The sequence below is a fragment of the Pangasianodon hypophthalmus genome, chromosome 3, assembly GCF_027358585.1.
Source record: "Pangasianodon hypophthalmus isolate fPanHyp1 chromosome 3, fPanHyp1.pri, whole genome shotgun sequence".
Lineage (NCBI taxonomy): Eukaryota > Metazoa > Chordata > Actinopteri > Siluriformes > Pangasiidae > Pangasianodon > Pangasianodon hypophthalmus.
This window is the reverse complement of record NC_069712.1, coordinates 5,424,541-5,496,629: the sequence shown is the minus strand read 5'-3', so window position 1 is coordinate 5,496,629 and position 72,089 is coordinate 5,424,541.

Sequence of the window (72,089 nt, the reverse complement as noted above, 5' to 3'; positions counted from 1 at the left end):
ACAACTGAAGTGAATTGCTAAAGCATGAACTAACCACAGCTCCTTTAGCTAAAACCCAGTCTACCAGTTCCTTTTTTTTTTTTACTTGCATATGTTTAGTATTCAATTACCCCAAAATCAATTTATTCAGCTCTTTTTTTTTGAGAGGTCAGGATGATGAGTCCACTATCCATGAGGGCTGGTGAAATATTTAGGCTGACGGCATTCATATTAATGGTAACATTACACATACGTCTCCTCGCCCCAAAATTCAATTAGAATTCAACTCAACATTGATGTCAGCACCACGTCAGGCATATAAATGTACCATGGCTTCGGGTGATAGTGTCTATTTTCATACATTATTTTTCAGATAGCTTAGCTTTTGGCTTTAGCTTTTTGACCTCCCTTGCGGCGTTATTCCAACAGAAAGAGAAGAAGAATTACATATTTGATGGGAACTAATTAGACTGGCCCTTTACCTGTGGGGGGCTTCAGGTGGCTCTGTGTTGAGTTATTGGAGATGTTCTACATAGTATTCAACTTTATGAGGATTTTTTTGGTTTTACACTGGAGAGAGCGCATCCTTTTCAGATAAATGTCTTCCGATATGGAATAACGTGCACAAAAAAATGACTTACACTATTAAAAGCAAGCCTCTTTATTCCCTTACACAGACCGAGTGATCAGTGTTTGCTTTTTCACCGTTCATTTGATACTAATGCGCAGTGCGTTAATTTTCAGTTATACATGTAAACTAGCTATTAGATTTGCTAACCATGTGAAATTCATTAGTTCACACTTAAAAAAATAAGCACACATTATGAGGAACTGATATCGTACATCAGTATTCAGACCTCAGACATAATTACAGAACTATATGCTACTCGGAGAGTCGCTTAAAACAGAGATGTGACCTAAGCCCATTTTTCGTGCACAATATTAGCTCAGAGGAGACAGCTTCTTAATTGGACACAATGCTTATCTTGAGAAGCAATATGAATACATTTATATGAATAAAATTATGAACTAAACTTAATTAAAGTGAGCTGTAAACAGCAAATGATTGCTTGTCCTTTAAACTGTCCATTATACACCTTGGCATTATTTTTACTAATTCAAAATTCGAGTTCGAGTTCAAGAGTTCGAAAAACTCAAAATAGCAAATTAAAAGTGGGATAAAATAGGCTACATTCAGCACACACATTACAATTTCAGGAGCCCAGTTTAGTGTCTCCTGGCAATAAATTGTGCACACAATTAACTGTCGGTGCAGGATATTAAAAAAATCTGGTGCCTGAAGTGTGCACTATTCCCAAGGTTGATGTATCCACTTTAAATGTATCAGATCCTCCTAACAGTTGTGGAACAGAAAGAGAGAAATATCAGCGCCACGGTGCGGAAGTGGCTGGGCGTGCCAAGGAACACGTCTCATATCGCCTTGTATGGACAAAACCGGCTTAGACTGCCACTAGTTTTCATTACAGAACAAGCTAGAGAAAGTCTATGTAGGTGTATGTAGGTGGTATGTAGGTGTATGTAGGTCTATGAAGGTAATTTAGGTGGTGAACTCAAATGATATCTCTGTCAGGCTAGGAAACCAACCACCCAAGACAGGGGAATGAAATACCCAGTGGGTAGTCAATGAGGATATCATAGTAAGGACAGTACAGACCGGAAGAACAGGCCTGAGTTGGGGAAAGAGAACCCAGAGGTGGGGGAAGGCATGCCTGAAAGGGGAGAAGATGGTAGTGGGCGAAGTGAAGTAGATGGCAGAAGTGGGTAGGAAGGCTGTTGCAACAGTATTTGCAGTGGTAGCTCAGTGGTTAAGACGTTGGACTTCTGATCGCAAGGTTGAGAGTTCAAATCCCAGCACCACCAAGCTGCCACTGCTGGGCCCTTGAGCAAGGCCCTTAACCCTCAACTGCTCAGTTGTATAAATGAGATAATTGTAAGTCACTCTGGATATGGGTGTCTGCCAAATGCCATAAATGTAAATGTAAATGTAAATTTCCCAGACACAACAGGGGACTTGGGTGAACTGTGATGGAGCAATAGAAAGGAAACTGACATGGAGCAGTCTGTGGAGTATTCCAGGAGATAGATTGAGCTTTCTGATGCATGCAGTCTAAGATGTTCTCCCTAGTCCTGGTAATATCAATAACTGGTAAGGTAATATAAATAAATGAGAAGGAAGAAAGTTGCCACCTCTGTGGACTTCCAGATGCCAACCTCAAGCAATCTGTCTGGATTCAATGTGGCTGTCCATCAGGGCATAGTGACACAACCAAGTTTGCAAAAGTTAGTAGCAGTACTGGAAGTTAGATGGAAGAAGGCTGTGGGTTACCAATGCCCCTGGGTCTACAAACTTCATTCACTTTGTTAAGAAGGGTCAGAAGTTGGAGGAAAGGGAGGAAGGTGGAAGAAGGTGCCAAAAAAATCTGCCAAACAAATCTGAAGCTTGACTCGGTGCTGTGGTGCTGTGCCAGCAGGACAGTTTTAGTTGCTGAGTTGCCATCACCATCACCATAGGAAGAAAACTTAAAAGAAGCATACAAGAGGAAGAGGCTTGCAGGGCAGCAGAATGTAAGGAGAGGGGGTGAAGGGCACTTGTGTACCCAGTGGAAATAGGGAGCAGGGATCCACCTGCTTAGGGACCTCTGGATAAGGGGGAAACAACAGAAGCAGGTCATTAAACAGCTAACGGAAGAAAGCTGAGAAGTGCAGCTGGTGGCTATGGCAGAGGAAAGAAGTTGTAGGGCAAAAGCATCAACCAGTGATGCTGCCAAGAGAGATGGAGCAAAGCAAAATGGTGGCTGGAGACCTCCAAGCTGCAGTCTCACCATTCTTGACCTAGGGAACGAAACGTCAGGGTACAATGGGCTCAACCGACAATTCTGTGGATCTGCACCTCTGTTGCTGGAGGAGGCACGACAAGTTGGACAGGTACCTACAGATACAGATACAGAACTCCAATCACTTTCTGTGACTCTCAACAATAAATACAGCATATTTCACCTCTGCCTAACAAAATAATATGCATTGGATCAAGTGCTATTTTATAAAATAATGACAGTAAGAGACATAGCATTAATCTTCTAATTTAATTTGTAATTTATTTTAGTTTATTTAAATGCTTGCCATATCATTCATATACCATCCTAATTGTCTTTGTTATTTGTTTATTTCTAAATTCTATTGAATTGATTGAATTTTCTATTCTATTCTATTTGACAATGGAAAAAACATGACCTGTTTCTTCAGTCCATATTTTCTATCCCTGATTTTTTTGGGCTTAAAGGTTATTGAAAAAACCCAGTCTCAAACGATTCTAGTCAAGAAACGTCTGGCAACCTCGAAGGCATGAAGTACACAGAGGTAATTTTAATAATCTGAATGGGGATCCCAGAAAATTGACTTAAGTAGTTACATAACCCGAGTCTGAATACGCAGAACTTTCCCCACATAACTGTTGACATATCTTTGCACTTAAGTCAGCAACTTTGAATACAACCCCTTACTCTATGCACTTTTTTCTTCTCACATTTGCTTTTGGTCTGCTGGTAGAGATTTATTTTTGTAGTACTCGTCTTGCTCCTTAAATAGCTCTGTGTTTGGACTGGATCAAATAAAGAAATGTCTTGTTATGATCTTTATTTCCATTTCTTGACTTCTTTACAAAACTTATATTTGATCATACAAGAAAGGCCACAAAGCCAGAAGAGTCACATACACACACTTGCGTGAGTGTCAGTACTCGCTAAAGTTTCTAATTGTTCTGATGCTGGTGAAAAAACAGAATACCTTTCAAGAAACTTCTGATTTGGGCATGCTGATTAAAGAGCACAAGTGATACTTCAGTGACAAGGCAGCCATTATTAATTCATCGCAAACAGTGGAATTTGGGGGTTACTTTGAAAAATGTTCAAAACTGGCGTCCCTTAATAAAAAAAAAAAAAGCAGCGGGGGGAGTCTAATTCATTAACATTTCATTGGCAAATCCACTTTCATATGAACTATCGGCAATATACGGCTGTCACAATCAAACAGGTGTCCAGAAAAGAGAGTTTGACAAGTGAATAAAGGGATGAGGAATATGTCAGCGGTGGCGCTCGCTGTGTCTTCTCTCTGTCATGTTGCCAAAGCCCAGTGTTAAGCAGAAACCGTCACCAAAGGAACAGCGATGCTTGAGGCAGTGACATGAAAAAGGAAAGGAAAAAAAGTTCATGTCCTCCTTCCTGTGACAGAAGTCTCTGAGTAATCTTGTAAGGCGTGAGAGGATTGTTCAAAGGAGAACATTTCTCCAGTTTTGGGATCTTTCGGGAGCAGAAGATGTGCCCAGCTCATAATTGTGTAATTGTGTGCTCGGCTCCGTCCCTCGGCTTTGTGCAAATTCTTTTACTTTCACCTTGAAAGTAAGCTTCAACTCTTGAAAGGGTGAGTGTGGATGCAAAGGGAACAGGAGGGAGACACTTGGAGCGAGAGCTTGTGATGCTGTAAGGCAGAATTTTTCTTTTCTTAGAATTTTTTTAAGGAAGAAATGCGGATTCAAAGTCTCCAGAGTTTCACAGGAAAGTTTTCCTAATTAACCTTGTTAATTTTCACAGTTGGAAAGTTGAAGTAAAAGTTGAAAAGGTGCATCTGTTTGTGAAATTAACTTCCAGAAAGCAACATGAGTCTTAACGTTCCTAATGGTAGGCTCCTAACTGTCAACTGTTTCAGACATTCACAGCACGTCTGAGGAAAAGCATGAAAGTGTTTCTTCCAATGTCTCATCTGTGCTATGTAAGGAATAACATCCCTTTGCTAATTATTTTCCTAATTATTTTCTTAGAGCAGTATTTTATTCATCTTATACCACAGCAACTTTCTCACTTTGCATAGGCTCTTTCCCACTTCCCTCAGATCCTTTCCCACTTCCCACAGGCTCTTCCCTTTCCCACTTCCCACAGGTTCTTTCCCTTGGAGTCTTTCCCACTTCCCATAGGCCCATCCCTTTCCCGCTTCCTAGAGGCCCTTTCCCACTTCCCATAGGCCCTTTCTTTTTCCACGTCTCACAAATTCTTTCCCACTTCCCACAGCCCCTTTCCCTCTTCCTTCTGATTCTTTCCCACTTCATACAAGCTCTTTCCCACTTCCCACTGGCCCTTTCCCACTTCCTCCTGACTCTTTCCCACTTCCCACAGGCCCTTTCCCACTTCTTAGAGGCCCTTTCCCACTTCCTACAAGCTCTTTCCTGCTTCCTTCTGACTCTTTCCCACTTCCCACAAGCTTTTTCCCCTTTCCCTCGTACCTCTCCATAAATATTACATAAAACTCCTCACAGAAAACTTCACCATATCAACAATTGCATGTTTTTTAATCAGTTTATTAAAATGATTAATATGTTTATTTAAAAAGCAAAATAAAATTGACCAATTAATTCATATTTGTTTTCCTCCACTAACTTTGTACATGATGTAATCCATCTTTTTAATCTTAATCTTTTTAAATCATGCACAACACTCTCAATTTGCACACGCAAACGAGAGCTTGTTATTTGGGATCATGCTTTAACAGTACGTTCACACGTGCAGGTAACGTGTCGTTTGTATTGCATGTAGTTTGTCTTCTGGGCGTGTAGTGACCGCTCCTCTTGTCACTTGTGGGCGTGACCGGTCCAGAATTTTTTGTTGCAACAAGATATAGTCTATAGCCCACTAGATGATTCATAAACATCACGTTTTTTTTTTTGTTTTTTTTAACCTTACGTGCTGGGCTTTGTACTAGCTTAGATGGAAGCTTAGCAAAGCAAGCTAACTGTACTAACTATGTACATTTTGCTTATGTTGTCCATGCACAGCGTAGGATTGGTCCGAGGAACCATTTGAACCAAATGATTGGATTTCTCGTATGAATATAAACAGGTCTGTAGGAGAACCATGATGATGATGATTTTCCAAGATGCTGGAACAACTTACTAGCTGAGTTCCTTACCAAATGCACCAAAGTGTATTGAAAAGAATTGATACAATCGTAAAGGCAAATGGTGATCACACCTAATATTGATTTGGTTTCGTTTTTCATCGTTTACTGCTTTTTTTTCATGTTTTTGACATTTCAAATCTTTTTATTTCATGATTTTTAAAGCATCATTGCTGTAGTTATATATGCAGTATGTATCCATTAATTCCCATTTCTTCCTCCGTTGTTCTCTCGGTTCTGGGCTGGTTCTCAGGTGGGCAACACGGGTGCATCAGCAGGAAGCCGATACGCTCTCATGCCTGTTGGGCAGGAATTATTCTGACTGTATATCATTAGCGTCTGGGTTTTTTTCCTAATTAGCACAAGGCCAGAATAATGAATCCAGCTCCATTAATCAAAAGGTAATATATGTAAAAGCATTGTATTTAGCCTTCGGTGAGACTGCAGAAGGTAGACGGGAGAAAAATCAAAGAAGAAGAAAGAGAGAGAGAGAGAGAGAGAGAAAGAGTACATTTAGCTCTGAGAGCATTGCTTTAATATTCATTTATACACATCACTTTCTTTTATTGAACATACAGAGCTTGCACTTTAGCACGCGTATAGGTGGAAGGCGAAATAGGAAAAGTAAATGGAGTTGAAATGGAGATGATTTGCCGCTAATGAGTTGAATTTAGAGCTCTGCTTTTTTGGCTTTGTGTAAAGCTGTTTTGCGCTCCTTGCTTTTGATGCATCTTTATATCCAGAGATAAAGCAGGACATCATATGCCACAGACTGCATATTTAACACACAAGAGGTTTCAGATTACTCCTGTGTTGCAAAAAAAATTACGTCACTATGGCACTAAACTAAACGACTGGCTTGCTACATGACATTAGCCACTACTACATTGCTCCCTAGCTCATGTTTCATCATCATTCCTATGTACTGTAATTAAGCTAGCTTATATAGGTTAACTTCATTTTAATAAGTGGGTCTTTTACACAGTGAATAGTAGACACCTAGCATAAGCATACCCAGTAGCTAAAATGAGCTAGCTAACCTAGTTAGGCTTGCTATTTAAAAGACCTAGCTAAACCCTGAGCCCCAGAAGCCAGTACAACAAACATACTATTAGCTATTTCACTTGAAACATTCACTTTTTCTTCAAAAAGAAAACGGACCCATTTCCACTACCCCTACTTCTCTCTCTTATATTTCTGCCGTTTTTTTTGGTCAGATATTTCCTTATAAACTGGTAATGACAACTCAACCAAGCTAATCACACTCAAATTACACAAACCATAGACAATGCAATAAACTTTTTTTTTTTTTGGAGGACAGGTTACTGATGGGAAACTTGTTTAATCAATATTGCATTATTTTGTAGCTTTGCTTAAATTACATTTCCCATAGAATGATAAAAATAATTGAAAAAATTCATAATTGTCATGGCCTTGTATGTATTTATATATTAAATACTATAAGTCTTATGTTTTTTTTTTAATGTAAATTTACTTAAAAATGGCATTCATATAGACATCACCTTCATGGTAACAAATGTTTTAGGGGATAATGGAGAAATTTCCCTTTAAAAAAATTTCAGTTTTCAGGAAAATGAAAATTTCCATATAAAATTAGCATAGAGTATGGTGAAAATAAACTGGAAATGTATGCATTTATCATTTATTATGGTGCTAACTAGGAGAGATGCTTGCTCTACCATGCAATGATAATATTTGTGGTGCGATGCTTCAGGGAAACTTGGCCCAGACATGGGAGAACATGCAAAACTTCACACAGAGAGGATCAAACTGAAGAGTGCAGATCTGCCCACTATTCTATCAGCATTAGCGCTCTCTGTCTGTTACAGTAATTAGGGCTTTCGAAGATAATTTTAGACATACTTAGTGAAACAGTTCGAATACGAGAAAAGACCGCTCCTCTGGTGCTGAGTTTTTCTGTCTCGGTTACTAAACAGTGCAGGCAACACTTGAGGTTTTTATGTAGGTCACAGGGTGCAGATGGAGCGAGATCACGGGCTGGTGTGCCACAGAAACGTTTGTGGAGGCATTTAGGTGACGTAGCTTTCCCGAGCTGCCACAACAATCATGACTTCTGACTGCTGATCTCTGGCTTTTTTCATACATTTGCACCTCTGAGTCTAAAGTGAACATAATTGCACTCTCCGTGTATTTCTCTCGATTCCTCACTCACACATTCATGCATGTCTCTGCTCTGACTTGTAAGATGGTGCCATATTGGCTTTGAAATGCTTTCACGGATGTAAAAATAAAGTTTTTGAAAGCTGCAAATGCATTTATCAGAAGACGGGATGAGAGTGTGGTCACTGCGGCCGAATTTCACTCAGCTTCATAGTGAAGTTTCCTGTGTTAATTTTTAGAAATCTTGAGTTCACAGAAAGAACTCATGGCAACACTTTCTATGAAGTCCATATCTATAAAGACTTACGAATACATTCATAACATGTTATAGTGCAGTCATTAGGTGTATAATTTATAAAAATGCATTAAAGTTTATGAAAAATGGTTAACAGAATGCATTATAAGTAGTGTTTATAACACATTATAATGCTGTTACCAAAGAAATTCAGCCCCAGTTTGCTTCGTACAATATGTTTATTCATAGACATGCTGACAAGTTCTTATAAAGTTTTGTAAAAGGTGATTTCTTCATAATTCCTTGGATATAATTCATTTGTTAAAGAAAAAAAAAACAAGGCAGGTCTTGTGATGCATTATACAAAGGTGTGCTCTGTGTTATACTGGTGATATAACGTATTATGAACAATACTTATTGAATCATTATAGCAATTTATAATACATAATAAAGATAGATATAAAGTGTATGGCATTTTCATAAATATGTATAACATATGAATGCATAATAACATGAAATGAATGTGTTAAGAGTTCATTATGCATACAGTATGACCTTCATAGAAAGTGTTAATGTCTATAAACTCATTATATTGTATTTTAGTATTTTGTATCATCGTTCTGTTAAGTACCATTTTACCTGCTTTAGACTGAATTGGAATTTTTTTGCTGCTTAAATTTTGCGACATCATGGCTGCATTAACACACAAATCATTTATTTAAATACATTAGAGACGGATTATAGACTGCTAATCAAAATTGTTCAAACATAGAGTTTTTTTTACAATTAGATAACAGATCTTCCCTTAAATACAAGAATCATTGTATTTAAAGGCTTTTCCATTGAAGCGCTTTGCAACAGTCTACAGTTTTCTGAAGTTTTCTGACACAGGAAAGTCTTCAGGACAGAGGAGTGTTTATTGGTAACATAACAAGTTACATTTTTTTTGTCTCGTTAACTTCATGAAAGAGGAAAAAGTGAGACTGGTGAGGTTATGACTGTTTATAGCTACTATAGCATAATTGAGAACAGGAAATCACTTGTCTTATGAATGTTCCACAACATTAAATGTAACTACAAAAGAGAAGAAAAAACTACATAAATGGTTCACATCAAGATACAGAAATTAAAGGTGTGTGAAAATCCATTTATCAGATAATTAGTAATTAATACAAAGTAACTGACCTTGTTTTTCTGAGGTCGCCATTACTTTTACAGTATGTGTGTGCATGCGTGTGTGTGTGTGTGTGTGTGTGTGTGTGTGTGTGTGTGTGTGAGTGAGAGAAAGAGAGAACCAGAGAAATTTATTAATCCATTGCACCATGTCTGGTTTACTCCTAACATATTTAAACTGCCAGCTTAATATTTAGTCGTTATCATAAAAGTATTCAGTAATTACGGTGAAACTAAAAGGAAATATCGTATACATTTAGGACAGGCAGGCAGGGAACAGCTCGTCAATTCAATTACTCTTCCGGCATAAAGAAAATGGATGCCTATAAAGATTGTCTTGGCCTTCATAACACTGTCATTAGCACTTTATTAATATTTTAGAAAACAGCATGGAGGTTTTATGTAAGGTTTACGTCAAAATCCGTGACATGAGAAAAAGGTTTTTTATGAAGTCCATTAAAAGAGAGAAGAGAGAAAGGAGCCATCAATTATCATTATGACTCGATTGTAATGATATAATAATCATTTTTAATAATAATGTTTAATAATCATGTCTATATTAATCATATCTTGGAAATTATTTAACTTTGAGATTTGAGATCTTTATATATATATATATATATATATATATATATATATATATATATATATATATATATATATATATATATATGTATATATATGCACACGTCTCAAATACACATATACACACACATACATACACACACTCTTATGTCATCATTTCTACAGTAATAGCTCATTCACGTGGGCTTGTCTGGTGCACACTCACAATTTTAATAATAACAGAAATAATAATATTGAACAAAGAAAACAATCATTTAGACATTTTTTGGAAGGAGATGTTTATTGAACATTGTTGGAAGGAGTATCCAGTGTCAGCGCTTTGTAACAATCAGAGGCAAAGCCTTATTTTTACGTTTTCCGACACAGGACAGTCTTCAGGACAGAGGAGTTTATGTGTTCTGTTTTCTCAGTAACATTATAAGCTGTGTGTTTCTTTTTGTCTTATTAACTTAATAAGAAAGAAATAAGAGAGGCTGGGAACGAGGGAACGACTGTGTATAGCGGCTATAATGTAGTGATAGCTGGAGCTAACTTATCTTGTGGATGTTCTACAACCTTAAACGTAACTATAAACAGTTAAAAAGCACAACATGTCATTCTTTAATTAATAATTGTAATTGTTAATAAATTGCTGTAGTATAAGAGGAATAAAACACTTCAGAATATGCTGTTATTGGGAAATAATCATGTTGGATCATATTACACCAGCCTTTTATTGATTATTTTCCCATAACAGCATGGTTTGTAGTGTTTTAATCCTTTCCTGTTACTTTAATATTAACAATTAGTAATGTTAACAAAAGCAGATTTTCTTAATGGTATAAAAGTATAAATTAATATAAATTTGGGATTAGATTGGTCTGGGATATAAATTAAAATATAAAATAAAGTAATAAATGTTATTTTTATGTTACGAGCAACATAATATAATTAAGTAGTTTTAATGCATAAGAATAACTTGTGTATGTGGTTTGTACTTGTGGCGTTTAATATTTAGTGAGGAAGCCCAGGATATAAAAAAGGTTAATTTAAAAAGTATTTTAAATGAAATAAAGTTTTCATTTAAAATTTTAAATGAAAATGTAAAAGTTAAATTCAAATTTATATCAACAGTCAAAGACAGATATCTCTCAAAACGACACCATTTTGTCCTCCTAAAAATGGCAAAAATCTCAGTGCTGGCTTTTATTTTGGTCTTTGGAGCAAGTTCATACTTTCTTTCTCTCCTTAAATGATATTATTTCAAAACAATATTTCTGTTGTTTTATGAAATTAAACCTGTGTGTGTGTATGCGTGTAAGAATGTGCAAAAGAAGCAATGGAGGAGACAGGAAGTGGTTCGTGTGACATACTGTATATCTTATTCCATTTTATCAGTTGCATTTAACACTTTAACGAGTGGCACAGCTGAACATATCAAAGCAGTACTCGTGTCACGTGCCGTTACATTCCCCTCCTTCCTGTCCCGTCCTGTCCTGTCCTGTTCTGCTCCTGATCACAGGCTGCTTTCTCTTACGCACAGTGAAAGACGGTGATTAGAGAATGAGAGGTGTGTGTTGAGGAAGGCTGCCGATGGTTCATTTATAAGTACCACCTCCTGTCTCTTTTCCACATGCTTTACTTTTCAACTTTCCTGATTTTACTCACATGGATGAGCACATGAGCTGAATTACTGAAAGATGAAAGACTTCTGTTTCTCAGATACAAAAAAAAATCAGAAAGAATTCAGAGCCATTTTGACTACCTTCTACCTGCTATATATATTTATACACACACACACACACATATACAGAACTGTGCAAAAGTCTTAGGCACCCTATTTTTTTTAGTACAATCGTTGTTATAGAGTTTTATTTCATGGCTTCTACATTATCAAATCAGTACAAAAACATTTTGTGTGTCAGTAAAGAAACAGCATATTACATAAAAGATACTTTTCATACAAAAAAACATAATGAAGGCTGCTGGGTTTCGCTGCAAAAATAAGCGAGTCGACAGTCAAAGTCTCCAGAAGAACTGTGGCTGCTTCTGCAAGATGCTCAGTAACACTTACAGCTCATTTCCTTATAAAACTGCACACACTGCACCTGAGACTACTAGTTTTTTTTTTTTTAAAGCAAAGGGTCATCACACCAAGTATTGACTTTGTTTCATTTATTACTGTTTACTGCTCTTTATAGTATTTTTTTAAATGTAGAAACATTTAATTAATTTATTTATTTATGTATTTAATTTAATTTATTATTTTTTGATGGCATCTTTGCTCTACAGCATTTCAGTACATGTGCCTAAGACCTTTGCATATATGTACACACACACACACACACACACACACACACATATATATATATATATATATATATATATATATATATATATATATGTATATGTATATGTATATATACGAGTATATATATATATATATATATATACATACATACATATATAGGCAAGTATAAGGATCTGAACGACTTTGACAAAGGCCAGATTGTGACAAGGGCCAGATTGTGCTGGCTAGATGACTGGGTCAGAGCATCTCCAAAACGGCAGGTGTTGTGTAGTGTTCCCAGTATGCAGTGCTTAGTACCTACCAACATTGGTCCAAGCAAGGAAAACCGGTGAACCAACGACAGGGTCATGGGCACCCACGGCTCACTGATGTGCGTGGGGAGAGACGGCTAGCCTGTCTGGTCCGATCCCACAGAAGAGCTACTGTAGAACAAATTGCTGAAAAGGTTAATGTTGGTTGTGATAGAAAGGTGTCAGAGCACACAGTGCATCACAGCTTGCTGCATATGGGGATGTGTAGCTGCAGACCGGTCAGAGTGCCCATGCTGACCCCTGTCCACTGCCGAAAGCTCCTACAATGGGCACGTTAGCATCAGAACTGGACCATGGAGCAATGGAAGAAGGTGGCCTGGTCTGATGAATCATATTTTCTTTTACATCATGTTAACGGCTGGGTGAGTGTGTGTTGCTTACCTGGTGAAGAGATGGCACCGATCTCAATCCGATTGAGCATCTTTGGGATGTGCTGGACAAACAAGTCTGATCCATGGAAGCCCCACCTCACAACTTACAGGACTTAAAGGATCTATTGCTGATGTCTTGGTGCCAGATACCACAGCACACCTTCAGAGGTCTTGTGGAGTCCGTGTCTTGACGGGTCAGAGCTGTTCTGGTGACACAAGGGGAACCTACACAATATTAGACAGCTGGTTTTATTGTTATGCCTGATCGGTGTGTATATGTGCATGTGTGTGCGTGTGTATGTATATATATATATATATATATATATATATATATATATATATATATATATATATATGTATATATATATATATATAAAATTAATGAGCTTCTCTGCTTTGCTGTTAGAATACACATCAGTCTTAAATGTCAAATCCAAAGCCGTGTAACGACTTTAAGAATAATAAAGAAACCAAGGGGAAATAAAAATAAATAAATAAATACTAAATAATACAATAAAGTAATAATACTAAATAGTTACTAAATTACTATTTAAATCTTATTGCTTCTACTTATCACTTCTACTTATATATTTGTTATATTATTTGTTATATTATATTATATCTGTTTTATTATATTTATGCTAATTTGATATATCTTTTACATTTCAATCAAACACTGGCTCTACACTTTATAATAGTTTATAATTTGAAATAATAATAATTATATAAAAATAAAATTATACAATTGTATTTGTTTTTATTAATTACTTTTTTAGCGTTGCATTATTTTATTAAGTCATGCTAAACACAACTCTTAAGGGAAACTTTTAAAGGTTCTGCGTAGAGTCTCTATGAGAAAAGGATCCAAGTAAAACCCTTTTAAGAAGCCAAGAACCTTTAATTATCCAGTAAACCCTTTAAAAACCCCTGCAGAACCTTCTGAAATGTTATTTATGCTTCCTGGTGTCGAGCAGAGGAGAATGTTGTCTATGCACCTCTGCTTTAGGTTTGCGTTTGTGTGATTTAAATCCTGTCACATCATTTCTCTCTTAACACACCCTTTGTATTAGATAAATGAAATAAAGATACAGTAGGCCAACATCTCAGACTTAGTTTTTTTTTGCACAATATATTTATTGTGTTTTTAAATACCATGTATTTGAGTAGTCGTCCAACCTATATAGTTTTCCTCACAATATTCTACGAAAGATTGTCCAAGTCCATGTTTCTGAATCCTGTAAAACAGCTTGTTGTTGTAAATAAACTGAATCTGAATAGGAAATAGTTTCACTGTAGCCCTTAATGATGCAAATATTTAATGGCCTCAAGATGGCGCTGTAATCCTTTAATTCCTACCCAAAGAGGGCCACAAGTCACACTCAACCTGTCCATGATGAGACATATTTCTCTTCTCCTCATTCATTTCTTAAAGAAGGAGAGATTCCTGGAACAATGAGTCAGTCTGTTGTGGATTGTCTCCTGCTTCATGTCCATGTTTGTTCTCAGCAACAATTTCTTTCTTTCCTTTTTTCCCCATTTTTATTATACAGTAGCTGAATTACCTATTTACTGTCACTTTATTATGATAAACACACACACACACACACACACACACACACTACCAGTCTAAAATTTGGACATTAGACATATATGAACATCTTTTTCATCATTAGTAAAGGCTTATATGGATAAAATTTATTTCTAAGACAAATATAAATAGTGAAGTTAACTTTTATGTACACATTTTCTTCTGAAAAATGTCTTTTTACTTAAAATAATTAGTTTAAACTTAAAATTAAATTTATTCCCCAATCAAGTAGTTTTTATTTAGAGTTTAGGAGAAACAGTGAGGAGCTCGGCATACACTATATGGCCAAAAGTATGTGGACACCTGACCATCACACTTACATGTGCTTGTTTTATTCCCTATTTGCTGTTATAATAAGCTCCACTCTTCTGGGAAGGCTTTCCACTAGATTTTGGGGCGTGGCTGTGGGGATTTGTGTTCATTCAGCTACAAGAGCATTAGGGAGATCAGGCGCTGATGTTGGTGAGGAGGTCTGGGGTTCAGTCGGTGTAACAGTTCATCCCAAAGGTGTTCAGTGGGGTTGAGGACACTCGAGTTCTTCCACTCCAACCTTCACACACCATGTCTTCATGGATCTCGCTTTGTGCACAGGGACATTGTCATGCTGGAACAGGTTTGAGCCTCTTAGTTCCAGTGAAGGGAAATTGTAATTCTACTGCATACAAAGACATTCTATACAATTGTGTGCTTCAGTTTTTTTGGCAACAGTCTGGGGAAGAACCACATATGGGTGTGATGGTCAGGAGTCCACATACTTTTGGTCGTATTGTGTATTTGTGAAGTTTAAGAAAAGCCTCCTCATGAAGCTGGTTGAGAAGATGCCGAGAGTGTGGAAAGCTTCCTGAGGAATATTTAAGATTTTAAAATATAAAATATTTCCATAATTCCATATGTGTTATTTCAGAGTGCTAATGGCTTTATTATTATTATTATTATTATTATTATTATTATTATTATAAAATAGTAGACAATAGGAAAAAATGAAGACCTTCTACGAGCAGGGGTGCACAAACTTTTGACTGGTACTGTTAAAAACAATGGGGTTTGTAGTAACATAGATCACTTGGGGAATCGTTTGAAAGAGAGAGAGACAGAGAGAGAGAGCACTTCACTGTGAACAAAAGCAGTTGAGTTGAAGGAAGCGATATGAGATCGATATGCTTGCTTTGCCTCTAAGGTGAACACACTCACACTACAACAAGAGTGTATAGAAGTCTTATTTTATGTCCATCAGTGTGAACATACTTATATCTCCACCACACACACACACACACACACCAATATTTACAAACATCAGAATGGGGAGAAAATATGATCTCAGTGACTTTGACCACGTCATGGCTGTTGGTTTGAGTATTTCAGAAACTGCTGAACTGCTGGATTTTAACACACAACAGTCTGTAGGATTTACACAGAATGGCGTGAAAAACTAAAAACATCCAGTTAGCAGCAGTTCAGCGAGCAGAAATGCCTTGTTGATGAGAATGGTGAATGGCCAGAAAAGCTACGCTCACTCAAATAACCACTAGTTACAACCGTGATGAGCAGAAAAGCATCTCCGAATGCACAACATGAGGCCAATGGATTACAACCGCAGAACAGCACATCAGGTTCTACTCCTGTCAGCCAAGAACAGCAATCTGAGGCTCACCAGAATGGACAGTTTGGAAAAAACTGGAAAAAGATCAGGTGATTTATGTTCCGTGTGATCAGGAGATAAACACGTAAAAGTGCATTTCATCATATTATGCCCTAACATTTAAAAGTGAAAAAGAATGATAAATCACATCTTAATCACATCCATTCTCTGATATGCCTGAAAATGCCAGTCATGTGAAAAACAAACGTGAAAATAAAAAACGTGTATTATGCGTAAACAAAATATGTGAAACATATGACATATGAAATGTCTGTAAATAGATGTCTATTTTTCTCATTCACTGTAAGGAGCGCGCGCACACACACACACACACACACACACACACACACACACGCACAATAACTCCATTAAATTTAATTTCAATAATAAAAAGTGTCTGTATGTAACCAATCAAAATATTACATTAACACTAATTACTGTGTAAGTGTCGATAGTTTAATGACATAGAGAACTGAACTCTGTGTGTGTGTGTGTGTGTGTGTATATATATATATATATAAAACTCTTTAGACACAGCCAGTCCATTTTGTGACCATTTCTGTGTTTGTGTTGTCGCTCCTGAAGCAGACGTAAATTCATCACGTCAGCCTTTGACACACCGGATGTATCTTCACTCATGAACTTCCTCTTATACTGAAGTGAAATGGACGTTTCAGTGCAGAGCTGTTGGGTATACACTTTATTATATATTGTATTTTACGTGCTTGGACTCTCCATTTTGTTCAAGAAAAAAAAAATTGAAGCAGTGATTAACATCTTACATGCTTTATAGGCTTATTACTCAGTTACGACATTAAAATAATAATTAAGCTAATGTTATGTTGTAAGTTGGGTTTAATGTGTGTGTGTTTGTGTGCATGTGTGTGTGTGTGTGTGTGTGGCAGGCACAGGGTTATGTGAAAAGCAGATTTTTATTAATTTAGTGGAAATGTTAATCATGGCATAATAATAACAATAACAATAACAACAATAATAATAATAATAATAATAATAATAATAATAATAATAAGTTCCACAGTGCTCATCAGTAAAAATAATTGTTAATCATGTTAATTTGGGTTAAAGTAGGCCTTTGGGACAGAAACTGATACATCAAAAACTCGTTTTAATCACATTTCCATGATATCAATGTAGAGAAGTCTGTATTTTCTTCACTGTTGCACTGATGAATGTAGGGCTTCTCACATCTTAAATCTCAGTTCAACATCTGGAATATAATAATTAGGAGAAGGTGAAATGCGGAGGAAAAGTGCAATGAGGAGCGAAACACCTTGCTCCCAGGACAGGAGATCGGGATGGTTATCTCCTCGCTAATTGATAAGGACAATAAAATGAATACCTGGTTTATTTATGCATTTGCTTGTTTATTTATTTATAGATTGTATCAGTTGAACCTGGTTGTGTATCCAGTGTGGTGTTTAACCCTCACTGCTGTCACGTGTCAAAGAGAACGGGGTGTTAGGCTAAGCCTGTGTTTTCACACATGAAGAGAGTGTCACCTCTTCATAGAAGTGAAAGGCAGAGGTCAGAGGTCAAACCCATTACGGCATCAAAGGAGGACAGTGACATTCGTTCAGCTGAGGTTGACGAGGCGCATGTTGCTATGGGAACCGAGGGCACGGGGTAGATACAGTAGTGTAGCCTTCTCTCTTACTCTCGTATCCTTGGCGTCAAATCCTGTAGGCGCAAATCCTATTTCAAGAAAAATTCTATAAATATAGAATTTAGAAAAGCAGTTATAGCACTTATACTATAATCTCTTACATTAATCGTAACTATTTGTAGCTTTTTGTGAACTTCCTATGAATTTGCAATCGTGAGGCTGCGTTCTAGCAACATAAGGTCCAGCTACATAAAATTGTTTGATTAGAAATTTCCCAGAAAAACAACCATCATGACTGAATGGTGACAACAGTTACCTTTTAACCATTAGCTTAACCTTTAGTTTATGGCTCGAAAGATGAGAATTTGAAGTGTCTTCATGTTACAACTTTTAACTAGTGCCACAAACTCTGAACAGATGAGACGTCTGTTTTGAAGTTGGAGAGGAGAATAAACACACAGTCCATCTTTAATATTCTGTTTTCATTTTTTTTTTTTTTGGATAAGCCTTGTCATGTTTGCTAATCAGATCATAGAGAGTAACTTAAATAAAACAAGCCTATAAAAGTCTGAAAAGTCTTTCCTTTGTGATTAATCTTCAGTTACATAATTTACATAAATGCATTATTAAGCCATTATGGTTCATGATTTAAAAAAAAAAAAACTACAGTTGCTGAAATGCAGGCAGTTATTTTTTATACATTGATCAGTTCTGCTACAGTGTTTTTCGCGTCCTCTGTCTGATCCGCTTGAACACTTTGCTGGGTCTGAATCCAGACTGTGGTTTGCTAGTGGATGACCTCTGCTCTGGAATTATGAACCTGATGTAATGCAAATGTGTAGTAAGTAAACAATATGTCTGTTTATCTGTTTAACTTCTGTATTGGGTAATTAAACAAGAATATCAGAAATAAAAGGATCCATTGAAAGGTTATCCTGAGTGTATTCGTGAGTAAATCATTATAAACAAGCCCCTAAGAGCAGAGTAAATTAAAGAGGCGTATAGGATCTAATAAGCCATTGTTTCTCAGAATGGACTCCATTCTCCCACCATGGCATTTACATCACGCCAAACAGACAGCCGGTGAGTCAGACACTTCTGCAGCCAGTCAGACAGATGAGTGTTGTTGTGGTTCAGACACAGAGCAGGATCTGAAACATGGAGAGAATCCATATTACATGTGTTAGCGTGCTGTAGCGTCAGCTCCAGCTCAGACCATCAATTATGAATAGAGATATACAGCTACCGAGCAGGGGTTCTGTGTCACTGGTTAGATTAGGAGCTTTCTAAGAAGAAACCTAAAACATTATTTTGCCTTTTGCTTTCCCAGGGAACTTCACAAGCATTCCTCAACCTGTTTGCTTGCTAATTAGAGGAATCTGCATTAAAGATGATTGGAGATTGAACTACTAATACCACCGTTATAGTTTTCTTGCTTTTGGATTTGCAACAACAACATATCACTTTACAATAAAGGTCCCTTAACTAACATTAAGGGAACTTTAAGGGAACATTAGTTACTAACATATTAGTTACCGAGAACTTCAGCATTAATATACCATAAGTAACATTAAAAAAGCAAAGATCACTTGCATTTAAAAAGAAAAGAAAACAAACAAACGAAAAAAACACATGCCTATATGTTCACACCATCACTAAGTAAAGTTAAAACAAAATCCAAAATGACCAGCAGTGAACACATTTATTGAACATGTTTACAAGCAAAATTCTGAACTGCAAGTTTTAATATTTATACCTGGATTGAATAAACTTTAGTGTGTTATTACATGTTTTAACTTTATACCATATCTCGAATCAAATTTGTCGGAAAACGTTGATTCATGTTTGCTAGCAGCAGCTCTGAAAGTAGTTACAGCTGCAAGGCAAAACACAGGTTTATATTAATGCGCTTGCTCTAATACGTTATCGTTTCTATAGTAACAACTAATTCAACGGTGGGCATGCTGAAAGAAATGTGTGTAATTGTTGAAGCTGTTATCAGTTTTGGAAGGAGTCTCCACTGTCAACAGTTTGTAACAATGTTTTGTTAAACTTTAACTTCAATTTCTCCGACTTATAGGACTTTGTGGAAACATGACAAATTGCATTTTGTTTGTCTTCTTAACTTCAAGAGAGAGAGAGAGAGAGAGAGAGAGAGAGAGAGAGAGAGAAACAACGAATAGCTGTTATAACGTAAGTCATGACAGCATCTAACTTGTTTTGTGGATATTCAACAACATTACATGTAATTATACATGGTTAAAAATTGTGTTGTATTGCACGCAAATCAATGAAAATTGTAAGTGTTGGTAAATTGCTGTGATATAAGAGGAATAAAATGCTTTGGGACATGGTGTTATAGCAAAATAATCAACTTCTGGGTGGTAACAGTAACTACATGTCACGATGGACTGCAACCACACCACATCGTTGATTATTTTCCTATAACTTGAAATGTTTTATTCCTCACTAAATGCTGTTGTACATGATTTGTTAATGGTAACTTATACAGTGTTAGCATAGACAGATATTGTTTGCATCTCCTTTCATGCTTGTGTATTTGCAGAGAGTGTGTAATACTCTGTGTAATAATGCGCTCTTATTCAGAAGTTCAGTGTGTTTGCCCTCTAGAGACGCCTGCGCTCAGCCGTGCAGGTGTTTACACTCTAAGCTGATATGGCGTCTGATATACCTGTGCATGGTGAATAACAATAAGAGCTGTCACTGTGATGGAATCCTAATAGGCAGGAAAGCGCAGGAGAGGTTAATTTCCTCCATCGTCTGAGCCAGGGGAATACTTTCATTCTGCACTACCTATTGCCTGATCTTTTCACATGGACTTACTAAAGAGACGTTCCTGCTTTATAGGCAGTCACTTAAATATAGAAAAGAAAGCTTTTTCGCTTCCTGAATATGGGTTTCCTTTTACAAAAAAGGTTTACAAAATGGTTCCAGGTGTAACCCCCTTGGGAAAAGAAAAACCTTTACCTATTCTAGGAACCTTTACCTATTCAAGGATCCTTTTTTCTGAGAGTATAGAGTACAAGAGTACACATTTATATACATTATATAGCGATCAGCCATAACATTAAAACCACCGACAGGTGAAGTGAATAACATTGATTATTTTGTTACAATGGCACCTGTCCAGAGGTGGGATATATTAGGTAGCAAGTGAACAATCAGTTCTCAAAGTTGATGTGTTGGAAGCAGGAAAAATGGCCAAGTGTAAGGATCTGAGAGACTTTGACAAGAGCCAAATTGTGATGGCTAGACGACTTGGTCAGAGCATCTCCAAAACGGCTGGTCTTGTGTGGTGTTCCCGGTATGCAGTGATTATTATCTACCAAAATGGTCCAAGGAAGGACAACTGGTGAACCGGCGACAGGGTCATGAGCGCCCCAGGATCATTGTTGCATGTGGGGAGCAAAAGTGTGCCCATCTGGTCTGATGCCACAGAAGAGCAGACCAGTCAGAGTGCCCATGCTGACCCCTGCCAAAAGTGCTTACAATGGGACCGTGAGCATCAGAACTGGACCATGGAGCAATGGAAGAAGGTGGCCTGGTCTGATGAATCATATTTTCTTTTACATCACGTGGATGGCCGGGTGCTTGCGCGTCGCTTACCTGGGGAAGAGATGGCACCAGGATGCATTATGCAAGCTGGCGGAGGCAGTGCAATGCTCTGGGCAATGTTCTGCTGGGAAACCTTGGGTCCTGGTATTCATGTGGATGTTACTTTGACTTGTACCACCTACCTAAACATTGTTACAAACCAAGTACACCCCTTCATTGCAACGGTATTCCCTAATGGCAGTGGTGTCTTTCATCAGGACATTTTGGCCTGCACACTGTAGAAATTGTTCAGGAATGATATGATATGATAGATATGATATCTGCAGAGCATCCACAATAAGTTATATACTGCAATTATATAGTGTGTTAGCAACTCATGCTCTAATGCTGACTCCTCAGGATATTGCCATAAAGAAGACAGAACTCGCAACCACACACTTGTAGAAGATCTCCAACATCTTGCTGCAAACTTTCTCAGAAAATAGAGTCTCCTCATCCCCTTCCTGTACATAGCCTCCGTGTTGACCTTCAGCCTGTTGTCAAGATGGACACCAAGATGTCAACCAGGTCAAAATCATGTCCCATGATGTTTATTGGTCTGGTGGTGGTCCTCTTCCTCCAGAAGTCGACCACCAGCTCCTTGGTCTCGGCCACATTGAGGTGTAGATGGTTCTATATGGAACTGTTAACAAATTTAATGGTTTAAATTTTAGATTTAACCTGTCTCTAAAGGTTTAGTGGATACATGTTCTCTAGACTCCAGTTTGTCCCTATATAGAACCCTAAACAGAGGGTAATTTTTGCGTACATTTAGTACCTCTGATTACTGCATTCATGTAAAAGCAGTAAAAGCAGTCGGGTGCCTCAGATCGTGATTCATCCTAACTTAACTCTAATGCCGTTTAGCTAAAATCTTTTAACAGATAAATTTGATCTTAAGGAATTTGATTGTCAAATTTTTCTTCAGCATTTCCACAGTCAACTCTTGTTTGTAGTCTTGCTAGGTGTTGCTGTAGCTCCTTGCTACTTTTTTGGTCTGATAGATGACTATCAGAGTGATGTTCGCTCAGCTGACGCATTATACAGTATATCTGTACGATTTCAATATTACCATGAAAAGTGTCCACAGCGGGTAAATATATAAAAAGTGTATGTTTATATCACATTTACATCAAATAAATGATAATAAAGTTCTCTTTACCATGAGATTAATTTAATATGTTTTTTTTTTTCAGTGCAATATCCCATTGCTGTCACAAACTGCTGCCACACAGATTCATTTACCTGAGCACCTCGGGCTCGTAGGCTTCACGTCGGGTCGATCCGACCCCCGTGATATTTCCAAAGGTCACTGTCATTATTGTTGCCTAGCAACCTGCTTCATACACTGTAGATATAAACATCTGTTGGGGGGGGGGGGGGTGTTTCACAGTGGCACTGTATACATGATAGGTGATTTCATAGTTTCTCAGATAAAATACGGGTTCAGAAGGTTTCATTATCCTATCTGTCGTAAAGTGATCCTTGTTAAGGATGAAGCAATTTAAACATTTAGGCTGATGATATTTAAATTAAAAGTAAGAGTTTGGAGGCAAAAATCTACTTGATTGAAAGTAAAAAGTATCTACATTTAAACATACTTAAGTATTCAAGAGGAAAAAATAAATTATGGAAAAGAGCTGGCCACAAGTTCATCACGCCTAACCCTACATGACTAGCCAATTCGCTAAGCAACCAGTCATAATGAAAAAATTCTGAAAACTCAGACAAGCCTTGAACTTGGTTAGCTGGTTCTCTAATGCTTAATAGCCCTTTTGAAATGAATACAAAGGCACATTAGCAATGAAAACAAAACAAGTAGCTAGCCAATTTAACAAGCTTATTTGCAAACCTTAACAGGTCCCTGGAGGACTAGTGGTTAGGCCTCGGCACGCACGCTGCCATGGCCCGGGTTCGATTCCTGGCCAGGGAACTGACCCCCGCCTCTGGGGTTTCACAAGACAGTGCACTCCCAGTGCCCAAGCCTGGATACAGCTGGGGAGGGTTGCGTCAGGAAGGGCATCCAGCGTAAAAACTGTGCTAAGTCAAATATGTGAACCAGTGATCCGCTGTGGCACCCCTAATGAGAGCAGCCGAAAGAAGAAGAAAATTTGTAAAACTTAACTAGATAGCTAATATAATAAGCTAATAAAAAACAACCCTTAACTAGCAAGCTAATTTAATTAGCTAAATCATAAACCTTAATTAAACTTAAATTTGATGGTGAATTTTAAGGGAAATATTTCATTTATATTTCATTTAAAAATACCCAGGCATTTGAGATTTTAACAAATACTTTTAAGGTTAAAATGAAAATCTAAGGAGTAAAAAAGTATGTTTGTGAAAATTGACTTGTGTAAGAGTATAAATATTCAGTTTCAATAATACTTGAGTAAAATACAAATCCTCTAAAATAGTACTTAACTACAGTAACAAAGCACAGTTACTCAAGTATTTTCCAGCTCTGTGTGTATGACAACAGATCAAGCTCAGATATTTCATAACTTCAACACTAAATAAACACAAATTCAAGGACCAAATGACCAGAAATATCTGTTGACATTCATTACAGGGTCAGATCAGACTTCTGGCATGAAGTTAGTGTATAAAAAATGAAAACCCATTGGTCATTGGTCCATTTTGAACTATAAAAGCAATTCTTTTGTGATGCAGCACTTATATCAAACAAATCAATCTAAATACTTCGACAGCAGTGTAAAACTATCAAAACACGTTGTATGGTATAATAATAATAAAAAAAATTGTATACTTTTATGTACTCATGCAAAGCAGAATTTGATATGAATTATGACACATGGTTCACAACGACTGTGAGGCTCTGAACTCTACTTCATCACATACGGAGCTACAGGATGAAGACTGAAGTTCACAATTTATTATTCTCTGTTGAATGCTTGATTCTGATTGGTTAGAAGGTGTTGATTGATTTTCTCCCACAGCAGCTCTGACAGTTGTGCTGGCTGTAATCCAAATCACGATTTATATTAATACACTCGTTCTAATAAGTTATTGTTTCTGTAACAACTTACCCAGGGACCTGTGCTGCTATAGCTATTATAGCTGCTATAGCATAAATGATAACAGAAATTAACTTTCATGGCTGTTCCAAAACATTAAATGTAACTATCTATGAATACGTTATTAGCAATTGTTAGCATTGGCACACTGCTTTAGTATAAGAGGAACAAATCATGCTGTTATAGGACAATAATCAACTTTGCTCGTTGATTATTTCCCTATTAGAGCATTCCATGTCATGGTTTATTCCTTACTTATTTTGTCTATTAGTTGACAAAAATGAAAAGAAATCACAAATAATGATTTACAATTTTGGCTACTGTAAACTGTAAAAAAAGCAATATCATTTTGGAAAACTAGAAAGGCATGGACCTAACAAAGAAATAAACAAAATATGGAAGTGAGGTCACTGGTGAGGGGACTGAGTTAAATGATTAACTATGTCCTAGACCAGAATCATATACAGTAACCCCTAAAAAGTTTGCCATCTTGTATTCAACCACTACAGTCATCTTTTCTATGGTAAATCCTCCAAAGATAAAGATCTTTTCCTCTGGCTGAAATCCAGACATCCAGTTGATTTCAAAAGACATCTTTCAAATGTTTAGTGATTAATGGGTTAATTCCAATTTAAAACATGTCTAATAGGCAAATATTACTACTGCAGTGATATTGGCAATTTTACGACCACAGCTGTGGACACACTACACATAATATTCCTTTTAACTGATTTTATTCCCTATTGATGAACTTTGGAATTGTGCCCTAAAGTGTCTTCTGGTTAAATCCTTTTTTTTAATTTTTTTTTTTTAGAAATGTTAATGCTTCTTTATGTGGCACTGTGGACTTGTATATAGTTCAGGTCCCTCCTGTGCAGGGTGTTGGTGCTGATTTCTGCCTTTACTCCCCCCCCCATATGTGCCCGATGTGATGGATTTCCCTGACTGCTCTGTAGGGAAGGCAGGTCTGATAAGGTGATTTATCTTAGCCCCACAGCTTCTAATGGATGGGCTACACAACACCGCCTGAAAGTTCATCATTGTAGCACAGCACTCACAACATAAGGAGAGAGCGAGTATAAGACAGAAAGTAAAGGAGAGACAGGAAAAAAAGGTGCGATGAAGAGATCAGCTGTGCATGTTTCAAATAATTCTATTCTACTTTCTAATACTAGCATCGCTATGCTGACAGATAGCGAGATGTGAGAATAAGAAGGGGTTAAATCAACAAGGGATTCATCGGTGCTCATATGAAATGTGTTAGAAAGAACAGTAACACTTTCTAGCAATCTTGAATTCTTAATGCTTACTAAAGGCATTTATAACATAACATGACATAGAATACACAATCCTTGCTGTACAAAATGACGTATGACTGTATAAACGTAATTATAATATAACTTATATAATCATAAGTAACTATGGTTGCATGCATAACACAATATAAAGAATGTGCATATGACATCACAATGTCAAATTCATAATGTCTGGTTCATGTGTATGTGATTCCATAATGTCAGGTTCATGTTATACGACATCATAATGTCTGGTTTATGTTTATATGACTTCATGATGTCAGGTTCATAATGTTTGGTTCATGTCATATGACATCATAGTGTTAGGTTCATTTGTATGCAATTCCATAATGTCAGGTTCATGCTATATGACATTATAATGTCAGGTTCATGTTTATATGACTTCATAATGTCACAGTACAGCATTATGGCTGCAAATCTCAACCTGAGGTATACACACCTGGGCAAAAAATTGGGCCAACCTAAAAATGGCAAATATTAAGCTTTTAATGGTCTTAACAACAAATCTTTGGTCAGAAAATTAGCAAGAATGAAACAAATGCACTCCTGAGAGCTCCAATGATTTGTTGTTAAGACCATTAAAGTCTTTATATTTTGCCATTTTGGGATTTTTGCCCAATAATATAATAATACATACTAATAGTGGATACTATATAAATGAAAATACTTAGTATAACTCAAGATAATGCTGTATCTTCTGATTCAGTGTAGGTTTACCTTTCTATTTTGTCTGTTAGTTTTTTCTCATATTATTGTGGCTAGTAAGCAAAAGATGCTTTTTTCAGACATTATTAGGATGTCTACGTTTTGGCCAGTTGTACTCAGTTGAGGCTTGAAACTTAATAGAGAAGAAAAATGGACAAATATTTAGGGGTCAGATCAGGATAGACTAGTAAGAAAATGTCAAAAAAAAACTTTTTTTTATTAGAAGTCAAGATTTTGGCCTGCTGTAGTTATGTACCTGGCTTGAAACTTAATAGGGCCTAAAAATAGGGCTAAATTAGGGCTCTGATCAAGGACAACCACAAATGACTTTAAACAGCCCAATTCATGGACATCTCTGGTCAGCTCACTGGCAGTCCTTATGCTGCTGATCCAGATTGCTAAAATTGCTTAAATAAACGATCGAAAAAAGGTACTTTCTCCCCCCAAACAATGAACTGATAATTCAACCTAATGAGGGTCATTTAGCATGATCTCATTTGCATCAGGCTGACTACCTCATCGATTCTCTGCTATCATTAGCATTGGTGGGTGAGACATTCCTTTGGTACAGAAACATTCCTCCAGATGTTGACCTCCATTTTTTGTATTGCCGTCTAGCAGTTTATGTTTTCCTTGAACATAATTATCCAGGCTTCCCTATTCCTCGCTGGAGAATTTCAATTAACCTCGCTGGTAGCTGCGGCACTCGGCGCTAAATCCGCCGCCTCCGCGCTTCCCACCATCGGTTACACAATGGGCCGGGGGAACCTGAATCAATGTTTTCAGCTAATGTGTACAGAGAGGAGCGAGGATCTAATCAGCCCAGACATTGTTTACTCGAGAAAGGTTCCCACAGCGACAAAAAATATACTCTGCGCTTAGAGGCGAAGGCATAGATGCCGCTAATAGAATGATACAGGTTTATGAGCTGATGTTGTGATGGGAGTAGGATATCCTCCCCACCTTATGACTTTGGAATGAATGTCTATGGAGGTTAAATTACCAACCACAGCAATATGTTACTGATATGAAGGCCTGTGTAATTACAGTGTTCATGAAGAAATTTCAAAAACAAATCCATGTGCTGTCAATGTGCTGAATATGCAGAAGTACAGTGAAGTAAGGAATAAAATACAACAGGTTGTGCTGTTATACGAAAATAATCAATGATTCAATGATGAAGCCTGACATGCACTAAGAGTTTTAGAGCCCTTGCAGAACAATGACAACAATCCAGACAAATTTTGTGACCTTTGGTGTTTATGGACAGGAAAGAATTAAAAAAAAAAAAAAAAAAGGAACAATGGGGTGGTGTGTGATGCAGCTACGTGGAGTCACTGTTGCAATCCCTAAGTTGATTATTTTCATATAACAGCATGTCCTGAAGTGTTTTTTCTTATATAAGTGCATTTTCTTATACCACAGCATTTTCTTATATCACCGGATTACAATTTTTAATTTATTAAAGCATGACACATACTTTATATCCATTTGTAGTTCATTTTAATGTTGCAGAACGTCTGCGAAACATTTAATTCCTGTCCTTACTTATGTTATACCAGCTATAAACCAGCATTCACTCACTTTCTCTTGAAATGAATAAGATAAAAAAAAAAAAATGCAGCTTGTTACTAATAAACCACAAAATACAGCATACTCCGCCCTGAAGACTTTCCCATGGTGGAAAACTTACTGGCACTGGAGACTCCTTACATAAATTTAAATAAACATATTTTTAGAGATTTTGCTTTGTTAAACAACATGTTTTTAATCCATTTATTATTAGTGAGTTTGAATTTGCCATTACTATAGAAACAATAACATATTAGAATGATTGCATTAATCTAAACCTATTGTCTGAGCTGTTGTTATGGAAAATTATTCAGTGCCTTTTGATTTGAGAATTTAACACTATAGTAAATAAACACATCAAACACAATCGTTTTGGTCTTTCTCCGGATTTAAAAGACTAAAACCATGGGCAGATATTTATATCCGGCAGTAAAAAAAAAAAAAGCTTTGATGATGAGGTCTCTATCTCAGTGTGTCATGCTGGGAGGCCTTCCTCTTGGTGTCTTTCAGCCGTGGAGGTGACCTCTCCTGTCTCTCCTGAGCTGTAAAAAGCTGCCTGAGAGCGTTGGGGGCTCAGCGGCAGCCAGAGGCAAAGGCCACAAGCCCTCGAGGCAGCCATCAGGTGGAAAGCCCCTCCCTAGAGTAGCCTCTTATCCAATGGGAATCGGACCTTTACATTAAACGTCAATCACTGGTAGCAAAATTGGTTCTCTTCCTTCCTCTCGTCCATTTGATTCTGTCCTCCCTTTTTTCCCCTCAGCCTCCCCTCCCTTAGTCTCTCTCTCTCTCTCTCTCTCTCTCTCTTTCTCTCTCTCTCTCTCTGCCTCTCTCGGAGCTAAAGTGACCACACATGTGTCGCCAGCCTGCCAAACCAGCAGTGATTTAGCAAACAAGCACTCAATCAATGGTGCGCTGAGGCGTGTAACACATGCCAGTCAAAACCTATTACGTTCAAAGTGGGTCCCTTTGAGTTCCACTTGAGTGGCCTGACCCTGTGGAGGGCAGCCAGGCATGCCAGGGCTCAGAGGAGAGTGGCCAGTGCCAAATGCAAGCAAAACACACACTCTGAGACTTGCAGAGGTCAGTGACAGCTCGGTAAACTGCCGCTGAGGTTTTCTCTCAGATCCAGCAATTACTTACAGTTATTAGACGAAATATTTTGCTAACACTTCCTATGAATTCTGCATTCATAACTCATTTAATAGTTTATATTTTAAAAGAAATTGTTCTATAGGCATATGCTTGGCATAAACATATATGAATTCTCATAGTATACAACTTCATAATGCCAGGTTACACAACACATCATAATATCTGTTCATAAGAACATTTTAGACCAATTTTGTAAGTAAAGAATGAAACCCAATGTGCCACCCTGTTGTTGATTATTTTTCTATAAAAGTGCATCCTGAAGTGTTTTATCCATCTCATACCACACCAGTTTATACAAGCACAAACAATTATTCATTTATTAAAATTGTCACTTTTTTACTCCATTGATAATTATACTTAATGTTATGGAACATTTGACAGACAAGCTACTTCCGGTTATCACTAATGTCATAGCAGCACCAGCCTCTCTTTTTTCCTCTCTTGTCATGTTAGCTTTTCATGGTACTGAGAAACCGCAAATACTTTCCTGTGGCATAAAACCTAAAGTTAGTGCTTTACCTCTTACTGTTACAGAGTGCTGACACTGGAGACTCCTTCCCTAAATAAACATCTCATCACAGAAAACTTATATCAATAATTACACACATTTAAAAAAAATTGTTTATGAGTGTCCACCATATATGTCCCTGCATAAATTCCTCTAAAAATGATAACATATCACAACAAGCACATTAATATAAACCTGTGGTTTGAATTACAACTTGAACTACTGTCAGAGCTGCTATTATAGAAAATTAATCAACAGCTTCCAACCAATCAGATTTGAGAATTCCACAGCTGGAGCTGTGGTATGATGGATTATAACAGTGCCTCTGATATAGTATCTGTACCACAGTTTATAGACACAAAGCCTGTGTTATAGTGCATTATAACAGTTAAAACAAGCAACGTGAACAATGTAGTTGATCTAAACTTATCATGTTTGGCATCTTCAGGTGGAATTGAATCATTTCAAGGTTCGAGAGACAGTGATGGTTAAATGATATTGATTTGTCAAGAAAATTTTGTTAGAAACCATGACTGCACAATGCAACAGTGAATGAAATATCACATAATCTTGTTTTTTGGCGGCATAAAATATCAAGTATAGTCCGTATTTACAAAATTAAATTGAACATGGAACTGTATTGTCATCTGCATAACCTTTAAGCTTTCTGGAAGAACATGGCCGCCTCCATTTTATTTCGGTCAGTTTGGTGTCATTCCACTTCAAAGTCTTGGTGATGACAGTGACGAGTTATGCAAGCAAGTTTTGTTCAATTTGATAAATTATAATAAGTCATATCATCCCGTTATTGAGCAACTGAATGTGGTTTGTGGCTCATATTTACAGGAAAGATGTTATCTTAGCTGATCGACTGTGTAAATCATTCTTCCTGAATTCCTTTAAGCGGTTCTCCACCAAATCTAAAGCCGGCTATTTTAGGTTTCATGCCTCAATCAAAGCCCTAATTCAGAGCCTGTGTAATATGTAATGTTACACTTTGTTATTCCTTTCCACATGTAGGCTGGTAACCTGTTGTACAGCCGAGGCCCGTGTTCATGTAAAGCCGAGAGCAGATTGACCCGACGCTGTCCATCAGCAAACACGATCTATTAATAGCACATGTCTTGAGGATGTGAGAGCTGACTGTCGGTGTAAAAGAGTTTGGAGAGAACAGCCTGAAGACTTCAACAGGATCAGAGTTGGGTTCAGCACATTGCTGTTGAAATCGTGCCGTTATCCCTTCTTTCCCCATACATTATCCTTATCATTGAAGTTCTCTTGCTATATGCAATCATATAGGGGAGAGTTGGTAACAGGGCACAATCCTTAAAAGTCTTCTGTATTTTATTGTTCTGCGTTTGAAACTGGTCAATACTTGGTTTCATTTTGGTTTCAGTAAGAGGCAATAGAAAAAATCGAGTGTCTTTATAGTGAAGAAAAAGCACATCTTTTACCACGCTAGACTCTGTAATCTAGATAGGATATACATATATACACTATATGGCCAAAAGGAAGTATGTGGACACCTGGCCATCACACCCATATGTGGTTCTTCCCCAATCTGTTGCCACAAAGTATGAAGCACACAATTGTATAGAATATCTTTGTATGCTGTAGAATTACAATTTCCCTTCACTTTGAACTAAAAGGCTCAAATCTGTTCCAGCATGGCAATGCCCCTGTGCACAAAGTGAGCTCCATGAAGACATGGTTTACCAAGGTTGGTGTAGAAGAACTCGCTTGGCCTCCACAGAGTCCTGACCTCAATCCCACTGAACACCTTTGGGTTGAATTGTGTGTGTACTTCTCGCCCAACATCAGTACCTGACCTCACTAACAGTCTTATAGATGAATGAGCACAAATCCCCACAACCATACTCCAAAACCTACTGGAAAGCCTTCCCAGAAGAGTGGAGGCTATTACAACAATAAAGCGGGACTAAATCTGGAATGGGATGTTCAAAAAGCACATGTGGGTGTGAAAAACCCTTCAGGATTTTAGAGTTTTTAAAAATGTATTCTTATACATCTTATATTCTACATTCGCATAAAATTAGGGTAACTCAAGGGTTCTTTGTTTCCCCATCAGAGAGGATTCTTTGGTTTCCAAAAACAGTACTTTTTGGAACTCTCTCTAATAGGGAAACCCATAATTATAGGGTTCTACAAAGAACTTTTAAGGGCTTGTCCTAGAGGGGCAAGTCAAGAAATGCTTCATGGTTCTAGATTTCATAAAGAGTATATACTTGCACTTTACACTCAGTTTTTCAGGGCTTCTTTGGGTGGTTAAAAGTTCCTTGGTTCCTAAAGCAGTACTCCATGGAAGCCTCTCTGATATGTAGAACCCTATAACAATGGGTTTCCCTACAACTTTTAAGGGGTTCTCCTAGAGGGGCAAGTCAAGATTTTTTTAAGACTGTATTGTTGCACTCTGAACTTTTAAGCATTCTTTTAAGCATTCTTCTAAATTGATTGTGAGTTCATACTTAGAACCTTATCTGATAGACAAACCTGTCCTACATAGAACTTTTAAGAGCCATGCCAAGAAACCCTTCAGGATTTTAGATTAAGATAATATTCAGGTATTCTGGACTAAAATTTGGATTACTTAAATGGTTCTTTGTTTCTTTATCAGAGAAGTTAAATTGATTGCTAAAGCAGTACTACTTGGAACCTTTTGTAATAGACAAACCTCTTGTTATAAGGAATTACCCCAGAGAAGCAAACCAAGAAACCCTTCCAATAGATTTATTAAAGAGTGTATACTTTTACTTTACACTCTAGAAATGATTCCTCATGGGTTCTTTGGATGGTTCTGGGATCTCTGGGTCTAAAGTGGTACTACTTGTGTTCCCAATAGGGAAACCTATTGTTATAGGGTTCTACGTAGAACATTCAGAAACCTGAGAAACCTTTCAGGATTATAGATGTATTACAAGGGAACCTTTAGAGATATAAAGGAAATGATGAAGTGTTCTACATACAAGAGTTTTTCATAGAAGGTTCCTCCAGATGGACACACCAAAGAACCTTTTGTCCAACTTCTTAATTCCACTAAAATTAGAAAACTGGAAGATTCATGAATAATAATAATAATAATAATAATAATAATAATAATAATAATAATAATAATAATTTTATCTTGGCACGATTAAATACAACATATATATGGAGTACACTGCAAAAACATTTGCAATAAACTAAAACATGTCTAACTAAAATAACCTTTAAATCTTAGTAAAGGCTTAAAGATTTAGTAAAGACTATTTACTTAAAAAGAACATTTTTTTCCAATTTATTCACCATGCGTGTGCTTGATCTACAGAGATCATTTATGCTATAGACTTACACGGATTCACATCATGCCCAAGAGCAACATCACATCCCAAAGCCTATTACCATCCACAAAATACACACATTCACACTCACACACTCTGTGTGTGTCCCACAGAAGGCTGATGCAGCCCTGATCTGAGTTAGCAGCGAATAAGAATGAGCAGAGCAGCAGTGAAATGAACGCTTTGAGTCAAAGATTAGCTGGGGGCGCGCTGTAGGCGAGCACACACACACACACACATGCGCGCACACACACAAACGCACACACACACGCAGGCCTGCTGCTGACAGCTCTCACACAACGTCTAATGGCAAGAGATGAGCCACACGACTGCCTTTTTCCTCTCCATGTTTCGATTCCCCCTTCGCAACGTTTCGCTTTTCAGTGCCTGTGTAAACATTATTCCATGACTGCTAAAAAAGTGTTAAGTTCTGCTTTTAAAATTTGGACAGCAGGAGTTCTGGGTGTTTGTTCTAATTCATGTTTCTCACACTACTTCACCCATTTGTGTAGATTCTTAAAATAAGGAATAAACACTTGAGTGTGTGCTGTTATAGGAAAATAATCAATCAACAACAGGGTGGTGCAGTGGAGTTACTGCTACCACCCTGAAGTAACATTCCTCTTACACCACAGCAATTTGTCAACACTAACAAGTGTTTATTTATTAAAGAATGAAATGTACCTTTTATCCAATAATGGTTACATTTAATGTTCTGGAATGTCCATGAAACAAGTGATCATTTCTATAGTAGCACCTCAGCACATACAGAGACTTATTTACATGATGGATTAAAATTGTGTGTGATTGTAGACATGGTATGTTTCCTGTGAAGGGGTGTTTTACATTTTTGGAAGGAGTCTCCAGTGTTAGAGTTTTATAACTGTCAGTAAAAGTCTTCAGGACAGATGTGATTACAGTTTGCGGTTTCTTGGTAACATGACAAGCTGCATTTTTTGTCTTATTAACTCCTTAGAGTTAACAGAGGAATAAAACACTTCTGGACATATACTCCTGGGCAAAAAAAAAAAAAAAAAAAAAAAAAAAAAAAAAGGGGGGGGGGGGGGGGGGTGCAAAATGGCAAATATTTAGCTTTTAATGGTCTTAACAACAAATCATTGGTCAGAAAATGAGCAGAAATTAAACAATTGCACTCCTGAGAGCTCCTGTGCCACCATTTGCTCATTTACTTTTACATACTTTTACATTCTTATATACTAAGTTCCTTCGTCTATTTGTTTAATTCTTGCTAATTTCGTGACCAATGATTTGTTGTTAAGACCATTAAAAGCTTAATATTTTTGCAATTTTGGGCTTGGCTCATTTTTCTTGCCCAGGAGTGTACTGTTATAGGAAAATAACTCTACAACTCTGCTTTATGTCAAGTTGCAGCACACCACTCCATTGTTCATTAGTTTCCTATGACAGCACAACCCCAAAAAGTGTTTTAGTTCATAAACCCTAACTTTAACCACTCTAACTTTTCAAATCTGATCATGAGAAATTTGTACAAATTTAAACAAATCTGAAACAAATGCGTTGCGATGTGGTGAGATTTCATTCCATTTTTTGAAACAATCTGAACATTAATGTTTAATTTCTCATACACTTTGCGTGAAATGGAATGAATTTGCTACACATACACTATATGAAATAAAAAAATTTGATATTCCATCCATATTTGGGAATAACAGACTGATCCTTCAAATCGGAGCGTCAATTTCTTCATGTCAAACCAACATCGGATGATGAAAAATGTAAAAAAAAAAAGCATGTTTTTTAAAATTTCAGCTATTTTTTAAGCATTTTTAAATTCTTATAGAATTTCCTTAACATTCAATTCTGCACTCTTATATTAATTAGTTAATCTTATTTGAATAAGGCTATTATATTAGTAGTGAATTTTTTACATAACCACATTTTAGCCCCAACCATCATTTGAACTTTTTCCCGTCAAAATGAGCTCAAAATGAAATCTAACGCATGTGTTAACACAGATGAACAGTTAACACCTGCTGTAAAACAGAATTGCACATTATATCTGTTTTGTAAGAAAATGACTCAGAACGCTGCACTTTAATGAGACGTGCTCACAGATACAGCTGCGTTATTTTGCTTGTTGCGCGTGAAGCCCCACAGAACGAGCATCACAGAACGCTTGGCGTCGAATATCAAATGATTCAGTGTGTCTTTACTGCGGGCAACCGGGGCGCTGCAGCAGCCTCGTGCTTTCAGGGAAGAGAAACAAAAGAACTTGTCCCTCTGTCATCCTCTGGCAGTGGGAGTAAAGGATTGCTTTGATGAAAGAATGGAGAAAGAGAAGGAGAGAGAGAGAGAGAGAGAGAGAGAGGGAGAGAGAAGGAGGAGTGTGTGTCTCGGTGAAGCCAATCTAGTGTATGCACCAGAGTCTGAACAAGGGGATTATACTAAAGAACACTCCCTCTCCCTTAGGGCATGGAGGACATGAGAGTGTGTGGTGTGTAGTAGCAAGGACAGTGTGTTGTGTGCGGGTGTATGTGTGTGTGAGGAAACCAGCATGCATGCAAGCAAGAGATGTGTCTTTCCCTCCTCCTGTCTGTGTGTGTGTGTTGTGTGTGTATATGTGCACCCTGTGCGTTTCAGCATATTGTGCCCTCGAACTCCAAAAGATGATTAGGAGGATTTGGATTTGGCCAAACAGCATGCCTTTAAGAGGCAGACAGCTGGTTAAAAAAAAAAAAAAGAGAGAAAAAAAAGAAGTCGCCTCATAGCAGTTCTTTCTCCGTGTCTCGTGTCTTCTTCTCGATTTCATTCAATCCACTTGAAGCAAATGAACTTTAACGATAGAACACTAGTTCTGCACGAGTAACACGATTAGTATTCCTTTTTTCACATCTCAACACTCAGATTTTTGTCTAGCAGGTCGTTTAACAGACACCATCAGAAGACGAAGCAATGTTCGAGACTGACGCTTTAATATATATTTTTTTGTGAAAAAATAATAACATATTTTCAGCCTCCTTGTGTGGAAGCAAAGCGCACAGTTCGATGTTTTCATATCTAACAAAGCACGCATGCAGCTGACGAGCAATAATGATTTATATATTTCTCGGTGTAATGCTTTTAATAAACACTCCGTCAGTGGAAACCGAATCAATGTGGGCCTCGAGCATGTAAGGAAATCAATTAAAATGAAGTCACGGGCCTGGCTAGCGAATTGTCTCTGGCAGTTATTTGATATAATATGGTTAATATTTCTCACTGGGTAAATTAACACGATTTTGCCACAGTAGATGGAGTCCTATGTGTGGGAGGAGTGTATATGTGGAGTGTGTGTGTGTGTGAGTGTGTGTGTGTGAATGTGTGAGGGTTCCCACAGGGTGGCGGCGGAGGCATAATAAGCACTTTGTGTAAACAATGGGCTGAAGTGACCGCTGAGCCACATGCGGCCAAAATAATTAAAGCTTCCTCTCCTCTAATGCTGCCTTTTAGCTGCTCTTGCTCCTTCTTCCTTCTCTTAATCTCGCTCTTTCTCTCCTTTCCTCCCTCTTACTGTGTGGTGGTCGTGTCATCCTTCCTTCCACTCACACATTGTGTGTGCGTGTGTGTGTGTGTGTGAGGAGATGCTGTGCGGTCGCAGCTCGTTTGTATTGTGTCACTCTGGTATCGATCCAGGAGCTGCTGGAGGAAAAAGGGGCGGCAGCCAAAAGCTGCCGCGTGCCAAAAGTCAAGCCAAGTGGGCGGATCTGGGGGCGGAGCCCAGGACAAACCGTATTGTCCCGTCTCAGTAGCAGTGAGGGGCTGTCTGTCTAGCCTTGCTGGATTGATGGGGAGGAAATGAGGGATTTGGGAAGCTTTAGATGGATGGCTGCATCATTATAGCAGCTGATCACAGTTGTGTAACATTAAACGTACTTCAAATGTAACTATAAATGGATAAAAAGTACAACTTTGCTGACTAACTCAACGATTATGCAACTGTAAGAATATGAGTTTGGATTATTTTATATTTATTTCAGGTGATCTTGAGCAAGTCTTGATTCTGATTGGTCAGAAGGTGTTGATTAGAAGCTCTAATAGTAGTTTCAACTGCAATTCAAATCACAGGTTTATACTAATGTGCTCTTTCTAATCTGTTGTTGTTTCTGTAATAACAACTTATATAGGGACTTGTATGTCCACATAGACGAACTTTTTTTCAGCATTTATGGAAGGAGTCTCCAGTGTCATGGGAAAGTCTTCAGAACAGAAGAGTTTATGCTTTGTGGTAAATAACCTAAATGACAACAAGAATTAATTTGTTTCATGGTTGTTTGTGTAACTATAAATTGACAAAAAAAGTGTCAGTTATGTGTCACTCTTTAACAAATAAGGATTATCAGCAAATTGATGTGGTATAAGAGGAATAAAACACTTCAGGGTGTGCTGTAATAGGAAAACAATCATATTTTGGGTGATAACAGTGACTCTGCTTCATCATACCACCATATTTTTGATTAATTTCTTATCAAAGCACATCCTCGTGTTTTATTATATAATCTGTTCCTGTTTTTTCTGCATTACATTAGCGTTCAAAGATTAATCCCAAAGTCTTCTACACTCTCGCCAAAATTTAAGTCCATACCTTTGAGTGACCTGTGCACTAGGGTAGTTCTCTATCCCGTGTTCATTATGGATTTTGTACAGAATTTCTATCCTGCTCTGATTATTCAACAAACCTCCCCTTAGGGATCAATAAAGTCCATCCATCCATCCATCCCTCCATCCATCCATCCCTCCATCCCTCCATCATTATGGCCCACTACTTTTGTCTCAGTCTTAAGAGTGAACTTTATCCAAAACTCTAATGTTTTTAACACTGAATGTAATCAAACTTATCTTACAGGCCTGCATTTACTATCATCTAGTTTACATTTGTTTAAGAATACTTTATTTTAATTTATTTTAATTTTCAAGATTTCAGTGAGATCTCTACCACTGTCATGGAAAACATTTTTTAAACATATGTGACTGTTCGAAGATGGTCATGTGTTCAACATGTTTATGAACATTTTCCACTTGGATGGCTTCTTTCAAGCAAAATTAAATAGAAGTAGGCTGAATAATAATAATCATATATTTGTTTTACTTTAATCTTACAATGAGATGTATTAGATAAATTTAACTACGGTACTATATCCAATTTAATTTGAAGCATGTCTACATCAGAAATGAATAAAACATGGTGGGAGGTGGGGGGGTGGTGTAGGGATGCTGGGGTGGGGGCTTTCTCTGTTATAGGAAAATAATCAACGTTGGTGTAGCGTGATAAAGCAGACTTACTGTTATCATTCTGAAGTTGATTATTTCCTATAACAGCATGTTGTCAAGTGTTTTCTTCTTATACCACAGCAATTAGCCATTATTTTATTTATTAAAGACTTTTTATTCATTTATAGTTATATTTAATGTTGTGGTACGTCTGCCACAGTTAGTTCCCGTCATCCTTTGTGTTATTGCAGCTGTAAACAGTTGTGCCTTTACTAGCCCTTTTTTCCCCTCTCTCTCATGAAAGTAATAATACAAAAAGAAGGTAGCCATCAACCCTCTGTATCAGAAAACTTACAACATTACCTCTGTTACGAAGCACTGACACTGGAGACTCCTTTCTAAAATAAATGACAAACATCTTCTTACAGAAAACTTCACCAGCTGCTGGTATAGAAAATTAATTGGCACCTTCTGACCAATCAGATTGGAGAATTCAACAGCACTGTGGTAACATAACAGTTTCTGCAAAAAAAATTGCCAAAATTTTAAGAAATACTGTATTAAATCTATTAGATTTTATTGTATTATATTTAGATTTTATAATATAATACCACTCATGCTGCTGATGAGCAATAACAATTTATATTGTATATGAGAGGAGATGATAAACACTTCAGAAGTTTGTTCATTGTGTTAGTACGGAGCGATGATGTTGATCTAAATGAACAGTCAAACAGTTCTTGTATTACACGTGATTCATGAAGTTTATGACAAATATTTTATAAGCAATATTTTACAATCCACCTCCATTTACAGTAGTTACACTCGAATCAATTCAAACGTGATATCTCTGATTTTTCATAATGCTGGTCAATAAAAATCATAGATTTCCCCCCATTCCTGTCTGTCTTCAGTTGTTCACTCTCTATTAGAGTAAAGCTGTGAACTTGCCCTGTTCTGTAAAAACACCTCAGAAGCGTATGAAGGGGCACCTTGAGCTCGAGTTTACAAGTGACATGCAGTCATCAGGAAGAAAGAGAAAGAACACAGAACAGAAACAAAAGAAGAAAAACAGAATAGGCAAAGCATAACCAGAGGCGAAAAGCCAAACCAATATTTTTCTACTCATTCACGGCTCTTTCGCTGTTTCTCGGGCGTTCAGAGCGACGTGAAGCGAAGCAGGGGTGCGGGGAGATGAGGGAGGTGAACAGGTGCTGAACAGAGTAAAGCGCCTTTTCATCTGGTCCCAGACGCCCTGTCTGAGATGGAACGGTGCACAGACAGGCGAGGATGAACCACAGCAGCAGGCAAACTGCACTTTCTCTGCCACACACTCAGGATGTGAGTTAAAGAACCTGCAATAAAATGTTCTCCTGGCTAACTGGGAATATAAATATGCAAGATTTGCTTTGCTTGGCTATATGGCCCAACTTTGGTATGAAAGCAAGGTCTCTGTGGAAAAACCAATAAAGACTAAAGGAAACTAACTTGGTTTTCCTTGGTTTCAAAATAAGAACCATTTTCATTGGCGCCACCAACTATGTCAACTGTGGTGGAAATTCACCTGTAAAACGAGAAATCACTACCAAACACTACCAAACACCTGAATGTACTCAAGTAAATATTGATTCAATCAGCAGTTGCTCACAAGCCCTTTTTCTTGCCCTTGCCTGTCTGGGTCATTTCTCCTAACAGGGAAGTACTGTCTGAACAGTCAGTACTTTCTCCAAAAAAAATGAACAACTCCCTAAAATCATAAAGTTCCATTTCCACATATTCTTAAGACAATCTGTTCTACCTCAGATTTGAACTGCTACGTTCACAGTATGTTAGTAATCTTAATTTTTTTTCCTTATTCCTCCCTTTGAACATTTAAGATCAAATCTACTCCCTAATTTATCCGTTATGCATGTTTGGAAATCATATACAAATTACAAAACACTTAGATATCTAACTCTTACATATCAACTCATATCTAATACAATAAATATCCAATGTATGAAGGAGACATACAAAGGCAACGTGAAATGCATTTTAACTGCAACGTAATGTATTTCTGAGTAAAATGGCATATTTGAGTGGGCGGGACTTCAATTCTATCCATCAGAATTTGATTTCAAGACAGTAAAAATTTGTATTTTTCTTACCTTCTTAGTTGTGTATACAGTATATGATGAAGTATACAATCTGAAGCCTTTCTTCAGCTTGCTAGCTTTCTTCAGCTTTGCAATTGTCAGGAGCTCTTGCAGACACCAGTGGTGGTAAAACACTGCCATTGTGAGTGTACTGAAAGAATCAGAAACACAGGAGTAGTGTTAAGAAGAATAAGGAAGTGTTTGTGCAGTGAATCCATTTTATACCAGGAGTGAGGCCATGTGTATTCGCGCCCATAATTCTAGCTCAAATGCTGACGCCAACGTTTGTCCTCACTCTCACAAAAATCTCCAGCAGAGGCGAAACATGGCATAAAAGGATTATAGTAATTATTCAACAAATAGGTATTATTATTATTATTATTATTATTATCATCATCAGTCTGTTTAGGGGTGAGAAAGTTTCTGCACTTTAATGGAAGATTATATACAAAGAATAATTGTCTTTTAAGTGATTAATACAGATTAATTGTGCACAATCTGAAGGACCTGCGCAAACAAGCTAAAAAAAAAGGTCAGTTTTAATTTCAGGTTGTCTTTAAAACAATGTTTACAACCATGAAAACATGATTAAAGAATAATGGAGTGAAAGGTTCTTCAACAAACCAAAAATGACTTTTTGGGGAAACAAAATGGTTCTTCCATTATATTATTCTAAGGAATATTTTCTAGCATCATTATTTTTAAGTGTGTAAGAGTGTAAGTTATGCCTGGGCCACATTCGACAATAAGTTGTAATCAGTTTTGAGGCTGATTCATGAAAAGTGCCCTGATTTTATGCTAGGCTTAAGAGATTATGTTCTCAATTTTAATTTCTTTGATTTACACAGTGAAATCACAGCTGCATTGATTTAAAATATTAAAAACTCTCATTGTAACACTCAGTTGCCTTGTGTTGTAACGCAATCCTGACATCATGTGTAAAAACCAATATGGCACGAGATGAACCATCATCTGCCATGTTTATTTTGATCTGAAATTGCATCATCTGAATTTCCTAAAGATCATGTGAAGAAGAAAAGTACATCCTCCATTCTTTTTTTCTTCATTTTCAGCAACATTGTAATATTAACTAACAAGGTACAAACCTGTTGCCTTAATTATAGATTCAAAGTAAATTATTAATTAAAAATGTTTATTTTAAGTCCTCATGCTATTAGCATAGACACAAGTTAAACGTTTAAAAAAAAACAGTTAATTCTTTGCTTTAAAAAATAAACAAACTCTTTTTACTTTTAACACTGTTACTCATTTAAGAGCTAAATGCAGCCTGTCTGCAAGAAAAAAAAGAGAGAGAGATTGTTGCCCTGAGATCTATTTTTTAATGAATCTACATCATAGATTTAACCAATGATAGATATAAATAAATAACAATGTCAAAATGGCACCTCACTCATTGAATCGCCCAGATAGGATTGTATAAGTCTTGTAATGTGGCCCAGGCATTAGTGTTCAAAATGGCAGCATGAGGTTTATTTTCAATCTGTCCATGTGAAAGAGTATGAGTGACGAGAGTGATGAGAGTGATGATGAGCTCAGAGTGACATGTATTAAAGTGGTGGTATAACACCATATTGCATTTGCAGCAATAAAGAAAAACAGTGGTTTTATTATCTTTAATATCTATCTTTTTACTTGGTGGAATAGCAGACATCAGCTCAGCGTGTCAAACTAGAAATTGTTCAATTTAGGGCTCAATTCATGTGTTAAAATGGAGAAATGATGATACTACTGTATATATTGCTTTAAATCTCCAGGACTTGACAAGTTTCCTCTGTATACTTTATACAAAATGGAACTAAATCCTAAATCCTTCAGGTTTCTCACTGATCTACTGTCATTTTCCATAACCACATAAATGCAAAATCTGAGACCTGAACCAAACGGAACATTTCCTACTTAACACTTCAGCCTTTTTAATTCATTTTTACTTCTTTTCTTTTTCTTTTTTAAGCCTTTCACACAGCACTACCTCTTATACCTACAGCCCACAATCAGTGAGCAACTGCACCATTCCTTACTCTGCTTAATATCACCTGATTATTCATTTCACCTGGGACTCGTTAGCTGGGTCTACAAGATCTCTATAAGATCTAAGCAGATCTCTGAGTCAAAGCCCAATCTTTGGGGTGATTGAATCATTCTGTTGTGCTTTCTAATGTGAAAATGATCATCCTTTACTCCCTTCAAAATACAGCATGTCTGAAAATTAACTTTAATTATTTTTTCATATATAAAAAGTCTAAGATTCTTGTTAGAGTGATATCTCAAGAGCAAGTGGTTGAATATTTGTAAGACTTACATGGAATGATCATGATATATTGAGTTGTTCTTTTTTTTGTTCAGATCATTCCTTGCCTTAGTTACAATGAATCCACAGGAGAAAACTCAGTGGGTTATTGCAACAAAATCTGATACACAGGACCAACAATGGTTTAGAACTTATTAGAACAGACCAGATTTTTTTTATTTCTTTGATTGCTGATTCTATGTGAGTTAGCAAACTTTTCATTTAGTATCAAAATTTTAGAGATCATTTTCAGAAACCATGGAATTTATAGCCTAGTCAGATTTAATGATTTAACTTTAGCTTACTGGAAAAAATTTGGTAGTGAATTTTGTTTTACCAAAATGGCAAAAATGAGCTTATAGCTACATGTTACAAAGCATAATTTGTTCATTATAACATAGTTGCAATTTACTGTTAAATATAAATGTTTTTTCCTTCTTGATTTGACTTGTCTTCTCAAATAGCTTGAGCAAAATTTCTGCCATATCCATCAGTTCATTAGCTCTTTAATAATATCACATTAATGGCTTTAATTTTGGAAAAAAAAAAAAATATATATATATATATATATATGTATGTATATATGGCTACTTTTATTGTTCCCTCTTTTCTCCCCTGGTGAACAGATATTTGGCTTAAAAAAAACACAAATAAACAAATAAAAAACAAATTTACTGATTAACTGACTAATTTGGATTTGTAATTTGGATTTGATATAGGACCAATCCTAGTTTTTGAACTTTAGATTTCTTCTTCCTCATTATGTGCTTTTAGTGAATGTAACGTATGATCGTGCTGTAGAAATTTAGAGAAGTCTGTGCTTCCCTGCTTCTCAGAAGCTGCGTTTTGTTTTAAGCCTCTTCCACTAGCTGGCAGAGGCATTATGTTTTCGGGTTGTCCAGCCGCCTGTCCGAGATTCTCGTTAGCGTGATATCTCAAGAGTGAGAGGTTGAATGTTTGTAGGATTTATATGGAATCATCATTGTAACCAGCAGATGATTAGCTTTTGGGATTGATCCAAACAGGTTCAAGGTCACAGCAAGGTCAAATGTCTGAAATATTTTTTCTTTAATAGCATCCTTCCTGTTTGATTTATATTTTAAGGGTATTTGAGGCATATAAACAAGTACCAAAAAGGACTAGACTTGGCGATGGAGAGATCCTTATTGACTCCATTGGTGTCGAGTTCTTCCTGTTTTGCTGGATGGATTTTTGGCTTTTTTCAAATGTTCTCTTTTCATATAGGATTCTGGTTTTTACAACTTTTGATTTCTTCTTCCTCGTTATGTTCTTTTAGTAGATAAAATGCAGGATAAAGTATGCTGGGGAAATGTATTGACTAGTCAGTAAAAGCCCATGGCTATAGTTTTGATCCAAGCTTCAAAATAGTCATTTCAAGCAGATTCCTAGTCTAATTAATGCAATGGTTTAGTTTCTCTACTGATTGTTTAAATATCCTTATACCACAGTGAATTCTTCATTCTAATTGATCAGAAGGTGTTGAATTCCCAATTCTGACTGATCTGCTTGTATGGTAAATGATCCACATCAGTGGATTAAAAAATGTGTGTAATCAGTGATATAGTGAGTTTTATGTGAGGAGATTTGTATCTAAAATTTTGGTAGGAGTCTCCAGTGTCAGAGCTTTGTAACAGTCATGGGAAAGCCTGTAGGACAGAGACGTTCTGGTTTCTCAATAACATTGCAAGCTGCATGTTTTTAAATAAATAAATAAATAATTTATTTTTGTCATATTAACTTGAAGAGAGAGAAAAAGCAAGGCTGGTGAGGGAATGACTGTGTATATCTGCTATAAAGTTGCTTCATGGACTTTCATTAACATTAAATGTAACTATAAATGGATAAAAAAGTGTGAAATTCATTAATAATTTAAAAAAAATCTAATCATTGGCAAAGTGCTGTGGTATAAGAGGAATAAAGCACTTTGAAATGTGCAGTTATTGTATCACACCACTGCATTGTGTTTATTTTTAGTCCATCCATCCATCCATCCATTTTTTTGTATTATTAGTTAATTGCTTCTAAAATGGGGATCACCATTTCTGGATCTGGATCATAACCAACACAAGGACATGAAGAAAGTACAGCACAATAAGCTTTAAAATGCTCAGAGAAACTGATATATATCTTGCATGTCTGCACGTGCATGTGTAATTTCACTGAGCTGCCAGAATTGCCACTTGGTTAAACAAGAGCTGAACATTTCTAAAATTTTATTCTTAATTCTTGTAAAAATAAAATGTGTCAAAAGAGTTGGGCCAAATTTGTAATTGCGTGCACACAATATAAAGACACAAGCTATGTCTAGGCTTTGAATAGCTTCTATGATGTGTGTAGAACTACTGCAAAACTTTTTTAAAAAGTTATGATGTCATTATGAATATCTTTAGATGAAATGCTTACTAAGGTTAGGTTGTAATAATAGTAATAGTTGTAGTAGTAGTAGTAGGTATAGTATAAAATACTTTCTAAGGCTAGTTTGTAGTATGAAATGCTTACTATGGCTAATTGGTAGTAGAGGTATGAAATGCATACTAAAGCTAGTTAGTAGTACTGTAACATTGTACTAATCCTTTATCTATGACAGATCATAAATAAATTTGTGTGAAAAAAACAAACAAAAAAATCCTGTGTGATGTTAAATTCTTGTATTTTATGAACAATATTTTTACAATCAAACTCTGAACAGTAAATAATCAATTAGAGCATCTCTAAAATGGCAGGTCTTGTGGGGTGTTTCCGGTATGCGGTGGTTAGTACCTATCAACATTTGTCCAAGGAAGGACAACCAGTGAACCAGCAACAGGGTCATGGACACCCAAGGCTTATTGATGCGCGTGGGGAGAGACGGCTAGCCTGCCTGGTCCGATCCCACAGAAGAGCTACTGTAGCACAAATTGCTGAAAAAGTTAATGTTGGCTGTGATAGAAAGGTGTCAGAACACACAGTGCATCACAGCTTACTGTATATGGGGCTGCGTAGCTACAGACGTGTCAGAGGACCCCTGTCCACTGCCGAAAGCTCCTACAATGGGACCGTTAGCATCAGAACTGGACCATGGAGCAATGGAAGAAGGTGGCCTGGCCTGATGAGTCATATTTTCTTTTACATCATGTGGACAGCTGGGTGTGTGTGCATCGCTTACCTGGGGAAGAAGTGGCACCAGGATGTACTATGGGAAGAAGACAAGCTGACGGAGCCAATGTGATGTTCTGCTGGGAAACCTCTGGTCCTGGCATTCATGTGGATGTTAGTTTGACATGTACCACCTACCTAAACACTGTTGCAGACCAAGTACACTCCTTAATGGCAACGGTATTTCCTAATGGCAGTGGCCTCTTTCAGCAGGATAATGCGCCCTGCTACACTGCAAAAATTGTTCAGGAAAGGTTTGAGGAATGTGACAAAGAGTTCAAGGTGTTGACTTGGAGAAATGTGGTGTTGACCTCCAAATTCCCCAGATCTCAATCCGATCAAGCATCTGTGGGAGGTACTGGACAAATAAGTCTGTTCCATGGAGGCCTCACCTCACAACTTTCAGGACTTAAAGGATCTATTGCTGATGTCTTGATGCCAGATACCACAGAACTCCTTCAGAGGTCTTGTGGAGTCCATGTCTTGACGGGTCAGAGCTGTTCTGGTGACACAACGGGGACCTACACAATATTAGGCAGGTGGTTGTAATGTTATAGCTGATTAGTGTATATAATATATATTTACGTTTTATACATATAGATATATAAAGCATAAATGTGAAGATAACAGCTGAAGGGTAAAATAAAGCAGTAGTACAGAGAGAGAGAGAGAGAGAGAGGGAGAGAGAGAGAGAGAGAGAGAGCATAAAGAGCAATCATCCATCAGTCTCTCCCAGGGGAGGCCCACAAATTAAAGCCTATAAAAGGCCTCATTACTGACACACACTGCTCTTCTGTCACAAAACCACACACTATCTCTTTTTCTTTCTTACACACACACACACACACACACACACACATATCCACTGTTTATATCCACAGGCATTGATTAATTCTTATTGATTTGCTCTCCCTTCCTCACCATCTGCTAATGATTCCATACATTCTTGCAGGTATTAATTTTATCGATATTGTGTAATTATAGTTATGACACACTTTGTATCTTTTTGTGTATCTTTCTTGTGAATCTCTCACCATACATCTAAATCTATTGCAGATTTAGAGCACTGTGGCAACAGAGACAGTATGGTGAATAGAAACGTGTTGTTTATTTTCAGTGTTATTTGAAATGCTACAGTGCAAATGAAGTTGGTTGAGACGCTGACAGGTTTCACTTCCTGTGAAGGCGACGCCCACCACAGCAAGGGCCTTTGGAGTTGAAAGTGACAGGCATTTGGAACAATTAATGGGCTTAAAATAAATAATTCATACCCCGGTTAGCTTTAGCTATCTAATTTTTAGCTTACTATATTAAAGTTTCACAGAGAATTTCATTTGAACAAACAAGGAAAAATAAAGCTATTTAAGGTCATTTCTACACTTGATTTATTTATTTTTTCCAGACTCAAGGCTGTTTGAGTAGAGATGAAGTTTTAAATGCTGTTTTCAAGCCCGGGAGCATTCCAGAGATCCGATCCCTGGTCCTCTTGAAATCTGTGGTCTGGGGTTCATTTTAAAACGTGTGTCTCATGCCAGCCTGCATGGCTTAAATCTTCTTTTATACGAGATTGTTTCCTCATTTGCAGTATTCTTTTACGGTGTTCTGTTTTTTGGTACTTAAGTGTTGGTACCAGAGGAAAATAATAAAAAACGCAAATGGATGAACCTAGTGCCTACCATTTTGCAAACCTGTGTGCACAAAAACAACATACGGCAGATGCCCTTATCCAGAGCAACTTGCAATTATCTCATTTATACAACTGAGCAGTTGAGGGTTAAGAGCCCAGCAGGGGCAGCTTGGTGGTGCTGGGATTTGAACTCGCAACCTTCTGATCAGAAGGCCAACATCTTAACCACTGAGCTACTACTTCCCACAATTATAAGCCCCCTCCCCAACAAGCCCAGAAATAAGTCCTGAGTGCAGACTCAAGAATTTGGACCAACACTTCCTCTCAGCTACAATTTGCTTAATATAATTAGCTCAATATTCATATATGTAAATGTTAAATGTTTTGTGTGTTAATTTGACGTGAATGTGCAAATAAACTTTTGTGTATCTATCTATCTATCTATCTGTCATGCTGGAAGCAGAGCTCTGAATCCTGATTCTAACTTGAGACAGGACTCTAGTGTCAGTTTTTTTTTTTTTTTAATTTCATTATACACCTAGTAAATAAAAGAAGTTTGCCACAAAAATAACTGAAACTGTTGAGATCTCAGTAATTATTGAAGGTCAGGAAGACTTAGTCAGGGCCAAAGTTCTGGGTCCATTAACAAGAAATGTTTTTAATTTCTAAATTACTGAAAAAAATAAACTGATACTTAAAATTCTGGAGTATCTAAACTAAGACTAATCCAATCCAAGAAACGTTTTATATATAATGTTCTCAGAACATCCAGAAAATCTGATTGAGTGTACTGGAAACCAAAAAACCTAACTGCTATACTAATCTAAACTCGCTCTTTTAGTCAGTATGACTATACTCTCTTACGTGTGAAGGTTAGAGAATAGTAACTGAACAAAGTTGTATGATTGGTAGAATCCAGGTAAGTAAAAATACAACTAGCTCCTGCTTTAGCAACATTTTCCATCTATACATTTGACAGATGAAGTTTCATTTCATGTCTAGATTTGGTAAATATCCGCTGTATCCGCAAATGGCAGTGTGAAAGTCAAAGAAATAGTTTCGCATAAGATGGATTCTTATTTGTTCTTGTTTGAAGTTTCCCATAAGGACACTAGAAAAAGTCCTCATGTAACTTCTGATTTAACAATTTTTTTCTCTTCATTTTTATCTTTCAGGTCGCATTCTCTCATAGACGGCATACGCAATGATTATTTGCACTTAATTATTAATATGTCAATGATGCGCTTTGGAGTGTGTAAGGTTTGTTGCTTTTTTTCATGGGGGAATCGTAGCAGTTCCCATTTAAATTTATTTCTGGGAGAAAATCAGATACTGTTGCTAATTCCCTCACTTTCACTCGTATACTCCCATTGTGTTTGATCCCCATGAAAACATATAACTCCTACTGTGCAAAAAAAAGTTGAGATTTATTTACTGACTTAATGAAACACAATAAAAAAAGCTGCACCAGAATACAATCAGTACTAAATAAATAAGATTATGAATACATACAAATGAAAAGGTGAGGGGAAATCTCTAATGGTGTCTGGAGATCCAGCTAAAAAGATCATACATGCAACCATGCACTGTCTTGATGCATTCATACTCAATAATTCACAATCAATACACACTTCTTGGAGATATAAATATATATATTTCTTTCTTTGAACGTGTTCATAACAATACAGCGCCAGACTCCAATGGGAGTCAATACTACCGTATTTTTCACCCTACTTCTACTCCGCTCTAATTGGCGCTGCTGTGGAGAATGAAACCTGTCATGTCGAGTTTGTGAGAGTGAAGAGCCGTGCGTTTGGCTGCCTCCATCCAGCCCTCTGTACAGATGCATCACTCCAACCTCCAAACATCCAAACATTTCGGATCCTTTTAGGAATCACATGATCAGAGAGACACCCACATTTTGCATGTTGCAACCCTTACTCCATTCCCCTTATTTTATTTTTCAAACATGATTCCCATGCCCTACTCAAACATAAATACATATGAAGTCTTTTTTTATCTCTGTACTTTTTTTTATGTCTGTACTTTCTATACACTACTTTGTTAAAAAATTATTTCATATGCATAATATACACATATATACAAGTAGCAGAAGACAAATGAAACCTGAAGCGTTAACAAGACAAGGAAACTTTGGAAAGAGTAAATGGCAGTTTATCCAAAATCACATTTATTCTTTAGAAAGGACAGACTACCCATAATACATTGTGCCATTAATATGATATGCCTTGCATAAGTATTATAAGTATTATTACTGTACAGTAGTAGTGTTACAACCTGGAAGTAAAATGGACTTAATTGAGATTATATATCATAAGGGATCAGTACAGCTTGCAAAATAATTTACAAATAAAAAGTCATTGTGTAAGTATCCACCTGAACCCCTTATTTAGTTCTGGTCTTATCAGTTACAATCAGTTGCAAAATTACTTGAATGGATTTGACCTGTGTGCAATACATTGTCACGTGATCTCAATATAAAGACATCTGTTCCTAAAAGACCTAAACTAACAGCATCATGAGCAACAAGCTATCAAAACCATTTCAGAACAAAGTTCTGGAAAAGTATCAATAAGTGTTTGGGTAGGGCCTTTGTTGTCAAGACCTCCATTGTCATGTTCAAGACCAGGAAAAGCCAAGATCTAGTCAAGACTGAGTCTTAAGGGGAACAAGGCTATGTCAAGCTTGAATCCAAATGAAAGCGATACAGAGTCAAGGTCAAGACCAAAAAAAAATCAAATCCGTTTCGAGGCCAAGCCTTTATTTCCACTAGTTTGTTCAACTAGACTTGCAAACTCAATTTAGTGAGACCAATGCCCAAGACTGAGACAAAGAGTACAAATGCCAATAATTCTGAGAAGTCCCAGTCAATACACAAGCGATCTCAAGACTGGACTCGAGTACTAGACCAGACTCGAGCCCTCCAGCCCTAGGTTTCGTTATTAAAAAAATGCCAAACTCAGATTATCCCTGATCCAGTCTTGAGATCTCTTGTGTATTGACTGGGACTTCTCAGAATTATTGGCATTTGTACTCTTTGTTTGGCATTTTTATCATGAGGAATTAGGGATTATCATTAAATCCCTAATTTAAAAAAAATGGAAAGAATATGGCACAATCAAGTTTTCTAGTCCTATGAGACTAAAATGGAGTTTTTTAGTCCTGGCACACAGTGCTATGTTTGGCAGAAACCCAATACTGACTATCACCTTGAGAACACCATCCCTACGGTGAAGCATGGTGGTGGTAGCATCTTGATGAATTGAACCAAACACTAAACAAACAATTCGAGAAGAAAACCTGTTCTAGTCTCCCTAATACCTGAGACTGAAGTGGAGGTTTACCTTCAAAATCAAAAAACTGAATATGTTCAAAAGGACTAGTCAAAGCATGAACCTTAGTCCAATTGAGGATCTGTAACATGAAAATTGCTGTTTCATCCAATCTTGAGCAGGGAAGAATGGACAGAGATATCATATTTATCTATATGTGGTTCCAATTATTGACCAACAATTGTCTGCTTTTAAAGTCCATTTCCAGGTTGTAATACAAAAAGTATATACGTATATTATCAGATACTACATTGTGCATGTCTATAGTAAGTAAGCATTAGAAAGACACTTATTCAATTGATACTAGGTGCAGAATCACACACTGCCTTGACCTGAGCTTTTTATATGTTGTATATTTGTATCATAAATGTGGATTATAGCAGCAGGGATTGTCTCCTTGAGCTGAGCAGCTGAACCGTTTTACTTTGGAGTATTTTCGGAAGCCGGTTGCACTGCTTCTCTGCTTGTCACCACAGTGTGTGTATGTGTGTGTGTGTGTCAGGCTTTTGTCTTTGACATTTTAAGAAGGCTTGCTGCACAGTTCAGAACTCAAACCCTGTAACGTGTGTCTCAGACAGAGACGGGTGAGACAAAAATCCCTCGTGAGAGATCCTGCTCTCGCCTGCCTTGCTACTGTCACTGCTTATTTGGCGCTCGTGGACTCAAACCGTGCTGAGGTGAGACGTCTCTCTCATTACACACACTCACACACACACACGTTTAAGGAGGCTGTTTAAGGAGGCTGTGCCATGTCCGAGGTGTATAAAGTGTAGTGCAGATGCTCTCAAAGTACTGTCTACTAAGACATTTTAGTTTTTTAAAAAAATTTTTATACCTGTCAGTATGGTAGCATGATAAGGACTTTCCTACAAGTTCAAGCACTAATTAGAAAATGTTAATTGTAAAAAAAAATGTACAAGAATGCCCAATGTCTACCAAATCTGAAACCAAAAACCAAAATATTCGCCGATTTATTTACAACATCTTACCAACTGTGATTTCTCCAAATTTTAAAAAGTATTCTGATTGCTCAGAAGGTATTGATTCTATTTTTATGTATCACAGCAGCTTGGGTTGCAAGGCAAATCACAAGTTTATATTATTGCTCTAGTTCTAATGCTATCACTTCTATAGTAACAACTGACACAGGGATTGAGCTGTTTAATAATAATGATAATAATAATAATAAACAGATGTGTTATTTAACAAAGAAATATGTAATCATTGACATGGTAAAGTTTATGGAAGGAGTCTCCAGTGTCAGCACTTTGTAACAGTCAGTAAGTTTTTCCTCTATGGGAAAGTCTTTGCACTTTGAGTTTGTGCTTTCTGGTTTTTCAGTAGCATGACAAGTTGCCTTTTAAAAAAAAATCATTATTATTAACTTTATTAACTTTATTAACATTATTATTATCAACAGGGAAAAAAACATTCTGTTGAGAGAATGACTGTTTGTAGTTGTTATAATGTGAATGATAAAAGGAACTAACTTTTAACTGCAGACGTTTCACCACATTAAATGAAACTCCTGTATAAATGGACATGTTTAATTTAATAAAACTTGTTAGCACTGGCAAATTGGTGTGGTGTAAGATGAATAAAACATTTTGAGACATGCTGTTTTTGAAGATAATCAACTTCAGGATAATCAACTAATCAGTAACTCTACTTCAGGCATCACATCAACCTGTCATTGATTATTTTCCAATAAATGCACTAACATAACCTCCCTAATCCACATCAAGTCCAAAATTCTTTCATGAGACATGGCCTATCATCCTGTTCTCTGTGTGGGAGAGATGAAGAACCCTGCAAAAACATTTCCACCTGAGGGTTCCAAGTAGGACTGTTTTAAAAGACCCCTTAAAAGTACACTATTCAATGAACCCTTAAAGAACCCTTCATAATGGATGAATGAATGAACAGAGTTTGTACCACACACTTATCCAGTTAATACATACACTCTTAAGGGGTTTTTTAAGGGTTCAGTGGATAATTAATGGTCTTAACGTCCAAACAAGGGTGACATTTGGAACAATTTCTGATAGGAAAAGATTTTATCACGGGCACAAAGAGTTCCTCTAGATTTTTGCAGAGTGTACACTGTGAACGTTTGGCCCCTAATAAGAGGTGTTAGGCGGAGATGAAGGGAAGGGTGTGTTGGGGCGGAGGAATTGGGTGGAGGGGGGTCGAAACTCGCACAGAGAGCAAAAAATCCTGGCTGGAACTACACAAGAAATGCGCAAACATGTCTTTTAATGAAGCACGGCGCAGTCCTCGGCCGTAATTTTCAAAGGCGCGCGAAAGATTAAAGTCAAAGGAGCCTCCCAATGGCTTCCAGTGTGTGCTGCTTTGAAAAACAGCCCCAGTGTACAAAGGCTGGAACATCCCCCATACACACACACACACACACACAAACACACATAAGTACCAGCCTCGACGTCTTCCCACTTTTTTGTGCTTCAGCCACAGCAGTGTAACTTCAGCTCCCCTGATCCTGCCATTAAAGCTGAGTTGCCACTGAACAAAAGCCAAGTGCAGGTAAACACACACCTTCTTCATGCTGGAGAGGGGCTAACAAGCTCGTGTGTGAACTCACATGTGTGCACACGCACACATGCATGCATGCATGCACACACACACACACACACACACATATACACACATGCACACTCAAAGAACACACACAGAGAAATACATGCATTCTTGTATGTGTGTACGTACACACAAACACATACAAAACACACGGAGTGATATATGTGAAATGTACAAAGCATGTGTATACACACACACATATGCACACACTCAGGCTCAAACATGCAGAGATACAGATGCATAGTACACAAAACACAAGCATGCACACTCATACACATATAGAAAATCACAATACTGTGCATGCAGAGTGTCATATAGGTGGAGATGGATCATAGGAAACACACACACATACACATACACACACACAATGTACATAAAGCGTGCAAAGCACACATGGGAGTGTACTGTAACAAGAGAACACAAAGAAAAACACATGCAATGCAAGAACGAAACACACACATCCATACTGTATAGAACACACACATCTGTACACTACAGGTATATTGTACAAAGTACACACATACAGAAATACATGTATTCTTGTATGAGTGTACGTACACACAAACACATACACAAACACATGGAGTGATATGTGAAATGTACAAAGCACATATAGATAAATTCTTGCTGATACACACTCACACACACAGGTGGAATGATATGTTTGAATCGTACAAAGCACATACAGAGAAATTCTTGCTGTAAATGCACACACACAAACACACACACACACATGCTTGGGTCTACACGTAGAAATGCCATTTTGTTCTCTCAGTCATACCCGCAGTCATAGTGTGTGTATGTTCCTACAAACACACACACACACACACACACACACACACACATACACCCACACACACCATCACGTATTATTAGAATTGTGAGGTCCTTGTAATACACACTGATGTGTGTAAGTAAATAATGCTGTATACTTAACCTCAGCTCCCAAAAGAACACAAATTAAAGTTGTGTGTTTTTTTTTGTTGAAATGTCAAAATTTAAACAGTAAAATTGCATTTCTGTCGTCATACACACATTCGGTCCCCACAAGGAGTTAAATACATGTGCCGACACACACACAGGCACGCACAATAGGATGAATAATTGATCGTCACGGGGGCTTGGTGTGTTAAGAACAGAGGAGGCGTGCCAGTAGCATTTTCACTTCAAATTTGTATTGTCTTTAGTCTCGGCTAGTCATCAGCATATCTAACACCTGCCTCAGTCAGATGTGCAGAGCCTGGAATCCGCTTTCATCTCTGCGCTCTTACTCCGACAAAAAAAAAAAGCGTTCAGTGTGGGCTAAAAATCCAACCACCACACTGCTTCAAAACATCATTATCTATCAAGGAAACCAGGACATGAGTTTGATAGCTCAGCTTACTTTTCCCTTTTCCCCTCTCCCCCTTTCTGCTCCATCCTTCACTCCATGCTCCTCATAACCTTTGTCAGATCACGTCAATGTCTAAAACGTTCCTCTAAAGTCATGATGGCTCACTGGAAAAAAAGGTGAAACAACAGGAAATATGATAAACGTGGTCAAAACTAAATCTGTTCACGTTCTTACTGCCCCTGAATCTTAATATTTAAACCAAAACTTCTCAGGCAGATTAGGAACAGACTGTAATACGGAAACACTGTACTCTGGGGTTGTGTGTATTATTTGTGTATAACAGCATGGTCTGGAGTGTGTCATTCTGCTTTTACCACAGCGATTTGCCAACTATAACAATGTTTAATTTACTAATGAATAACACTTTGCACTTTTTTTTAACAGTTTATAGTTAAATTTGACGTTGTGAAATGTCTGAGAGACCAGTTAGTTCATATTATTGCTTACATTATAGCAACGATAAACAGTTGTTCCCTCATCTGCATCTCCTTTTCTCTCTCTTTCAAAAAGAAATGATTCGGCACTGGTGTTGGTGAGGAGGTCTGGGGTGCAGTCGGTGTTCCAGTTCATCCCAAAGGTGTTCAGTGGGGTTGAGGTCAGGGCTCTGTGCAGGACACTCGAGTTCTTCCACTCCAACCTTCACACACCATGTCTTCATGGAGCTCGCTTTGTGCACAGAGGCATTGTCATGCTGGAACAGGTTTGAGCCTCTTAGTTCCAGTGAAGGGAAATTGTAATTCTACAGCATACAAAGACATTCTATACAATTGTGTGTTTCCAGCTTTGTGGTAACAGTTTGGGAAAGAACCACATATGGGTGTGATGGCCAGGTGTTCACATACTTTTGGCTGTATAGTATATATCCTTTATAGGAATAAACCCATGAAAACATTTAGGCTGCTTGATTTTTTTCTTTAAAATTGTGCTAAAAAAAAGAGGTTTTATTGTGGCAGGGCAACAGGGTCTATCCAATATTCTAGCCGTTAGACAAAAAAAAAAATCAGACTATAATAATAAATCAGAAGCCTTAATCTTCATGGGGAAAGAAGAAGAAATAGACAAAACACCATGTGATTAGATGTAGGTGGTTCATAAAAATTAGCAATTTGTATTGGTCACAGGTAGTGGGTGTACTGGCTATGCTAAATTGCCCCTAGATATGAAGGAGTGTGTGAATAAGTGTGTGAACTGCCTTGCAATGGACTGGTGTCCTATTCTGGCCAGTTTTCCTTGGATAAACTCCAGATAAAGACTAGGATAAATCAATTATTACAGATGAATGACATATAAAACATATATACATATAAAACTGTGTGCAAATGTTTGCATATCCCAGGACAATATTAATAACACAAACTAATTTAGTGCTTAAAAAACATTGTGTGTTAGTTTTTCACAGATATGCCTTCATTACCACAGTAACGACAATGGTCAAATAGAGTGTGTTATGTTTTTATAATAGTAAAAATGATATCAGATTATAGGTTTGCATCTCTCTTTGGGAATGTGAAATAATAGAAATTAAATCTAACTTGCCTTATTACCTGCCTTCAACCTTTCTATATCCTCTGAACAGCTGTCTCTTGAGTTTAAGTTGTAGGTTTTGGGCTGTTGTGTTATTGTAGGACATATAATGTACATGTACATGTAAACTTACGTGCGTAAAACACATTACATATACACTAACTTTTACACCTGACTGTAGTGAAACCTCAAGCCATATTTCAAGAAAACTATTCAGATTGAATTTATGGATTCCAAAGAAACCATATTAGTAATTCATGTTTTAACCCGAAAAGGAAGAAAAAGGTAAATACTGAGAGAAGTTAACCAAGTCAACATGGCATGACCTCAAACGAACCGTGCACACACTCCATGGACACACTGTGTGTAAACACTGATGTAAAATTGAACAGAGAGGGCGTGATCGGAAGTCTTCTAACTCATGAGGATAGAGGGTATTTTTTTTTTAAAGCCAGGCCCAAGTGTGACCATTATCCCATCACATGGGGCATCGTAGTCAAAATCAAAGACTTATGGACCTTAACGTATTAATCAATAGCAAAATATTTATACTCACCGCTCCCTGAAAGGATACGGCTCTTTTTTCAAATCCGCAGCCTGTTGGCATGACATGAATAGCAGCAAGCCATCAAAAAGTCCAGAGGATTCAAAATATTTCAAAAATGCAGTGAGTTGGAAAAACAAGACTGAAAAAATATGTTGAAATTTGCTCACTGGGGTGAATTACGTCATGTGTTGCTTGCTATGTTAACTAGCCAGCAGTAGTTTTGATTTAGTGCAGCGTGGTTGATCAATAAGAAACCGCTCCAGGTGGTGTTCTTAATTAAGATAATTTATGAAGTTAGAGTGCGTAGGGATGCATTACAAATGAACCGGTGCAAATTTACTCCAGCCAGTATATGTTTTATTTCAGAAGCTGATGCACATATATGAATCGGAATTGATCACGAAGAAGAAAAGAAACGTAGCAGGGGTAGTGTAGATCTTGAAAAATCGTTTGGTCCAATCAACAAGACTTGTGTTGCTGTTATTGAGTTCAGTGTTCAACTAGTTGCATGGTCATCTGTTAGTGTGACAGTAAAGGAGAAAGCATGGGGTTAGGACCCTATTCCCTACAGAGTCAGTAACACTGCATCTCAAACAGCCAGGGCTCTATTGACAGCTCGGACAAAGACGCTATTAGCTCGGAGAATTTCTTCAGCAATGGTCAAGATGAGATCAATGAAGCTCCGTTGGGGATTTCCATGCTGTGTTTAGTTTGCTGTGGATTTAATGTAAAAAAAAAAGATACCGATATTGCACAATGGGATCGTTAGCATTAACTAAATAATGTTTAACTTAAAACTGCAGCATAATTAATAATAGTATCCTATTTTAAATTGATAGAGGATTTCAAAATTATGAGTCCAACCTTGGGGAAGTGAAGAAGTTTTGCTAAGAGGAATGCGCCAAAATTGAACCACAATGCTGCAGAAAAGCTAATTACTTTTTACCATAGACATCTCGAAGCTGTAAATATGAACAACAGCCTTGCAACAATATGGATAAAAATAATAAAATGTTTAGATTTGTTTTTCCAGCAAACACATCTAATTTGTCCTATGTTTCGCTGACAATAGAGAACTTAAAGTAATACAGTTGGTGTTTTTTTTGGTATGCGTTTTTTTGTGGTAATGTTGGTAATTTGTAGTGTGTAAATAGTTTTTTTCCCTATAATTATTTTTTTTAAACATACCTTTCTTTATGCTTTATTGTTTGGCTGATTGTTCATTTTTATAAATACATAATCAAAAGACATTAGGTGTATAAATTTCAAGTGGATATATGCACTGGATGTATATAAAATAAAATAAAATAAAATAAAAAACACAGATTGTATTACTTTAGCTCTCTATTGTCACGGTAATATAGGACACATTAGTTGTGTTTGCTGGAAAAAACAAACACAAACTTTTATTATTTTTATTCATATTCATAGAATTCTACACGGGATATCAGAACTATATAATTGGTGGTGTCCAGTTACATACATACATACGCCTGAACCTTCAGGACATCAGCTAATTTCTCTGTGATGGGAAAAAAATTGGTGAATATTATTTTAAAATTAGATTATAAAAATTGTTAATTTTATGATGTTCAATGTATAACGGCATGGAAACTGTTTATAGAAAAAAATCTCAGTTGAAATTGTTACAGGTTATTTTCCCATAACAGGACGTTCCTAAGTGTTTTATTCCTCTTACACCATAGCAATTTGCCAATGATTAAATAATTTATTAAAGAATGGTATGTATTTTTTTTAACCATTCATAGTTGCATTAATGTTGTGAACCATCTGTGAATCTCGCAGATGCTATAGCAGCTATAAGCAGTTGTTTTCTGACGAAAGTGGGAAGCAGAAAAAAGCTTCCCTGTGCGAAAACTGTTACGATGTGCTGACACTGGAGACTCCTTCCATAGATGTTAAATAGTTAAATAAACATGTCCTCGTAAAACTTCAGCATACCGACGATTAGGAATTTTTATTGAACAACCACACATCTGTTTATTATTAGCCTTAGATTATGTAGTGTGTCTGCGACTTGGGAATGAGATGTTACTATAGCAACAATGATGTATTAGAATGAGCACAATAATATAAACACGTTCTGACCAATCAGAATCGAGCACTGAAAACACACCTAGTAAAAGGTATGTCACATTCTCTGTTTGTCGAGGTCATGTTGGTGCTAGCTCAGCATTTCCTCATTAATTACAGGTTGCAGTATTTTAGTTTCTCTGCTTCTGTAAACCAGATGTGTGAAGTACACATCTTTTGTCAGATCAAATTGGCTGGATATTGTATCAGTACAGAGGCTTGCGAGTCTCCCACGCACATTGCCAGCTAATTCAAAGCAATTCTGTTTGGGGTGAAATGATATGAGGTAAATCACAGACACGGGTGTAAGCACGCTGCCTTCATGTGCCACTGCAGGCCTCGCAGGCGCTGTCACACCTGCACATTCGGAGCCTCTGAAACGGCTAACGTGCAGAAAAAAAGCATCAAAAGCACAAATCATTTTAGCACAGATGTCTACTGTAAAAAGAAATAAAGAGGGAGCGAGAGACTCGAGCTCAGCAATGCTGTGTGCTTATGCCAGCAGAAAAGCACTTAAACACACCCGCATGAATATGCGATTTGTGTGTGAAGAACTTGACAACAAAGCCACTGTTTTCTTTCTCTTTCCTTCTTTTTTTTGAAGAAGCAATAGAGCAGCCACAGCACGTTAACAACAAGGGATACCAGATGCAGCGATGAGGCTCCTGGAATGCTGCTAAGAATTGTTTGCTAAGGATGTTAGGACAGGCCTGTTAGAAGCTTCTGGAAATGATGAAGTAGCTTAACATTTATCTATAAACATATTCGGTACTGTGCTGAGCCGTGCCATCTCAGTTACTTTTACAGTCCTCAAAGTTATAGTTTTTTTTATTTAGTAAGAGTCAAGTTCTTACTGCTTTCCAAGAGCTGCTGCTGTAGTCATAAAGACTACCTTGTGCTCATCCCAGGACTCTCGTTCGCAATCTGCTCAAACTGAACATCCTGTAAACACACTCAGTACTGTTTGTCTTTACTCCTCTACACCTGTATACTTTAATGATTTATAATCCCACTATCTGGTGTCACCCAGAAGAGGATGGGTTCCTTCTGAGTCTTAAGATTTCTTCTTCATGTCTTTTTCCTCTCCACTTCACCTCTGGTTTCTTCATTATGGATCTAAAGCTATATCAGGATTTCTGCAAAGTTGCTTTGTGACAATGTCTATTATAAGAATTTTTTTTTAAATGTTGTTCTAAATATGAAAATAATTACCCACTACTTTGGGACATGTACTTCATATTAATGCAGTTAATAGCTAGAGTTAAATGGTTTTCTGAAAAAAAAACCAAAAACAAAACATTGCATCTCTGAATTTCTCCATTTAATGCCATCTAAGCGTTTTTGAAGAGAAAGAGAGAGTAACATACCTTTGTCTTGTGAGAAATGAACAAAGGTGATGTTGATTTTCCTTTTGATTTCTTATGAAAACAAACAATAAGAAAACGTATGAATGCTAACCCCGCCCCAACCCTAAACTTAACTGTCCACAAATATCACGTCATGCAAATAGCTAGACATTTGCACTTATTGTGCCACATTATTTATTTTTATTCATCTCCGCCTCCTGTTTTATCATTGACTTGTGTCCTAATTGTTCCTTGATTATGCCTGCCTGTTTTCTGTTTACTTCTCATGTCTTAGCGAAGTTTCATTCATCGTTTCTGTTTCCCATGTTCTTGGTTTCTGTGTTTCTAGTTCCTTCTGTGTTTCGACCCATGCCTTTTTTCTTGCCGTTGTTGTGTGGATGTTCCTATGATGACCATTTGTATTGACCCCCTGCTATGGAATTTATGATTTGTGGATTCATCCAAATAAAAACTACACTAAGTTTACACACTTTGTGTCCTGCCTCTTCTCAGTGCACATTACAGCAAGTGTTAGATCATGCTCCTTCAAGGGTTCTTTAAGGGGAAACACTTTTCCATCACAGACAACTAATGAACTGTTAACAGTTCTAAGGTGGATGCTGAAACTTTGTGATTAAAAAAAAAAAAAACTGTTGATTTTGGTTTATGTGATGAATCGATTACACTCTTAGTAAGCAAAAGTTTCTCAAGTGTTCTTTGGATGCTCAATGGTTGTTAATGCTTAAAGCTTTGTAAGGGTCTTCTACCTTCAAGGGTCTGTTGAGAAGAACAAATTAGAGAACACTTAAAGGTGTTAGATTTAATCTTTTCCTCAGAGTGTAGATATTAGCATCTGTACCTCTGTGTATTACCCAATTTTACCAAATTAGATGAATTTCTTTAGAATATTATTGAGTATTAGGATCTCTGAACCTAAAGTCCCTCATTTGATCATACAGAGGTATTGAATTCATTTAAATGTAATGACCACACATAGCTCCAGGTCCAATGAAGAGCATCTGACAGGAAGTACTTAAAAAATCTTGTGTAGCACCCAAACATCATCTGTATCTGTTTCCAAGAACCCAACCTGATGATGTGCGATATCACATAAACGCTCCTCTGCAATCGTTCTTCCTCTCGTAACACTACCACTACATCAGCAGCCATTAGCTGCCGTCATGCACTAAAAGCTAATTTCTTATTGTGTTTTTCAATTATTGTAGAGTGCAGGCTTAAATGAGGAGGAGGAGATAATGAAATTAACTTCCTAACTTGTAGCAATTCTCCATGGCACAACAATCAGATATTCTCCTGGTCTTGGAAAATGTATGCTAATTTTATGCGTCTATCATCCGTTATTACCATTACAGAAACATAAAACAGAGTTTTCTCCAACAGTTAGACTTAAAACGGTGCATATTCATTAGTCCAGGGGAAAGCAAAGCAGGCATGCATATTAAAATGGTATAATTGAAAAGCCGGAACTTTTGGTACTTGAGGAGGAGAGAAAAATTGACAGAGGTGTTTTGTTTCTGAAAACCTCTCAGATCTCAGAAGGCTGCTCTGTACACAAGAAGAGAGACACATGATCATGAGTCTGGGTGTGGTTTATTCTGTGTAAATAAAAATGATCAAATACAGGAAGTGACCAAATTAAAACAATTTTCTAGAAAGACAGAAAGGTAGATATACCACATGGTCATGCAGATGGACAGATACTCAGTAAAGTCATGTAGACAGATATACAGTATTGCCATGTAAACAGACAGACAGCCAGACAGCCAGGTGGACAGACAGACATCCACGTAGACACAGACAGCCATGTAGACAGACAGGGAGCTATGCTGGCATACAGTCATGTAGACAGACATATATGTAGACAGACAGACAGCCATGTAGACAGCCACGTAGACAGACAGGTGAACTTTCCCCTCTGAAAGTTTTGGAGCGGCAAGGCCAATTCCATTTTTTTTGCTGTCTACAATAAAGATATTTGGGTTTTAAATCAAAAGATGAATATGAGACGATAGATCAGAATTTCAGTTTTCATTTCCTGATATTTACATCTAGATTAGTTGAGCATGGCACCTGTTGTTTGATCCCACCCATTTTTTGATCAAAAATATTGGAACTATGTGACTGATAGGTGTTTTTTTTGTTGCCCAAGTGTACCTTGTTAGATTGAATGTTTAAATAGTTAATAGCTCTGAATGTCTAGTCTTGGTTTGAGCCCTGGGTTTGGCCTGTGAAGACACCATTTGTTGTTTAAAAGGATAAACCAACATGAAGACCAGTGAGCTGTCTATAGGAGAAAAGCAAACCATTTTAAACTGAGAAAAGAGGGAACATCAATCAGAGATATTGTACAAGCACTGGACATAGCCAATACAACTGCATCAATCAGGCAACCCACTGGCATCAGCAAACTGTTGTATTCTTCTTTTGTGATGCTTTTCCAGGCTTGTACTGCAACTTCTTTCAGTTGTTTGTTTTGGGGGGTTTCTCCTTCAGTCTCCTCTTCAGGAGGTGAAATGCTGCTCAGTTGGGTTAAGGATGATTCTGATGATCGATTTGACCAGTCTAAAACCTTTTGCTTTTTGTTGTGTTGGCAGTGTGTTTGAGTCATTGTCTTGCTGCATGATGAAGTTCCTCCCAATTAGATTGGATGAATTTCTCTGTAAATTGACAGACAGAATGTTTCTGTAGACTTCTGAATTCATTCTGCTGCTACCCTCATGAGTTCCATCTTCAGTAAAGATTAGTGAGCATATTCCAGATGATAACGATGATGATGATGATGTGTGTGTGTTATAAATGTTGTGCGTTATTGCTGGTATTGTATTATTCATGTATATTCATAGTTATCATGTTGACTTCCAGTGACATCAAACTCACTCACACCCCAAATCATTTCTAAAATGTAAATCATCAGTAGCATACTTTAGTCCAGTTCTCCTTACGACCAAGCGGATATTATTATTTTTATATTTGTGTGTGTGTGTGTTGGTGTGTGTGTGTTACTAATGTAATTAAAGGGCCATGCCAGAATGCATCTTGTGTATTGATGTCAATTTCAGGGCTTTATGAAATGTTATCTAATAATTAAGCTGAATTAGATCGGTATTGTCGCAGAAGCTGAAGCCGTGCTTCCTGACACATTGTAACTGATGACCGAGGCATAGACACCTCCTCTCCTCCTCTCTACCTCCTCTCGCTCCATCCTCTCCCCTCCTCTCGTCTCCCATCCGTCAGCAGTGGAGTTTTCCCTCAGGACACGCCCCCCTGATCCCCATAATGGCTGTTTGATGGGCCTCATAAAAGGAGTCAATGTATCGACGGGAGCCCTTTGAGGACAAACCTAATTTGTATGTGGATCAATCCACTCAATTCATAGGAAGTGACCATAAGGATGTGGAACGTGGCGCGTCCGTGATAACATTACACCTGTGACCTCACAGCGCCAAGCGAACTGACAGACACGATCTGTTTTCATGATAGTGTGATGCATTTTTATTAAATAATCCAATCCGGCTGAATCAGATTACAGCGGCGGAGATTGAATTGCGCAGTCTATTACGTGTCTGTGCAACACAGAAATGCTTCATCATCCTTGTATTCTCGCCTGCGCATTAGCATCTTGAGCGCATTAATATTTTCATTCAGATGGTGACATTTAAAATGAAAAGGATCAGATCAGTGTAGCAGGGAAAGATACAAAACAATTAGAGTGGATTTCATGGATAATATTAGGGAAAACAATGAATATGGCTTAAACCAAATCCTGGATTTCAATAGGCCCACTTTCAAATAAACATGTGGAAAAATTAACATGAAAATAAATGAATCATGGAAAAAAAATCGTGAAAATAAAAGAATCACGTGGGGGGATATCACAGATGAAAATAAATGAATCATGTGCTTGGGGAAAAATCACGTGAAAATAAATGAATTGTGTAAAAATTCACAGAATCAGTTGGGAAAAAATCACAGGTGACAATAAATTATTATGCAAAAATTGCACTTGACAAATGAATCATGTGAAAAATAAATTCACACATGATGATAAATGAATCATGGGTTGGGGAATCACGTGAAAATAAATGAATCATGTAAAAAAAATAATGTGTAAATAAATTAATCATGTTGAAAATTACACATAAAAAATAAGTGAATCACGGGAAAAATGTCACACATGAAAATAAATGAATCGTGGGAAAAATCACCTAAAACGAAATGAATCATAAAAAATCACAAGTGAAAAATTAATCATGTCAAAAAATCACATGTGGAAATAAATGAATCATGGAAACGATCATATGTAAAGAAAATAAAAAGCCGCATGTCCTACATGTCAAAAATGAAAGAAATCATGAGGGGAAATTCATGCGACGATAAATGAATCGTGGGGGGAAAAATCATATGTATTAAATCAAATCCACACGCTCTACATGTAAATAAAATAATCATGAAAAAAATCACATGGAAAAATAATTGAATCATTTCCTACATGTGGAAAATGAACATATGAAAATAAATGAATCATGTGCTAAAATCACAAAATAAAGCCATATGAAGGCTTTAATATTTTCTTTCAGATGGTGGCATTTGAAAAGGTAAAGCTCAGTGTAGCAGAGAATGATACAAAACAATTAGAGTGAATTTTAAAAATAATGTTTGGTAAAATAATGAATAAGACTTCAGGAACATCCTGGATTGGAACAGGGCCAAAGTGAACCGTGAGCTATTCGATGGCTCAGAGACATAATCCAGGCTTTGATTAAATAAATACGTCCTGTGAAGAAGAGCCGGTGACCTGCAAGAGAAGCTGTAACGTGAGGCATCAATACTGCAGCAGCACACACACAAACACACACACACATGCACACACACACACAAACAAGTCAACAAGCAAGAGTTAACACTTCACTTCATGTTACAATGCTGAATGCTAAATGCTAAATAACTAATGGCATGTGCAACATGCAGGCAATCAAAGAAACAAAGTTTATGGAAAAATGACGTGAGAAAATGTAAAGGTAGATTTCAAAATATTATGCCCTGAAATTGCATGTGTGAACTGCAGTTATTACGTGTGACTAATAAGAATAATATCTGAAAACAAAATGGAATAAAAGTAATAAAATATTCCTGTCCTGTATGTGAAAAGTTAACACGTGAAAATAATTGCATCATGATAAAAATCATACATGCAAAATTAACATGAAATCATGTGAAAAATAAATGAATCATGTTAAAATCACATGTGAAAACGTGAAAATAAATGAATCACATGTGAAAAATTTATGTGAAAATAAATGAATTGTGAAAAATGAAAATGAAAATAAAGGAACTAACGTGAAAATAAATGAATCACATGATGAAATTACATGCAAATAAATGAATCATATGTTAAAAACACGTGAAAAATTTATGTTAAAATGAAAGAATCATGTGAGAAAAAAAACCACACGAATATAAAAATACATGACCTGCATGTGGAAGATGAATATGCGAAAGTAAATAATCATGTGAAAATAATCACATATGGAAATAAAATTACAAGCACTACACGTGAAAACTTGTGAAACAGCATATGTGTCTAAAACCACGTCTAAATTTCACACATGAATCATATAATTATTGTCATGTGAAGTTCATGTGACTATTCTAAACTGTAATTAACTAATCTGATATAGTGTGTGTGTGTGTGTGAGTCTCAGGTGTGAGCAGGCCAGGAGGTTTGTTCAGGTACACGTTAATAAATGCGGTCTTTCTTTGTCCCGTGAGCTTCATATCTGACCTCTCGTCTGCATGGAAGTCCTATTCATGTCTGTATTTGTATCTGTTTACAACACATTATCTGTTCATTGTGAATAATATATTCATATTAGGATATAACATCACATCACTAGGAATTCAAACTCCCAGAATTCCACGTCCAGCCAAACACTTCCACACTGAACTCCACTTCCCAGCAACACAACAGCCTACAAGCTTAAACCACATGATCAGTCACATGACCCACTTTCCAAATCACAGTCACCTGATTACTAACTTCACACTCATTTCTAATCTTTTCATTCATTCAGTGTGAAGTCTCACTCCTAGCTCAGCTTTAGCATGGATTCTAAGCCTTTCTTCTCTGATTGCTCTTTTGGCACTGACTGTGTTTAATTTGCTTACAGTGATTCTCGTGACACTGGTTCCATGTGTTTGACAATCGTCTGACTTTTTGACTACATTTTTGGATTTGCTCATTGGATTGTTTGCTGATTGTGTTTTATGATAAAACACAGCATTTTGCGTCCAACACAAAGCTCATTCCTGACAATGCTTGTAGCTAGTATTGTGTGGCGGTCTGTGAAAACCTGACGGATGTAGCTGCAGCTGAATTCTGGACAACAAATTTGACCAAAATTCAGGTTTTCTGCTGAAAAAACATAAACATACAAGATTTCACCAAACACTTTCACCAAAAGCATCTGGCTGCAAAGATCTTGCTGTGTAAGGACCCTGTTTAACAAGTCTGTCTGCCTAAAGATGTCTAAAACCTCGCTAGCTAAGTGTGATTTCCCCCGTTTCAGTCAAGCTTTTGTAGCGAAGTGGATATAAACCTCATTTCAGTTTGTGATCATTTACGTTTACATTTATGGTATTTGGCAGACGTCCTTATCCAGAGCGACTTACAATTATCTCATTTATACAACTGAGCAGTTGAGGGTTAAGGGCCTTGCTCAAGGGCCCAGCAGTGGCAGCTTGGCAGTGCTGGGATTTGAACTCTCAGCCTTCCGATCAACAGTCCAACGTCTTAACCAAATCAAATACCGGTCGTCAAAATATCCATGATACTCCTTTTCTGTCATATCATCATCAAAACATAGAAGAGCGATTACACACTCTGAACAGATGACAGTTTAAAACTGTTTAAATGGCCTTAATGAAAGGAAATTTAGTCAACTGTACAGAAGTGAGTGAATGAAAGATCAGTGGAGTGAAGTGGCAATGATGAGGCTCGTGTTTAATCTCTGTGAGTCACTTTTACCTCAGGTGATGAGACAGAGGCTGATGTGGATGACGCTGATAATTAAGTTGAAACCTCATTTCTCGTTGTAAACTTGTAATTCTTTACAATTTGTCAGTAATGTTGTTTTTCCATAATTAGATTAGGTTATATATGTAGAGGTAGGCAGGACATCTTTCGGTGGGATTTGAATGAAATCTTGAAATGTAATTTCTTAAATTCACTTTAACCTGACTTTAAAATGCTAGAATTTTTTTGCTATATTTACACATATGTGAAAGAGAGTACCACTTAAAGAAAGGCACACAGATGGCACACACCTGCTCTTTTTGCGCTCAGATTTTTGCAATCCGAGTGACATGGATTGTGGAAAGCAGGCACATGTGAATCAAGCATATGGCAATTGAAGAAATGCAACGTTTCAGGTAAATAAAACTGAACCTGGAGAGCGTTTTTATCTGGAACAGGCGTGAGAATGAAAAAAAACGCACACAGCCAACCAGACGATCCAGCCACTCGATCTTCCCACTAGCTTTCAAACGGCCAAGCTGTGGGATTTAACCTAATCGCGTTTATTTATTAAGTCTCGATTAAGAATAAAAGTGGGAGTCGAGAGAGAACATACAACGGGCTTTAATTGACAGGCAGTGCTTCTTCCTTAATTCAGACCATTTTGGCTTATTAATATATGAAGCCTTTCATCTGTGGATACAATTCTATTAATTAAATCATTAAAACAATTATTCACACACGAGGCAAGGGATTTAAAAAAAAAAAATCAAATGAGAAGCCGTCTTGCAATAACCTTCTGAAATATTCATTAATTAAAAAAAGAGAGAAATTGAGTAAATGTAATGACAGGGAGTACATGTGTAGAGACTGGCTTCTGCTCAGTGAGCCTGCCCCTTCCCCATCTCATTACATGATCAAGAGATCAAATAGAGGCACAAGATATACACACACACACACACACACGTACACATCCATGCAGCTTATATATTCACCGCCTCCCTGATGAAATGTATATAAAGGCTTGTGTGTTGCACTATTATCGATACACTCGAACTCACCATATACATAAAGAGAGCAACACAAACACACTCGCTTTGAAATGTCAGTCATCGTTTGGATCTCCTCTCACACACTGACACACACAATATTTGGACGTGTCAATTACACGGGACGCTCATTGTTTTCCGAAAAGAAAGGCGCTGTTGAATTCTTGATTCTAGTTGGTCAGAAGGTGTTGATTTGATTTCAGCAGCTCTGACAATAGTTTTATTATTAATATTAATATTTTTGTTTCTGTAGTAACAACTTACACAGGGATGTTGGTAACTGTTGATATGGTGAAGTTGGTAACACTTTCTGTTGGTCACATTTATAATGAACTGTGAACACAATCATATCATATTATAATGTATAACAATTTATGCAAATGGATTAAAGCTTATAGCAATCTTTATTACGCATTGTGGGTAGTTGAATTATAAGTAATGTTCATAATACATTATATCACAAATACCTGTACAGTGCACTATGACAGCATGAGACTGGCCTTGATGTTTTGTTTTCTACCAGAGTGATCATCATGAAGTAGTATTATGAAACTTTACAACATACTTCAAAACCTTACAACTTTAAAAGGCACTACAAAACTTTACAACTTTATAATATTCTAAAAATATGCAAAACTTGACATCATACTACAAACTTTTACAGCTTTAAAAGGTACTACAAAACTTTACAACTTTTCAACATACTACAAAACTTCACATCATTACAACATTCTACAGTCATGTACACCTTTACAACATACTAAAAACTTTACAACTTAACAACATACTAAAAAACTTTACATATACTACAAAAATGTACAAAATACTACAAAACTTTGTATCATTACAACATACTACAAAATCTTCACACCATTGTGTATGATGCGTCATGAATGTATTATAACATTATGAATGTATTTATAGGTCTTTATACATATGGCCTCCAAAATGTTAAAACATAATACAAAAATTGACAACAACTTTTGTACATTTAGTGCTCTAAATCAATATCATATATATTGTACCTGCAGTGTAGTTTTGGGCTTGATAAAATTATGAGAAAAGAATTTAGAGAAGTTATTATTATTATTATTGTTATTATTATTATTATTATTATTATTATTATTATTATGTCTGTTAGTAATCCACACTCAGATTACACTCACTGGGGTATCGGCAGTTCGAAGTGGTATAAACACCTGTTATAACCATTCTGTTAATAATAAGATTATAAGTGCAGAATAAATGCATATAAACTGTAATACCTTTTCATAAATAATTATAACTATGTCTGTGATGACTCAATATTTATAGGTCATTATACATATTGCCTACGAAACTTTACAACTTTACAACATACTAAAAAACTTTACACCTCTGCAAATTCTTGATAATGGCAAGTGACATTTTTTCTTCATAATAACTAAGAGAAAAAGAGAGGTTGGTGTGGATGACAGTAAAAAAAAAATGTAGTGTTGTAAACCCTGGTACACACATTTTCAGTATTCCATACCTGCATATATATATATATATATATATATATATATATATATATATATATATATATATATATATATATATACAGATATAAATATATATACAGGCCCAAGTTCGTGCTCTAGCACACACATGGAACAATCCTGTACTGGCTGAAAAGTGCTGAAAGTGAGTCCCAGTCAGCAGAAGCAGCCAGATATTCTGCCCCAACACAGTCGTCCCGAATGCAGAGTGTAGTATTCCCAAAGAGGCACTAATCTATGAAACTGTCATGGCTGCTGGTGTGTTTTGACAGAATGTATGGGTGGCTCCTGGTGATTGACAGCTGCGTACTAAAGCAGAAGAGACGTACTCCGCCCATGATATAGTTGAGTGTCTGAGTGAGTGCTAGTAACCCACCCACAAGGGAAGCTCACGTGGCTCTCTTCAAAAAGACTGTGTGTGTATGTGTGTGTGTTCTTTGTTTGATCCCACTAAAGATAGTGATGGCGTTGAGACAGAAAGGTTGATCATTTGATGCAGCACAAAGTCATTGGGAGATCGTGAATTTGAAACCTAACGATGCCTCAGCCATCTGTGGCTGGGAGACCAAGGCAGCAAAACTGGCCATGCTGTCTGTGTGGGAGGGGCATACACTCTCTCCCCTGTCACTCACAGCAACACTAGCCAATCAGGGGTGTCTATGAGCTCCTGTATGCAGAAGAGGGTAGATAGCACCTTCCTCTAAGGGTTTTGCATGTTCTTGCCATAGTCATATGGGTTTCCTCCATGTTGTCCATTTTCCTCCTGCCTCCAAATTTTAAAAATGTATTTTATTATTTAATGTTTTTGTATTATTATAATGTTTATTTTCTTTCTTTTATTATTTTATTTTATCGCTGTTATGTAGGCATATTGTTACATACAGATTTTTTTTTGCTTGTTTTATTGTTATATAGTTTTTTATTTATTTTATTATTTATTATTTTATTCTTTTTGTAATATTTTATTGTTTCCTGTTACATAGTCTTTGTTGTTTTATTTTATTTTATTACTGTTACACAGGCTTATTGTTACATAGACTTTTATTTACTTAATTTAATTATAGCTATCTAGGTCTTTGTTAATTTTATTATAGTTACATATATTTTAATTCATTAATTTATTTAGAAATCTAGCTAGACTAGTCCATGTTTCATATGTACCTGTATGTTTTTACCACTCATATACTAACATATAATCCTCTGCCCCTGAGGTACACTATCTACACTAAGGAGACAGCCGAACATGTGCCTCTGATTTGTCCAAAAATCTTTGAGGTTTCCAGAGCCCTGCTTTTGCAGTGTAGGCATTCTCTCTCTCTCTCTCTCTCTCTCTCTCTTTTTTTTTTTTGTTCAAATTCAACTTGGGACATCAAACCCAAAACTTCACAAAGGATAACTTTTGAGATAATTCATATTGTACTCACTGAAAAAACCCACTCCATCAACAACAAAAGCCCAGAAAGGCATAAATAAATGAACAGATATGCCTTTTATATATATTGTTTTCATCTGGTGTCAAATAGATTTCTAGCATACAGATAAAAGCCATGATGGAGTAATTACACACGCTGTTAGGATTTTTCTCTGATTTAATTTATGCTCATCTCTGACAGGTGCATTTGGTCAGATACACTCTTTAACCAGGTGTGTATTAGGCTCTATAGATTTTCTACACAGCGTTATCCTTGTTTCATCTTTATCATTATATCTTTATCACTGCTCAATTTTCACTTTCACAATTTTCGCTGATTTTCGAAGACATTATATTTTCTCTTTTTTGAGTGAAACAGAATTTTTTACTCGATGATAGCTGAGGCTGCGGGAAAGAGAAAGAGAAAGTGAGACATAATTGACATAATTGGTTAATATATACATATATATATATATATATATATATATATATATATATATATATATATATATATATAGATAGATAGATAGATATGCTAAACTCTTACATACATATGTAGTCAAAAAATCACTGGATGAACGATCATGGAAAAACACAAAGTTTGTCTTTTTTGTGATTGATACC